We start from the raw sequence: 52006 nt of genomic DNA, 5'->3' as shown, positions 1-52006 counted from the left end.
GTGGTCTCCACTGGAAATGTACACCAAAAGCCTTTGCCGCGGGGAGTGTTTGCTAATACGAGTACTCGTTCCAGAAATTCATACACGCGTATCTTTATCGATAGCAAAATATACAAGTACATTATAAATTACTCATTAGGTGGTTATTTAAAATCCTTTTTAAATTTCTCCGTAATTAAAGCGATGATAAAGCTTATTCAATTTCATACGCTTTTGTTTTTGCCGTGGGTTAAATAATATGTAAAAAAAATTTCGTACCATTAGGAATTTCGCAGACTAGAAATTTCACAAAATAAAGAAAAAGAATAGAAACAAATTTTTATAAATCGTGTCAGCTGATCCGTTCTCCGTTTTTACGTGCGTGGGTAACTGCGCTTTAAACCCTATGCAGGGCAGGCAGTTCTATTAGTCACTGTCGTCCAGCTCAACTAACCAACTTCAAAAAAAAAGGAGGAGGCTACCAATTCGTTGGGCCACATTAACCGATATAATTTTTTTTTTAACGATAGGTGGTCTCATGCTAATTTGTTTTAGCTCCGATCATTGGATCATGAAGAAATTAACTGTAATATTAAATTTGTTTACGAGAATTGAAGTCAGTTTAGTTTTTTGCTTAAAAATTAATTGTTTAATTCACAAAAGAGGATATCAAAATTGATTGATCTTGAATTAAGTTGTTGTGAAGAGGATGAAAGAAATTGTATTGCTCAGTGAGGGATTTTTGCGAAGTTTTGTTGAAGGCAGCAAGTAAAGGCGTGGTCGCTTCCATGTGAGTTGCCTTTACGGGCCTGATATAGATGAGAAATGTCGGGTAGGAGTTTAACCTGCCACAGTATCCAGACCGTAATGTTGGCCAGAGTTACGTTGGTTTCTCAAGGCAGCTGAAGTTCTTCGTCTGCGATGGCAGGTGTTCAATGGTCCGATGACTGCATTCACGGTGCAAGAGTTGGTAAAGCTGGTAATTGTCTGTCGTTAGATACCGTTATTTCCGGTCTGTACAACGTTCATTCCAGTGGTTGTGCGTTGTAAATGCAAACATACAGTTTGTAGATAGTGTTCAGACTACATCAGACATTTTGACAGGTCGATATCTTCTTCGACTGGATGCTAAGTATTAGTCCGCGGCAACCAAATTGAATTTAGAATCACAGGTCAATTGTGTTTGAGACTTCAAAGCGGTTCTGTACTTTACTAACAATTGCGTCGATGTGGAGGGCTAATTGCAGCTTGAACAGGGTAAGGCTCCGTGCAGTAAAGAAGTGAGAATAATTGAAATATAGCCGTTTCAAGCTATTATATTAATGAATATTCATACCAACAAATAAAGCTACCGGGACACAACGGAAGTACATACATATCGATCCCTTCGCGTAAAATTATCGTATGTTACAAACCCCAAATTTTAAAAGAAATTTTTTTGGTTTGTATTTTTCTCTGCTTTGGCTAGCACCATCAATATTACAGTTTGAACTTGCTGAGATAATTCAGAAATATAACCAAACACAAAAATTTTTTCGTAGAAGAGTCTTCACATTCTAATTTCTTAGCACAAAAGAAAAATTTGCCCACAAGAGAAAATTCATTGTCACATACGATAAAATTTGCAGTAAATTTTTGGGGTAGCTATTGGGATTTAAGCCGTGATATTTCAACAGTGGATGCGTTATGGGGTGTAGAACAAAAATACATCAAAAAGTGCATTTCGTAAGAAAATTTAACATACGATACTTTTGCGCAAAGGGGTCGATATGTATGTAAATAAAAATGTTCAAATATGAAAATACCGCAGAAATAATTAAAAGCGCTGTTTGACACACGTACAGTGTCGGACAAATTAATATGGTCGCGACATTTCAAAAAGGTTTGGATTTTTTTTTTAATTTTTATTATTTTTTTATAAAAGTATCTAACAAAATCATGTAAGTCCAAATTTTAAACTTTGTTCAAAAATTCGGAAAATTCTACATAATTTCATCAAAATTTCAAACCTTTTAATCAGAAAAAATTTTTGTAGGCAATTTAATAGTTCATTAAACTTTACAATAAAGTGCTTGTGTGAACACGCACTGTCACTATCAGAAGAGAACTCAAATGCCTGAGTGTATCTGAATCTCAAAATACCAGGCGGGACATATTTAAGCCAATTCCAATACGCAACTTCTATTGTGGTTATGAGAAAACTGCTTCTGTCGGTACGTAAGTGTCCCAACAGGTGCAAAATGGTTAAATCGTGACAAGCGCGAAAGGGTTAAAACTCAACGGAAACTATTGGCGAAGGTACAAAACAGTGGCTATCCTTACGATTGTATGTGATTAACAAACCTAGCATTTATTCCGTGAATTAGCTTTGAAAACTCTAGTATTATTTATCTACATACAAACATACATATGTACATATGTATTTGTTTTAGGTTAAGTCTCATGCACACTTACATATACTACTTATTTTATTTACTTATTATTGTCCTAGACCAAAATCTAATTGAAATATGTAATGTATACGCTTTTCTAATGTGACATCTNAAAGTCTCATGCACACTTACATATAATACTTATTTTATTTACTTATTATTGTCCTAGACCAAAATCTAATTGAAATATGTAATGTATACGCTTTTCTAATGTGACATCTTTCGCTTTTTTCCACACTCATTTTTTTAGTTTTCCATTATAAAAAAAATTGTATAAATTTCGCATGCTTCAACGATAATTGGCAAGTAAAAAAAAAATACAAAAATCAAAAGAATACATATGGTCACCTCACCCACTCATCAACACATTCGGGCGCGCGACACTCAAATCTCTAAACATTTTCGTTTGTGAAGTGCCTTCATTGGAGTTGTCCATAGACTGTCGTGCAGGGGCATCACCACCAACTCCACCATCACCACTACCAATACCAACACCACCACCACCACCACTACTATCACTACAGCCACAGCTACAACCACTAATGCGCTTACAATCACTTATACATAGGTTGCAGGACATCCTCATCGACGTAATTGTAACACATGTGTGGCAACGCATATTCTAAATTGATCGAATTAAATAATAATAAGCCAAATTGAAAGTCTTATGCGGTTTTGGCATCATCGATTTGCCACATACATTGTTTGTTTGTGCATAAAGTCCACTAGTTAATTTTGAAGGCAGGATTTGACAAGGGTATATAAATCATAAATTCACAAGTTGCTCATTGCACTCAGCGCCCACCACAATGAGTTTGTGGAAGCGTATCGCATGCTTTCCAGAGCTCGAAAAACGCATGACTCAGTACTATGATGGGAAGGGCCTCGCCGAAATACGCGTGCAATTCGCAGCATGGATTGAAGATACTTTAATGTAAGTAAAGTTGGTGAAACGTCCTGTAAATGGAAAAAGAAATATACATACAATATGAAATATTTGTGTAAAGTGTGCAAGATTAAGCTGTGTGTGTGTAGTAAAATTAAAGAAATGTCGGTTTTGTTTTTCTTATCGCAATTTCTTGCGGTTCAATAAAGAGATGTCTACTTTCACATAAACGTGAATGTGTATATGTGTGTGTTCGTTTGTGTATGTGTTATTTAGATTCTTTGTGAGATTAATGTAAGGGCTTTTAATTGTTTGGAACTATATATTCGCACTATGAATCGTTAAGCTTGTTCCATTGCTTCGAGCTCATCAAATGGTTTGGAAAATGATTATACATACATATATGTTGCATGTACATATGTATCTCACGTTTAATAATACTATTGAGAAGTAAGTTAAAATTTATGTTTTTGGATATTTATCATACAATTAATAAGCTTATAAGGAGATTATGTTCAGTCGGCAGATAATTAAATCCACAAAAATTGCGAAGATATCGGCGACATTTGGTTCCAAAATTTGTGTTTGATGCTCTGGAGCATTTCTGCAAAAATAAATTAAATTTTGGGAAAAAGGTCGCTTACGTTGTTTTCGAGATTAGGGCTTGGTATGCGTCTTTCTATCTATTGTTTTTTTCTTTTTTATACCAACTATAAAAGCATACAAAAAATGTTGCCTTTTCATTGCCATATCCTTAGTATTTGCGCGTATGAGAGGCACTTAGACTACGTTAGACATATATTGGTTCAACTATTTTTGGGTAGAAGAAGAAGAAACGATCGATACAATAAACCTGCTATATGTTACTTTGCGTTGTTGATATGTAATCAATGTATCAATGTCTTCTTGCAGTGAAAAGCCAAGCCTGTCAGTAAACATTCAAAAAGATCAACTGGTAGAAACCGATTAGTTAATTAACTGGTACTAGCCGATGCGGTGGCCACCTGTTCGGTAATTTCGAAAAACTTTCTGTTATGTGATAACCTTTTTGAATTTCCGAAGCCCAAACGAAAACGCACCACCTACTTGGTGTTCTCGCGATTTTCTACCATGGCGTCGCTTGACTCTTACCTGCGAGACATTTCTTCGGGTTTGCACACGAGAAAAAGTTGGTGACACCTAAATCGGGAGCATATGCTGCATGAGATAACACTTCGTAGCCCTAGGCATGGATGTATTCGCATGAAATTCACATTTTTCTATTTTCGCCGAAATTCACAAGGTTGCCCGCTTTCAATGGCTGTCAAACACAAACTAATGAAGAAGCAGCTTGCTTAAAATTTCACAGCAGTTTTTTATTAACATATAATAGTTGTTATGATCAGTGCCGCATTAAAGAGTCAAAAAAATAAAAACAATTATGCCCGTAGCATTCTAGTTCGCAACAAGCAGCTTTCCCTGCAGGGATACTATTTTCAAATATGTTTGTTGTTTAAATTGTGGAATCGCGTATTATATAAACTAAAATGTTTTGTCTTACAGGAGCCAACAACAACCCCCGGCTAGCGATAAAATTTTCGAACAATTAGTTAACTCATTCTACGAGGGCCTCAAGCAGAAGCTCATTACTTTAGATGGTGATAATTTGTTTAAATTTAAGATACGGGAAATTTGCACACATCTTGGACAAACAACACCCATTGAGCTCTATACGTACGTTCGTAACGGTCTGCTCCGTGAAATTCAGGCATTGAAGGAAATGCCACAAAATCCCTACATGTATAATCCGGCAGTTGTAGGTTGTAATGGGATGGGTATGAATACGGGTAATCCCTATATGGGTAGCGTCGGCGCTCACCTTGCTGATGTACGTATGACCGAGGATACTTATGCTTTGCCGGCGCGCATACAAAAATTGGCAGTCGATGTTGACAATATGCGTTTGGCCATACAAGGTTTGCAAGGCGAACAGGAAGCTGTGGTAAAATATTTCAATCAAACGCGTGCAATGGTGACGCCACAAGAGTTGGAGGAGCTGGATAATCAGTATAAGCAACAATATCTGATTTTGTGCAATCGCAAGAATGGTGTAGTTGATGATTTACGACGCGTAATCAGCGAATATGACACCATACAAGATCAAGTGATAATGGCACTGAAAATGTGGCAACGAAATCAGGCGCTCGCTGGAAATGGTGCGCCATTCCATGATAATTTGGATGATATACAACGCTGCGTAGAGATGTTGGTCGATATGGTCTCCAAAATTCACGCTTTTGTCAACAATCTGATCTTGATGAGCATGGGTGAGACTGAGGACCCGATACTGGCTGAGATGCTCAACCATGTACGTTCTGTACAAAGGTTACTGGTCTTGTCGGCGTTTATTGTAGAGCGGCAGCCACCTCAAGTAATGAAAACACAAACGAGGTTAGTTCTCGGAAACCAAATGCATACTTGTGTAACTATAAAAGAAAACGGTTAATGAAAATTAAATTTATAGATTCGCTGCAGCTGTACGATGGTTGATTGGTCCACAACTTGGCGTATATACGAACACTCCAGTAATTGAATGCGTTATACTTTCAGGTAAGATACTGGCTATCAAAATCAAGTTTTAGTATTTGAATTTGACTAGCTAAAGGGGCTATCTGTAAAAGCAAAAACAATTAATTTACAATTTATTTCACAAAATGGCTTTTTTTCAGAGGCCCAAGCACAACGCCATGCAGCAAATAACAGTAATTCTGATATGCAACCTGGTTCTCCACCCCAATCGTCCGGCGAAATCATAAATAACATAAGCACAATGGAATATCAGCAAGCCACACGCGTATTTTCAGCAAGTTTTAGGTATAACTATTTGCATTTGTTCATTAACTGGAAAAGGTGGTAGTAGCTAATATCTTCTTTATAATTCTAAATCTCTTTGCAGAAATATGCAATTAAAGAAAATTAAGCGCGCCGAAAAGAAAGGAACAGAAAGCGTAATGGATGAAAAATTCTCCCTACTCTTCTACACAACAGTGGTTTTCAATGAATTCAAAATAAGTGTAATTATTTACTTGAATATATAGCGAAATTCGTCTAATATTAAATCGTTTTTATGTAATTTTCATTTTGTTTTCAGTGCTGGACACTTTCCTTGCCCGTTGTTGTGATTGTGCATGGCAATCAAGAGCCCCAGTCCTGGGCCACTATCACTTGGGACAATGCATTTTCAGATATAACACGCGAACCTTTCCAAGTTCCAGAGAAAGTACGCTGGGCGCAGTTATCAGCAGCGCTGAATACCAAATTTGGCTCGGCTACCGGAAGAAATTTAACTGAAGACAATTTGAATTTCCTTTGTGAGTTTGATTTTTCTGTACTTGTTGAACCTTATAAATAATTAACTGCATTTTTTATATTAGACGAGAAACTTTTCCGCAACGAAGCCGGCGAGCATACTGAATTCATTACATGGGCGCAATTTTGTAAAGAGCCATTGCCAGACCGATCTTTTACATTCTGGGATTGGTTCTTTGCAATAATGAAATTGACAAAGGATCATTTATTAAATCTTTGGAAAGAGGGTTTAATTGTTGGTTTCATAAATAAACGCAAGACGTTGGAGGAAATCCTGCCGATGCAACAGTATGGCACATTTTTATTGCGCTTTTCAGATAGCGAACTAGGTAATACGCTGACTGATATAATGATTTCGCAAAATATAAACTGTCAACATATTTCACTTACAGGTGGTATAACTGTGGCTTTTGTCGACGATCAGGGCAACAAGCTGATGCTGGCGCCGTGGACCTCAAGAGACTTGAATATACGCTGTTTGGCGGATCGCATACACGACTTGAATGTGCTGCGTATTGTTTATCCGAAGAATTTGCCACGTGATGAGGCATTCGGTAGCTTTTACTCACATCATGTTGGTAAATATCAAATTTTATTTGTAAAACATTTAAAGCGTTAAATTATCGTTATGCATATACCGAATAAACTATAATAATACTAACATTGTTTCTAGATGAACAAAAAACAACGCGAGATGGATATGTAGCAAGTGATATAAGGGTTAATGTACCGGCCATAGAGGGTGGCTCTGTAGTGGGTACGCCACAGCATCAGCCGCAAGATATACCTATGCCAAAGTGAGTTTTTGTTGCTATTTTAATACCACGAATTCTTTACTTTGTTTTGAATAAAATGTTTGGTTTTATGGTTTTTGTTCTTTGCTAAATTTTATACTCACCATTTTGTTGTAGTAGTTAAAATAGAGTATGGAGTATACACAAAATTGGCTGCTTTATCTAAATTTTTAATTTTACAATAGATTTCAGTTAAACTCTACATTTCAGTTACATAAATGCTGCGATTTTTTGTTTAATTACTTAAGGATCATTATAGTGTGTGAACATTATTGTCAATTCATATGTGCTGACATTTTTTTGTGTAGCAACTAAAGATTAATTAAACATTAGAATGTTGTCGATCTTTAGCTTTTCCAAATTTTATGACTACAAAGTCTGCTGAATTAAAAAATTATTCACAAAAAGTAAGACCGTCCCTCACAGCAATAATATTTTAAATTTGCTTTGCATTTCAAATATTATGCTGACTACAGACGATGCAACAGTTTAGCCAACCTATTCATATTACTTCGTAAGTAGTCTAGTTTCTCATAGAAATTGCTGCCGCAACCGTTACCTCAATATCAAAAGAATTTTTTGTTGTTGTTGTAACAGCATACAGATTCACCAAAAAGTCTTTGGTGGAGTGTTGCTGGAGTGACAGACCTTGGCCATATATAAATCTGGGTCGTTCCGGTTACGTAGACCCGACTGTCGTGGGAACGCAAAGAAAAACTGCATATTGTATTGCTTGTCGCAACGGTTTGCCTCAATTTATAGAGTTTTCAGTTGTTGAACATACCAATATTTTTCGCAGAATAAATTTTATTTAATGGAAATTGACAACAACAGAAAAACGTTGCCTGAATCGTCGTCGGCTTTTCATTGTAATGTCACCTTAAATAAATTTGACGAAGCGATTTCGGCTTTGATTTGAGATAATCAGCGTTATCTGCAAACCAAATCGTTGCGTTCCTGCTGTATAATTTAAATTGTTATATTGCAATAATGCAAATAATGCGCCAAGTGTCATTAATACGATTAAATTTTCAAATAAATATGGAAAATCCAAATATTTATCCTTTTTCACACCCGGATAAACTTATTTTGAAAATGGTGTGAAAAGTGATATCTATGTCGCTATCATAAAAATACTTACCTGTGTCTGAATGGGAAGAAATTTTACCTACATTTAGCTTCCACTTTCTACTTTTTCAAAGTGTGGCTTGGATCATTGGAATCATAAGTAATAAGTAATTTTTAAGTAAAAACATAACCTGACTGACTTCAATGCTCACCGTAATTTCTTCATGATCCAATATTCGAAACAACCAAATTACTATCCGACCACCCTTGAGGTACCACCTTTCCGATAATAATGAATTGCCGATTCACGTTGTCTAAACTTATGCGGTAATACATAAAAAAAATATATATTCCAATGAATTGATAACCTGCTCCTTTTTCGAAGTCGGTTAAAAATAAACTGTAATGTGTGCAATATTATTAGAAAACATTTGACAACAGATGACATTTCTTAATGCTTGAAAAATGACAACATGCAGAATAAAGATTGGATAATTAGTTTGTAAGTTTCCTCACATATGAATTGAACAATAGCTTTGCCTCTAAATGATTTCGTTGCTTTTCGGTTTTATACAACTTTTTGTTTCGCAGCAACTGCTTATTTATTAATATACTATGTATAGATTTGTATTTTGCTTAAACCTTTTAACATTATCTTTATAATCGAACCTTGCTTTGCTCTATTTGAGAACTAGATCGCAATACTTTGGAAATGAACCTGTTCATAATATTTTTTTTTTTTAATTATTGATGGTGTTGCAGCTTTTAGCATAAATCACTAATGGTGCCTTTGCATTGGGTTGCTTGTCTTAATCAAAAGCTAAATGAGGTCAGTCAGCGCAGTTTTGTGACTGTGCCGATTTGGAAATTGTTGATATGTTTAACAGAATTAACAAAAAAGATTATTTGTGTATAAGTATATGATTTATTTCAATATAACTGAACACAATTTTGTCTATTTTATTTTTCTTCCGATTCTTCTGGCTGTCTCCGACAACTTTACTTTCGTCTACAATTCTCGTCAACTGTGCATCCACTACCTTTTATCACTACACACAACTACTCTCACATCCCCTGTACGAAAAAATAACTATCCTTTTTCCATATATCGATAGTTATAGTCTTGACGACATCGATTGGAGTAACGTTATGGTCTGAAATGGGTGGGCTGCATAAAGGCAATGTATAAGTGATTGGTGTAATGGTCAATTGCTTAGTGGAGTGCATCATATCATATGTGCTCAATACTGTTAAGCAGGTATTTTTTCGTTACACAAATTTCGTTTTCATTGTTTTCGAATATATTTTGGTTTTTTTTTTATTTGAAGCGTTGCACTACAATTTTCAAACGTGCTATACTGTTGCTGTTCTGTTATATTTTTTATGTTTTTTTTTTTGTACAATTACTTTTTCACTTTAATCCAAGCGAATTGTGGCTAGTCAAATCACAGCCATTCGACTGATTAATACAAATCACTATTCAAACATTCATCTGCTGCATTTATTATCCACTAACTAATTTTTACACGATTTGGCATATAATTGGTTGCTTTAAATGCTATTACGGAAAATTGCTGAATAAAGGCAAATATATATATATGTATGTACACAGCAGCAACGAATGCAATGCAATGAATTCAATACATATTTATACTACATTGTAGTCACCGCTGTTGTCAACACTAATTCACGTTTCCTAAATTTGCTTAAGAATCCATTACAAACAATTTTCGAATACTACAGGCCAGCAGAAAACTTGTGCTCACTTTCTTCACATTTTTCACTTATGGCAATTTATGATGCCATAATTTTTAACAATAATTTTAAAAATCACTAACTCATGAACGTACATACAGTCTTATTGTCGCTATTTTTGCACATTGTCGTAAATATTACATATACATACACATACTACATACTAGGTGTTGCGTAGGCTAATATCATGCTTCCACTCATTTTCTTTAGGTTTGTATCTTACATTTTCATAATCCATATCAAATTCAAAGTTGTTGTTTTTATGCAAAAACGTCGTTGCCGTTTCAAAAGATTCACTCATTTTCATTAAAAAAAACTTCCTATTCGACATCCATTAGTGCCACAATGATGAAACTAAAAAAGAAATAATAATTAATAAAAAAGTATTGCCATCTATATCAATTTTTTTTTCTTTTAATTCATAAAAGCTGCCTAGCTGTTTCGCTATGGAAGTGAATACTGACTGCAGTGCTTACATATGTACATATATACTCTTTTAATACATCTCTTATCACTGGCACAATAGACCTGCCGGTCACAGTGCTATAACCAACTATCTATCTAACTCTTATCACATATTATAGCCTTTTCCCTGTGCTGATTTATATACAAAATTAATTATAAGAATAACGAATAACGCATTGATTACACAATATTTTGCTTGCATTTATCTAGATCGCAGAGCAACAACTTAACGCATCTATGAGTACGCACACACATTCATACTATCTGCTTGTCAGAACGAAACTAATTGAACCAAACCGAAATGAATCGATTCGAACACCTAATTTGGCAAATAGCTCACAGATATTTCAATGTTTACAAACAACTAATTACTAGAAAATGGAATCAATGGATTCGTCAAGTAATAAGCTATTAAAGCAAGAAGAAAGATTGCTGCATGCAAAAAATGATTTTGAAATACATAATGGGAAAAAATTTAGAATTGAGAGAGGCAGATACGCGTTATCCACATACATTTCCGAGTATTGTTAGGAAAGATAAAAAGTGAAAGAAAACAGAACATTAAAAAAGAAATGTAATTTGTCATTTAAACAACGAAGCACTTAAAAATATATAAATAAAATCCAAAAAAAAAATACTATTTGGTTGAAGCACCGTTAATGTGTGTATTTGTGTGAACACTAAAACCTTCAAACATTTTACAATAAGTACAACTATGTACATTCATACTTAATTCTGTGTAATATACATCCTGTGTATGCTCGTACAAACATATATGTATGTATGTATGCCACTGCTCATTGACAGCTTAAATGCGTCAAAATAATTGTTTATCGACAATCTAATATGTAATGCATGCCAACAGTATTGTTGTAAGAACATACACAAACCACAAACATATTTACATGAATATGCATGTGCTGTGCATTTAATCACGTCACTGTGCCGGTTATTGTTGCATGCTGATGGCAATATTGCCTGCCAAATTAGAGATTCACTTCGTATAGATAGATATGATATTGACATGAATATATGTACTCGGAATTTATAATTTTCTTTATCTACACTTTTACTTCCCAACTGCATGTTGAGCTATACTCATACATATTTGAATGCATTTCTTTATTTAACATCAACTATCAAAATTCTATGTAGTAAATTCGATTTCATGTCGTATTATGCACCAACATTTGTACATACATACTATATGTGGTATATTGTGTGTTTCATATATGTATGTATTCATATTTAAATTTTTCTTTTTTTTCTCAATTTTAGTGACAATTTTATTTCTGAATTTGATTCAATTTTATATTGATGGATGCGGATAGACACACACGCGCGCATGAAAATATACACTTATATACACCATAAGAAACTGAGCCAGAAAAAGTACGCATGGGAAATAAATTATACTAAAATATGAACACACATTTGATTTTTATGCCATCAAAGAGCTATGAAAATTATAATTGGTTGGAAAATGCATTACTTCGTTTCATAGTCATGAGTTCACTAGCAGCAAGCAAGTAATTACATATGTATACATAAGTATAGTCAAATAGCTATTAGTAATAACCCGCGCACACCACGCCCATCACCACAATCCAACCACACCAAATAAGTGAGATATGCGCATTAACAATATCCTTCGACGTCCATTACTAGCCAATACGGCCAAGTGACCATTTCAATCACCGACGATGCTGAGCATTTTCAAATATTGCTGAACTTCTGGTTTTGCATATACGTAGTACGTGCATGCTGGAATTTAAGCGGAATCATGGATTAAAAACCACAAATCCTTCCTGGGGACGGAAGGATATCCAATTATCATTTCTTGTTACTACATTATGGTATGTATTTGTTTTGGAATTAAAGTAACTTTAAGTTTATATGCAATAAATACACTAAAAGGAAATTCTCATACATATGTAGTTACTTAAGTCCACGCCACGATACATATGTATGTATTGCATTTTATCCGCATCCAAGAATATTGAGAAACAATTTTTGTGATACTCTGCTAATTCGATAAAAAGTTTCAGCGCAGGAATGGTAAAATTTTAACTATAATTCTCAGTTTTAGCTGAGATTGCGATACTGTTCACAATTTGGTCAACTGATATTGTGTACATATGAGCCTAAATTTAGGAGAAATAGAGAAAATTGTGTCCCAGTTTTATGGCTGCGACTCTGAAATTTGCTTTTTGTGAAGGACTTTTAAGCAAGAAGATTTCATGACTGACAAAAAACAAAACCAAAAAAAAAAACTAAAAAACAAGTAAATTTTAAGCAAAAAACCCCGATTTTAATACTCATATAAATATTAGAAGCAGGCCCGTAGCCAGGATTTTTCTGGCAAAATTTTATTTTAGTTTCACTTATTTCAACATATTTTGATTAAAAGAAAAATACTGATAAAAATAACATTTTTCATAAAAACAGGGTTGAAATCTTGAAATTCCTGCCCGTAGTTTGTTTGTAAGTCAAATATGAGTGGCATTGTGCTACTATGATAGCACGGCCGAGTAATCATAGCCAACTTATGTACAGTAGACATACAATACATATGTATATCTATCAGTCTTTCTTAGTTTAAAAATTCGCCAATTGTGGCCAAAAAAAAGTATGTGGTAGCTAAATCTAGCCACCAAAGGGCTAAAACGGCAACACTGGCTGTCAGTTTATGCTGGTCAAAATTTTACTTCCAGGAGAGGCCAAAAAAGGAGAGCGTAAGAGCGAGAGAGAGAGAGCTGCTAGTTTCTGCTAGGTTTTTTGATTAAGAAAGCTTTCCAGCAGAAACTAGTGATAAAGTGTAAAGAAACAAAGCTATAGATATACAGCCATGTTCTGAAATTCGTACGATTTGAAATCGATACGATTTCGGAAAGATTTTTATAGTTTACACGTTACAACAGCAAAAAAAAATATACGAAGGTTGGAAAAGTGTATCTGGTGTGTTTTGGCTTCCTGATTACAAGGCTGTCTTCATTTTTCTTGCTTCGGCGAATTAATTTTTATTGGGCTTTTGAAATTTCGAGGTTATATGTTATATGTAACAGAGCTGGGAACTTTATGATTACGATTACATTTTGATTACCTAGGAATACGATTACTGTAATTGTAATCGCGAAAATTTTCAGCATTACGATTACTATAATTTGTAATTATAACATGCTTGATTGCGATCATTTTAATTTTAATCCTTAAAATTTAACGATAACGACTGCTGTAATCGTAATCGTAGCTTTTATGATTACGATTATAGTAATCCTAATCCTAAAAATTTTAAGATTACAATTACAGTAATGGTAATCATGAAAATTATGATTACGATTACAAAAGAGTGATTTACTTGTTTTTGGCTCGTAAGTATATGTACACAATTGATGTACATATGTATAAATAAATAACCATAAATGTTATTATTTGCATAAGTGGATGTGAAAATATCGGCTGTAAACGAATTGTAATTGTAGTACAATTTTTACTATGTAGCTTCAAATGTGATTTTATACAAAAAACTAAATGTAAACAAATTGCAAAAATATTAAATATTCATAAGCAAACGTTTAGCTTAGTTATTAAGGAAACTTTGATTGGAGTTATTGGCATAGTGTATAGGTAATGGCTTCACTACTATTCGACCGTTTAGTAAATCTTACCGTTTAAAAATTAAAGCTTGAAAAGCTAAACTGCTAAAAATTCCTTATAAAAAAGAATTAAGCAAAGTTAAATAATAACCTAAACACAGATACCCGACCGACAGTCTGATCTATGCAACTGAGAAGGGTAGTGTTTATGCTGTTACATTAACACCGATAAACTTATTTTTGCCATGAAATAGATTTTCTCAAATGAAATAATTTCTGATAAGGCATATTATTACATATCGATGGCTGAGTGGAAGATCGACCTTTCTCGGCAGACGGTTCGAAAACGCCTTATTTCCGAAAATTTCTCAAAAATGCCTTATTTCAGAATTTAATTGAAAAACATCCTATCTCAGAATTTGGATGAAGGAAAACGCCCTATCTCAGCACACATTTTCAATATATTTTCATTTGAGATAGGGCGTTATTCAACCAAATTCTGGGATAGGGCGTTTTCAAACTGGCTACCGAGATAGGTCGATCTTCCACTCTGCCATCGATATGTCATTATACATATGCACATACACATCTTCGCCTTTCTGCGTTAACCACATATATCAATTTTTTACGAGAGCTAATTACAACACAGTTTAAGCTTTTAAAATAAAACAAAAACTTTTAAGTGGGTGCTCATTAGGTTTAGCTGAATAAAAATATTAGGTATATAGCTCGTTTATTGTATCCTAGTGGAAGAAAATTACAAATTTTTTCTTACAATCTCTATGTTGAATGACTATTGCAGATACGAAGTTAACGCAGAAATAGGACAATGTGTTAATTAAAATAATATATCAAAAAATATAGATGCAAAATGAGACTGTCCTTATAGTGTGAGCTGCTTATATTGCGTACGAGTCGTTTGGCAAAAAATTTCGTCGGTTAACCATATTTGAAGAATAGATGAAACATCTACATACATAGTATGCATTTTACTGACGTGCTAAAAATACAGCGTATTTATGTATGTGGGTGATAAAAAATGCCCATCCATGAAAGTCTTAAAATAACCCCTATGCATTTGGAAAGGCTATAAATTCGAAAAAAATATCCTGACTAACCAGTGCATAAAAAGTCAAAATGATCACTTTTTCTGCGCGAAAATAAAGTGAGCTTCAAAGTCACATTTGAGCCAAAAATCTTTAGAATAGTGTAAAGCAGACTAACTTCTTTTGTATAAATACACTAACTTGTTTAACTTAATTTTTTTACAGGATGTAAAGAAATATATTCTGTGAACCGTTTTATAAGAAGAAATCAATTTGGAAAAACTTTCGAGTTGTGACGTTTTTGATTTAAGGTGTATATAAGAACTTACAAGGACTGTCGATAACCTAAATATACTACCTACATACTTTTTCACTTACACTGGTGGCAGAAATAATAGACTCGACTTATTTTGATGAGTTTTGGTTACATTTATTTTGTTTATTTAATGTTTATTTTTATAAAAGTCTAGCTAGTTGTACAACAAACACTATATAAATGCACATTTCAAACTTTGTAGGTACAAAAATTATAAAAATTCAACGCATTTTTAACAAAACTTCAACCTTTTTATTCAAAATTTTGAGAAAACTTAGGGATGCAGTTTCATAGCCAATTCAAGTAGCTACAAAATACCATTGATACGCTGTTTTCCCCATACAAAGTATGTTCAAAAAAATATTTATATGGAAGAGAATGCCCAACACCGTCAAAAACAATGCCAAAAATCAGCGTTATTTTCTATCAGCTTAATTATTTCCATCAACACTATTGAATGGGCGTACACAAAGCTTTTATGTTTTTTGGTGGTTTTTAGTCGAATATTGAGTGCATAACAAAGAGATTATGTATGTATGAAGAGGAGTAATGTAGCGAATACCGATGCATTTTTGACCTGATGGCAAGTGGTTGTTGTTGTCTTAAGGTAAAACCCTAAAGTCTAGTAATCTACGAATTTACAATAAGATAACTTATACTATTAGGAGATTCGCAAGGCGTGTTAAGCGTCGTAAAATCTTAAACTTAAAATTTTTTTATGTAAAATAATAAATAATGATTACAATAGTTTTAGATAAAATTAATATATAATTAGAAACCCCCTGAAACCGTTTTAACCGTTATTTTACATAAACAAATGATAAGCTTAAGATTTTACGACGCTTAACACGTCTTCCGGATCCCCTAGATAAGTACATACATATGTATGTATGCATAACTACCAAATTAATCAAGTGCTGATCCAATTGAAAATTGATGTCATTGTATACATATTACATACACACGTGTACTCTTACCTAGCAAAAATATACATATGTAGCTAAAAATAAATGTAATTTAAATTAAATATGTAAATGTTCACGCAACTATTTATGTACTTTAATAAATGTTCGAAACATATTTAAAATATCAAAGACAAGCTCTAAATTTTTAGATCGCTTGTACTATGTACATAAAGTTTTAACATATTATTTTTTGGTTATTTTTTTATACAAATTCAGTTCTTTCTAATAAAAAAAGATGTTCATAAATGTAAAGCATTTGCACAGATTTGTACATTTTGGCAGGTGCAGAGTGGTGTTGTTCGGAAATTCTTTTATTGGGCTGAACTCAAACTTCTAAACAACACCACTCTGTGACTACTTTGTGCAACATTAAAAAAAAAAAATCAACAAATAACTAAAACTTACCATTGATTTTTTTGTTGAAGATGTTACAGTTTTCTTGAATATAAAAATAGGGTGTTTATTCGTTATATGGAAGCAAATGGGACAAATAAATTTAAAAAAATCAACGTTAATTTTTACACATTTGAAACTTTATACTTTAGTCTTCTAAAATTCAATGGGCGGCAAAACTGTATACTAAAAATCTTTCTAGGAAATCTAATTAAAATAGCTTGAAATTTCACAAAGTTTCAAACTTGGATGTACACGGGTTTTGTTAAAGAATGAACTATATTTTAATAAAAAGTAACCAAAATTAAATAACAAAAAAATATGCTAAAACTTACCAAAATGTGGTTCGGCTATAAATTGTTCGAATACTGTATATGTGTGTACAAACATAATTTTTGAAATGTATAATTTGTTATCTTAATTTCGTATTAATCTATTTCAACTTTTATTTAATAGCGTTTTATTTAATTCTATTTTCAGCGTCTACTTTCATGTTGCAAGTCAATGCTGAAAACACATAACCTGCATGCTGTATCGCCTTGAAATTGTAATAAGTTTGTAATCTTTAAAGTGTTTGCCTAGTTTTCTTCTACTACTCTTTCTTATTCCCTCGCAAACTTTTATTCGTGTTTGTGGTTAATATGCGCATAGTTTAAAAGTAAATGTAATATTTTTACACTCGTCGTTGCCTTATATATTTACACTAAATTTTGTTTGTTTATATATTTTTGAACTGTTTTTAATAGTGAAATGAACTATTCGATGTATTGTATTAGTTTATTAATGATACCTGTTGTGTTGTGGTAAACCAAACAAAACAGAAATATACAAATTTAATTTTTGTTTAATGCATGCGAAAAGGGCTTTATTACGTATAAAAAAAATATGTAGACATTACATTTAAATGTTTAAGTAAGTGCAGACTAAAATAGGTTTAACGTAAGAGCATATAAAGTGAAATTGTGAAGCAATGAGATAGAAAATAAATATTAACGGCAAACCAGTCAACGATAAATGTTGAATGTTTCATGATAATTGTGAATACGTAATTTAAGTGTAATTAATTTAAGCAATGAAAGTATGAGTGTACTCTCTTAAACGAAATTTACTAGAGGGCGAAATATTCAAGTATGGTTATACAAACTTATTTTGAAATTAATGTTTTTTGTTCTTACAAAATTCTGCGTGGTTGTGCAAATAATATGTGGTCAAATAAATAGAGCCAAGAAAATAATAAATTGTGTGGTTCTTTTGAAATAATCCTTTTTCAATGCAGCTAAACTTAAACTATTTTTTTTAGTTTTTCACATAACAGAAAGTATCACCTCGAACGAACTGGTAGGTCGCCGCTCTAACACATACCATACCAGTGATGTACTAGCAGGTTGGTACCATTTGATTTGCTAGAATGTTTGGCTTTTCACTGCAGCTCAATTACTGGAAATTTATAACAGCAAGAAAACAATATCGACGTCATATACTCAACACCCTCTAAAAATCTACAAATTTAACAAAAACTAGTTCCTGACATAAGCATCTATTTTAGGCTTATCCTTAGGGTTTAAAATAATACCAAAGTTGAAGTCGCAGATGTATGCAAATATCAGAAACAATTTTTTGTGAGAACTGCAGATGGAGGGTATTGAATATTTATTTATTTATTCTCTTGGCAAGAGAAACACATGAGATAAAGGAAATCAAAAAATTTAGGCTCTATTGATTGTCCACATGTGTATATGTACAATACGTATGTATACATACTATTATTTTCCTTTTACATTGGATTTTTTTTCTAGTATTATTTACCGGGCAAGTTCGCTATATGGTTTTGAGTTTCTGCAGCTAAAATTTGAAAAAGGTAACTCACATTTTTTAAGTGCAGTATTTTATTTTTTCAAAATCTATTTTTTTTTTCATGAAATTTGTATGTGCCTTTGATTTGCTTCAAGCTATATTATACTTGAATTTTTCTGGCATTCTTCGTGCATATCCTTTCCTTTTCATCATATACAATACTTACTTACATATATTATAAGCAAACAAATTTGACATACTTTTCTTATGGTATGTAAGTCTTTGGGTTTTTAATATGAATTCGTATACATACATTAAAAAAAAGTGAATCAAACTTAATTTAAATTAGTATTTAATAATATAAATAAAATTTTGATTACCACTTTCTTTCAAAGAGCAGGAGGTGTATATTTAACAAATGTATAACTATATGTAACTTGAAAAACGTTTATTGAAGTTGAACGCTCGAACGTAACATTGATTTGTGATTTTTCTTACAAAATTTTTAGTAATTGGCTTCCACTTTCGTTTTTCTATAATAGTTATTTAGTAATAATTAAAATAAATTCATATTAAGTTTGTAAAAAGGAATTAAGAAATTGCAGTTTGTTGGTTTGGCTTGTGTTGTAAAGATAAATAGTTTGTAAGAAGGGAAATTAAATACATTAAATGTATTAAAACTCATCCGAATTCACGATTCACATATGTATATGTGTATGTATGCATATGGATGTCAAGTCAAAAGGTATATTTTTAGTGTTAGAAAATAGTTGAAAAATGATATACATGCATAAGTAAATGTACGTTTAATTTTACAGTAAGCAGCATTAATATTCGCTTATCTTTAAATATGCGGTTATTTTCTTAATTTCTAATCAAAGTTTGTAAACAATTTTTTGGACCGAGGGTAGTAGTTACTTGCATAGGGTGCTATATTTCTTAAACAAAAAAAAAACTTGTAAAAATTTACTAAAATAAGGGTAATCACAATATTCTGCAAAAGGTCTGGCATGCGCATATTTCGGTGCATTTGTAAAATTTATCTGCAAAGCAATATACATTTTCATTCTAGTGAATGTGCATGAAATGAGATTGTGATTACCCGCAATACGTACATACATACGTACATATTTCACAGGGTAAGACCAAATAATCACTCGCAATTTTTCGCAGCACCGCTACAACGCAATTCTATTTCTTTTGTATTTAGGATGCGAATATTATTGATGCTAATTGTATACATACTGAAAGAGTATACACTACTCTTCAATTGAAAAATCGCGCATAGAAATATAAATTTACAAATTAAATTTTACCATACACACTATGTATATTATATTCTACATACATATGCATATATATAATAATAAAGCAAAAATAAATATATAAATGAAATTTATATGGAGCATGTTAAAATTGAAAACTTATTTAATTACACTCAAATTAAAGTCTAGTTTTTAAGCCCACATAAAATGTTTACTTGTATGATGTTTATGTGTTTATAATATGTATGCTATAAACTGAATGTTCACATGTCAGCCATATTTACAACCTACTCTGTATACCTACATACATATGTATACACAACTCTGAAGAACTACATAAACTTTTTACTAAAAAGCATAGTTTAAATTGCGACGCACTGGATTTGAAGGAGTCTGATGTTACGACAGCGAAGAGTTCAAAACGTAAAACTACAAGCAGCCTCTTGAACCTAATTCGTATAAACTAAAAAATCGTTGACTGTTCAGCGTAAGCAATAAATTTTACACACACACACACACACTTACAAAATGTGTTAGTTACTCGATCTTTTTTAACAGAATTTCTATATTTCTATGCAAAATACCCAATATGGATGTATTTTTTTAATCGGATTTTATATATCATATGCATGTACTATTCTCTTTAATGTACTCAAGCCTTTAACGATGCATTCACAATGCACATACATCGACGTTAAATGTTAATGATAATGAAATTAAAATAAAAAAGTACATCGAAGTAAATTATACTACAATTTATGGAATAATGATGAAGAAAACATCATTGCACAATTGCACACATGTAGCATCCTTTTGGTGGCGAATTAAATGTATGTTATGTATTGCAAATTTATTTACAGCAACACTGAAAATAATAAATGAGTAAATAAAGCAAATTTGTGAAACTTACGTTTTCAAGTGATTTATTGTCGAATTGATCAACGCCATCTATACTTATGTCATTGTTAGTTAACCGGAAATTGGACCCGATTCGCGGCATACGATATCGAACGTAACTCGATCCGAAATTTTATTTTGAGATTTAAATTTTATTGTGGAGAAAACGGCTGCCACTTTGCTTCATTCGATTCGAAACGAGAAATCTCTCGGTCACAAATACCGCGATTCGGATCCTGGTCAGCATCAGAATCGCGATGTTGCAGAATTTTTATTCGCCTTATAAAAAAGCCCACATAAAAGAATTTTTATTCGCCTTATATGGGTTTCCGGAACAGCGATATTGAATTTAAGCCGCCTTTATTAATTGGTCCACCCTTAAAAACTCGTTCCAACTTTAAGCTATTTATAAAGCTAAGCACTTTGGAGGCTCTCATCTTCCACATTGGGAATGTAGACGATATTCGTTCACCAAATATCCACCAAAGTCTAAGAGCCAAATTCAAAGATAACCACTGACAAAGGTTTAACTATCAATTTTCATATCGACCGCTGAGTGGAAGATCGACCTATCTCGGCAGCCAGTTCGGAAACGCCCTATCTCAAAAAACGTTTCAAGAACGCCCTATTTCAGAATTTTATTGAAAAACACCTTATATCAGGATTTGGTTGGTTGAGCGCCCTATCACAGAATGCGGCAGCTGAGATAGGGAGTTTTTGAAATGAATTCTGAAATAGGGCGTTCTTGAAAAGTTTTTTGAGATAGAATGTTTTCGAGCTGGCTGTCGATATGCACAGTACATACTTAGTTAACAATTGTTTAATTAAGCCGTATGAATTTCCATAGATAACTATGCTAGTGTGCATATGATTCTAATTGGTCGATTATGGATAGCAGCGCAGCCTCAGTCGCGGATTTCAAAGTTTAAGTTCTTTTTAAAAAATATATTGAAACACACATAACGTTGGCTACCACGTACAAAGTTGGAGCAGTTCACTACTAGTGAAGAATTTTGTCTACCTAGGAACCAGCATTAACACAACCAATAATGTCTGCCTGGAGATTAGACTTGCTAATTAGGGCTCGGCAGGCAAACGAAATGAATAAATTAAATTAAAAATTTAAAACCGGATACTTCAAAAAAAAAACGTTCGAAAATGCATCATCGACATTTTTTTCGAATTACTGCAGAAAAATGGCGTTCGGAAATGCATCATTAAAAAAATGTTTTTTTTAATAACGGAATGACAAAAAAATAATCCTCAAGTGCACCCTGCGAATTTGCAACCCTGTGCGTTTCCTTCCAAATCAACGTCGAAGCCTTGTGTTTTTCCCGCCATCTGTGTGTCATTATCGTTAAAATTGGAGAATACATTCACTACCAGTGATCGGACACCAACTCCGATAAGAGTAGATTTATACTAGGTTCACATATAAGTAGATTATCCTCATTTTCGAGCTTAACACCCTAATCTGTAATTATAACAAGAGATTAGCCGTATAAAATTCGTCCCTTGTTAATCTGTAATTATAAAATAATCTCAGATTTAACCGATAACTTTTCGGTGTCCATCCTAGTTTTATCGATTGTTTTTGCGAAAGAGAGGAGAAATGCCAAATGTAAAAGTAAACAAAAATGTACGCTAGCAAGTAAAAGAGGTTTGTAAAGGTATTTTTAATAAAATGTTAAGTTAAAATATATTTATATTGCTTATTATAGCAGAAAAACGTGATCACGGTGGCACAGAGAAGAAACATAAATTTTCCTTGAGATGTGGGAATAACAAGCACAACAAATTTGACGGTTAATAATCTGAAATTTGCCTGTGTAAACGGGGTGATTAAAAAACTAGCTTTGATTGAGATAATATTGATATGTGAACATAGTTTTAGTCCGGTTTTTGAAATGTTTTTAAATCTCTCCTCCCATCTGATTGACTGCAAATCTTTTTCGTTTTTTCACTCGCCATTCATTATTAGAACAATGTTTTTTATACAATTTCAGAGCCAGAAAAATTTCATCAACTCTTCTTTTTGTTACCCATTTCAATTACGAGAGGTATGTGTCATTGCTAATTTGGACACTCTGTACGTTTTTAGCGCCACCTAGGAAAGAAGTTTTAATGTTGTACCGTTATAAATACGCCATACAAAATTTTGAGAGCGAATTACCTCTTTTGTTGGCAATTCAGAACCAATTACCATGCGAATTAACAAACAAATCGGTGCCGTCTCTAATTTTTATCAGAAATTTACGAAACTAGCCCACAAATCAAAACTGGCATTTTTCTGAGTACGAAAAGTAAAGTTTATAAATGAGTATATACCTAATTTAATACGGGAACTTATAAATTTTTAGGAAGAACCTACATTTTGCATAAATTTTCCAGCGAAGAAAACAAAAACCAAACACAGAGACAGAGAACTGTCAAATCGAATTAAGAATGTGCCCGTGGGAATGGGGTAATTCGCGATCGTAATTGGGGGAGCGAACAAAGTAATTCAGAATGCCGTGGGAAAATAGTATTAGTATAGTTGCGTGAATTTTCATAACTCCCTAGGAACATCGAACAGTGAGTAACAGGGGCGCGTCTTCTCTTTTCCTCCAATTAAAAAACGTACTAGAGCAAAAGCGAAGAAGCTACCTGAGCAGACTGCTCAACTCACGCCTATGTCTCAATGTACGGGCCCTATAGAGGCTGCACGCTACTTGGGTCTCCCGTTGGTAGAGCTCGACGACAACGACTTGGGAACTAGCCGATCTGGGCGGGGTTGTTGTGGCAACGGTTTTACGCCGACTCCAATTCTATTTTTATGAGAAGCTTTTTCATGAAATTAATACACTCGAAGGACGGCTACACACGCTCGGAAAACCGTCTCTACAAGACTTTGCCGAGATATCCAAGAGTGTTATCAACATTCATTGCGTTAACGAAATGGTCTGATTCAGAATGAGCGTCGCAACATCGTAGGGGAATGAAGATTGTATATTGCCTGCCCGTGGCCAAAGTATAGGGGGAATCACTCTCTATTCACTGCAACCTTAAATTAGCATACCACCGATATCTGCTGTAGATTCACCACTGATTCCTTGATTTAGATAATTTTCAGTTTTGTTTCTATATAAGTATTGTATGTATGTATATTTTCACAAAACAATTATACAATTAAAGTATTATAGTACAATTTTCTTGCATCTTTTAAGGCTTTGTTATAACTTATAAAAAAGCACAATTCTTAATTTATTTTTCGACTAAACTAAATTTTTTTAACATTATGCTTTGTAGTTCGCGCTATTGCCTCTGCTTTATTTAGTTGGGTTTGAATTTGTGTGCTAGAAGTTATACATTAAAATTTCTAGAATTAAAACTCAAAACAAATAAAACATATTTATTAACATAATCCTTAAAAATCATTAAAGTACAAACGAAGTTTCTGTGCAACTGAATCAATTATGTAGTAACGCAAAAATACACGTTGGGAGTTTAAGATTAATGGATGTTGATGATAGACTCGCGTCCTTTTCCGACACCTACCCATTGTACGGGCACATTCAGCTCCTTTTCTAGAAAGCGTACGTACTTTTGTGCATTTTCTGGCAACTCCTTAAAATTTCTGATATTTTCGGTACTTTCTTGCCAACCCGGCAGTGTGGCGTATTCAACAACTATCTCGGCCAATTCAGCAATAGTGCCGGGGAAGTGATCTAATGTTTCCCCATTAGCGCGTTTATAACTACACAAGTGTTAATAAAAACAGAGAAATTAAATTCCAAAACTTGGGTATCGTAGTATTTATTATACTCACGCCACAGCCACTTTAATCTCTGGCAAAGTATCAAGAATATCAAGCTTTGTCAGGCAAATGCTCGTATATCCGTTCACAAGCGACGTATATTTGAGTAACGGAATATCGAGCCAGCCACAGCGACGTTTTCGCTTTGTGGTAACACCGATTTCAGCGCCGCGAGTTTGGAGCAGGTCGCCGAATTCCTTTAAACGTATAGTTAATAATCAAATACTCACAAGTAATCAAATACTTACATTAAGTTGTTCGGTAGGGAACGGACCGTCGCCTACACGTGTCGTATAGGCCTTAACTACTCCAATAACCTCTCCAATAGTTTGAGGTGGCAAACCAAGACCAGTAAGAACTCCACCTATACTACAATTGCTGCTGGTCACATAGGGATACGTGCCAAAATCAATGTCCAACATAGCGGCATTGGCACCCTCAACTAAAATCTTCTGCCCCTCCCGCAATGCAGTGTGTAAGAAACAAATTGTGTCCTTTACATAAGGACGCACCTTTTCCGCATACTCCTTGTACCTGGCTATCTCAGCGTCAACATCGATTTTGATCGAAGGAAAAAGTCGCAAATGAGTTGCAACAATTGATTTAAATCTAAAATTGAAATTAATAAATGATTAAGCCTAACTCAGCTTTCTAAGAGTACAACAATCAGGGAATTATTAATAATTTACTTGTCTGTGAATAGGTTAAAGTCGCCCAACAATTCACCAACACGAATGCCATTACGTGTAGCCTTGCTGGAATATGCCGGACCAATGCCCTTTTTGGTGGTGCCGAGCGACTTGCCACCCTTCTCTGCTTCCTGCATGCCATCAACCAGTTGATGGAAATCAAATACCAAATGCGCACGATCGGAAATAATCAAGCGATGTTCAAGCTTTTGCAAGCCTTTTGCTTCATTCTTGGAAAGTTCTTCAAAAAGTGATGGCAAGTGGATGACAACGCCGTTGCCTGTAAGAAAGTTGTTTCTTTAATTTTAAATGCAAACATTCTTTTGAATCAGTGATTTTAAACATAAATCTAAAAATGTTAATGTATTTAGTGTACTTCAATATTCTATCTTTTATGTAATAAATTTGCAGTATCCCCCGGCGAATTTATCTCGCTTAATTGGTTACCTCCCTCTCTTGTTCTAATAAATAGTTCCATGAAAAAAGATTTTCTCAATGAAAAGAGTTCGGTTAGTTAGTGTCGCAGGATAAAAAATAAGTTGTGCAATTGCGTATGCCCTACGTATTCAGCCCAGCAGCAGTGTTTAGAAGCTCGGCATGTTTTCGGAGGAGAGATGTGACAACGATTTTTTAGTGACAGGTTCAATTGACTTTGTAGATGACCCCTGACTTAGTTCTACGACGCTGCCTGTAGTTGCCGTTTGTTTTGCCTCTGTATATAAGNCAAGCGATGTTCAAGCTTTTGCAAGCCTTTTGCTTCATTCTTGGAAAGTTCTTCAAAAAGTGATGGCAAGTGGATGACAACGCCGTTGCCTGTAAGAAAGTTGTTTCTTTAATTTTAAATGCAAACATTCTTTTGAATCAGTGATTTTAATCATAAATCTAAAAATGTTAATGTATTTAGTGTACTTCAATATTCTATCTTTTATGTAATAATCATTTGCAGTATCCCTCGGCGAATTTATCTCGCTTAATTGGTTACCTCCCTCTCTTGTTTTAATAAATAGTTCCATGAAAAAAGATTTTCTCAATGAAAAGAGTTCGGTTAGTTAGTGCCGCAGGATAAAAAATAAGTTGTGCAATTCCGTATGCCCTACGTATTCAGCCCAGCAGCAGTGTTTAGAAGCTCAGCATGTTTTCGGAGGAGAGATGTGACAACGCTTTTCTAGTGACAGGTTCAATTGACTTTGTAGATGACCCCTGACTTAGTTCTACGATGCTGCCTGTAGTTGCCGTTTGTTTTGCCTCTATATATAAACTGTGATGCCAAAACCTATGTACATATGTACATTTATTTAAAGAAAAAATATAATTTAACGCCTGATGGAAATTCAGCATTAGAAACCATTAAGTTTGTTTCAACTTGAAATGTTTAGTGGAAATGCGGCGAGACATTTGTTGGTAGGTGGTTAGGGGTTACACTGTCAGACGGTGTCAAACGCCTTTGACAGGTGCCACGCCCCAGGGAGTGCTCTCGTATAGGCGGTTTCGGCTCAGGCCACGAGATATTTTGAGTCTTTAGAATCTTGGTTAGATATGCTACTCCCGGCGGATACGTATTTTTCGGCACCAACATGCGAGTTATGTCGGGTCCAATGGCTTTGGAGGCTGTCGCCTTCCCGATGGCCACCTTATCCGCTGAAGGGTGCAGTGTGAATTGCTGGTGGGTACGACGAGGCGTAACCATCGAATGAGATTTCCACTCTGGCGTCACGTCACGTTGGATTAGACAGCAACTTCACAGTTGATTAGAGCTTACTCATACCAGAGTGGAACTTCGCCTCTGGTCTTAAAATACTCCTCTCACTTTTTCCGATTATGTTGGTTTAACAGTTGCCGAATCCTCAAATTAAGGTCCCTACCTTGCCGAACTGGCATTTGTGGGTGTGCAAAGGACCGCGATGCTGCTCTCGGTAACGTCCGCGAAGCCCTTTCAATCAACTTTGATGAAGTTGACATNCGCCTTCCCGATGGCCACCTTATCCGCTGAAGGGTGCAGTGTGAATTGCTGGTGGGTACGACGAGGCGTAACCATCGAATGAGATTGCCACTCTGGCGTCACGTCACATTGGATTAGACAGCAACTTCACAGTTGATTACAGCTTAATCATACCAGAGTGGAACTTCGCCTCTGGTCTTAAAATACTCCTCCCACTTTTTCCGATTATGTTGGTTTAACAGTTGCCGAATCCTAAAATTAAGGTCCCTACCTTGCCGAACTGGCATTTGTGGGTGTGCAAAGGACCGCGATGCTGCTCTCGGTAACGTCCGCGAAGCCGTTTCCATCAACTTTGATGAAGTTGACTCAGGTTCGGTGGTCCTTATTTGACGATATGACTATAGGCAGGTGGTCTGATGCGAGTATTAAATAAATTAAAATTGACTATTTATATAAAAAATTTTAATTATTAAATAAAGTTTCTATAATGACCATCAGTGCAAATTACAATTCTCGAAAATCCCGGAATTATTTGCCAAGAATGCCGAGACTTGCGGGACCTTAAAAAGGCCGGGATCCCGCTGAAACTTGATACTAGCTTTAATTTTACTTAGGGCTTGAGAATTATGACTTTAACGTCTATAACGTTCAAAAAATATATGCCCTTTCATTACATGTGATGGAATTTTGGTTAATTTTAGTTTTTTTGATTTCCACTCTCAGAAATACAAAAGTTATACTAAAAACAATGTGCCTATTTAAGTGAAGCAGGGTGTATATTTGGGTGGTAAAAAATAAATAAAGTGGGAATTTTAATGCGCTCACCCCCCTAGCATTGTTCTTTACCGAAAAAAATTATACCTCTAGTTTTTTCGCCAATTACGTCTTGTGACATTCGCAGACGGTGCCACATCTTTGGAAGCCGTAGTGGCACTTAGCAAATGCACGAATCATTGATTAAACAGTTGAATGCAAACTACTTAATCTTCTGAATATTAACTTGTATAAAATTATGTATGTAGGTATGTATGCACATCATATGTATGCATGTATGTACATTAGGGTCGTCTAAAAATCGTTTGTATTAACTTTTTGGAATTTTCTTGCTGCCAACCCCCGAAAATTATAGAAAACGGAAATTAAGAGGATCCGTATTTTTTTTTTTAAATCGGTTAATATTTAATCGTGCCGCCGGGTCTTTGAAGTTGTCCACCTATTTTATATGGGGAAAATATCTTTTTCTTTTTGAGAACTGCAATAAAATCTTTCCCTACAGAAATCTTCTAACAATAAAATTATGATGATAAGTTAACGCTAAAATTTTACTATTTTTTAAAACGTGCGTGATGTTGTTACGAACACATAAAATAACTCAATTTTGTAAATAAGAGATGAGATTATCGGTTATGAAAAAGTTGTTGGTAACATTTTAAAGTAAAATTTGTGTCACGATTTTATTGTTTGAAGATTTTTGAAGAGTAATATTTTTATATTTTTTTTGTTTTTTTTTTTAATTATTAATTTGTGCTCTTTTAACAGTACTTCAACTACATGAATTAGATTTTACAGTAATTATTTTGCAATCAAATTTCTTGAATGAAATTTTTTTTGTATTCAACCAAAAATTATTTATTTATAACGACTCTATAACAATTCTACGAAAAATATTTCCCCGATATGAAATATATGGAAAACTTCAAGGTCCCGGTGGCCCGGTTAAAAGTTAACCGATTTCAAAATATTTAGAAAAATACGGGTCTCCTATTTGCGATATTCTTCAATTCTAGAGGGTGGCTGTGGAAAAAATTTTGGACCACCCTAATGTATAGATGTGCTAGGTTGCAATGTACTTAAGTACGCGGGCTTACAAATGTATGTTAATTTGGTGATATGCGTGACAAGTGGTACTCAAATAAAAAAAAATTACTCTGTTACCGTAATAATTACTTCAATTATGGGACAATATCAACGATGTTTATTATATAATAAATATTCACAGATACAAAGTATTTATTGGTATAATGCATTTATATCACGATTCCGTACTGAAAACGGTGCAACTGAAATGATTAAAATTAAAATTTTTGTTTAATGGCAGATAATAAATTGGTTAAAAGGTAATTGGCCGTACACTTCAACTCTGATGCTTGGCAATTGCATCTTCAGAAAATGTATGTACAAACACACACTCATACATACATGCTCACGAAATGCATTTTGGCACACAAAATTCCTACTGAATTTTCTAAAATCAAAAGTCCAACCCACATAATGCCCATGACCGTAAACTGAGGGAATAGCCGACGTAAACTAGAATCACTTCGAGACAATGAATGAGGTATTTCTCTGTTCCGAGTGTGTGTTGGCATGTTCATTTCTCATTTCTTTTCTTTCAATGAAATAATACCGTCATAGTGTGCGTGACATTGAAAAACAGAAGTGCCAAGTTTTCTTTTTTCAAGATCAAATTTTAAAACACGCAGGAACTTAAATGAAAAAAAAAATTATCTACATACGTACATAATATGTATGCTCTTACTTTCTCTTAAATATGTATGCACTTATATACATATGTACATACATATATCACAATTTGATACTCCACTTACCGATCACAGAAATACATTTCTCGTTGACAATGCCACTAGGAAGCAGGTGAAAATCAAATTCTGTGCCATTAGCTACAACAGTGTGACCAGCATTATTTCCTCCCTGAAAAAAAAGATATGCAAATATACACATACATATATGAAAAAAACTTTCGTGATAATTGGAATTAATTATAAAGCAATTGGTTAAAAGGTCAGAGAAATAAAAATGACGCCGAAGATGACACAACACCGAAACGGAAAATAGTATAAATATACAGTGACGAATAAAAGTATGGACACCGAGAATTTTTCACAATATACGCAGAGCTTTTTATCGTAATTTCTTTTCGCAATTTTTTTACAAAAATATAAAAAATCAAGAGAGGTTAGCAATTTCATTTGCGGTATAATTAAAAATAATTTTAAATATTTATGGTGTGGTGAAATGTATATTACATAAAAATTAAATAAAGAGCTAATGTAACGTTACTTCAGTGCACTTAGAACATTTTCTTTTAAAGCTATGGATTTTCCGACTTTTACCCATTTGAATTATACGAAATTGGAAAAAATGGACTTGTTCGAGATGCAATCACAACCGCAATATTCCACGATTTATTAAAGTATCACGTTCGGTGTGATTTTTTAGCAACAGGTTATCAGTTCGGAAGTTGCAAAAGTATTGCAAATTTTACATCAGTGCTGCAGTATTGCCACTTTTATTACGTGCCTCGAACATGCCCAATATCTCTCATTCTGCATCAAAAACTAAAAAAAAAAGAGTTTTAGAACCTTTGTGCTCTCAGGTAACTTAACGCATAACGCATGTTTAATATTTCCTTTTTATGGGGTTTGCCACATGCTCTCGATACTGCTGTACGACAGTTCCCCCGGGAAAGCGCCCATTTTTCAAAACCTTCATGATAATATTCTTTTGTACCAAAATTCTACTTCACATATTGATTTTCAAAAATTTGGATCCAATATTTAGTGAAATATCAAAAGTTTTTGAATTTTTCGAGCAAGGGGAAACCTATATACCAAATTTTGTTTAGATATCTCAATTTTTGCTCGAGTTATCGGTTGTAGGTGTTCTGACAGTACCGATTTTTTTTTTTGTATGGGAATGATGCAGTCTACTGTACATAAGTTGACTATGATTACTGGGCCGAGCTATCATAGTAGCAATGTCACTAAGTGCATTTTAAAATTTTCAGACAATAGCCTCATGCGATTATCGATTATATTTTTTGTTGTTTGTGTGAAAAAATTTTATTTTATCAGTATTTTTCTTTTAATCAAAATATGTTGAAATAAAAGTGAAAAAAAAAACCGAATTCGAATTTTTGACCCAAACCGAACACTCGGCTTTTTTCTTGAAGTTCGGCCGAAACCGAACCGACCCCGAAATTTTTAGAGTAAAAATTACATAGCTTGAAAAAATCAGTACTTTTACTCAGTAAAAGTACACACGATGTACCCAGCGAGATTACCTTCGAATATCTGATCCAAGCTCCTCCATTCTACATATTCCCGCTTATAAAATTCCCAAATCAAATTGCTTTGAACCACTGCATCTGTAAAGATACGGTTTTAATTAACACTATAGAGCAATGGCGGCCGCTGTGGTGTAGTGGTTAGAAATGCGCGCTGCCACTCCGCAGGACCTGGGTTCAAGCCCGGTTAAACACGACATCAAAAAATAAAGAAACAAAAAAAGTGTTTTTCTATTAGCGGTCGCTCTCGGCAGGCAATGGCAAAACTGCGAGTGTATTTCTGCCATGACAGCTTCACTTAAAAATACAATCGCCGTTCGGAGTCGGAGTTCATTTCCAAAAGTCGAATAGCGGGATTTACACGATCAAGCATGTATATCAAGAAATAAAAAATTTGCCATAAAAAAGCAATAAAATGAAAGGCCAGAAACGCTACAGAGGCACTCAAATTTAAAGAAATGTAAATTTTTATAATTTGTAAAAATTTTCTCTACAGTTTTTCGACCAAATAACTCGCCAATTTTTGCCGAAACCGAATCGAATCCGAACTTCATGGCCGAACTGTTCGGTAACCGAATCCGGACTCGAAGGCTCGGTCGAACACTAGTTGTTATACTCCTGAATGCGCCTTGATACAATGCAAGTATAGATATGTATGTATATACTGCTAGAGCTTGAAGAAATCCGAACAGATTTGGCGTTCATAAAGCAAATTTTAGTTATTTGCTAATATGTAGGTATACTAAAGCTTCAAACAAAAAGTTTGACAATGCAAGGTTTGAAAATTACAATTACAACAACTGTGAAAGAGTTCTACACACATATATACTTACATTAAAAAAAAAAAAAACATTTCAAAGTATTTTGGCCAGAAAGCCTGCCAATACTACAATTGCTAATATAAAAGATATATGTATTACTTCTTGGCTTCACAACTAGGCGAGAAGATGTATCGAAGTACTCCCAAGCAGAATTAAGTTTATTAAAACTTTAGGAGTTTTTCGTAATTTTGCAACAATTTTAAAGGACCATAGGTCATTTTCGATTGATAATTAAAAAAAATATATATATTTTATACCGTAGTTCCGACATTATTAAAAAAAAAATACATAATGAAAATATTAAATAATTGAAATTAAAATGAAAATTTTAAACGCATCTGCTGAAGAATCTCCTCTTTTGAGTTGTGACAGTTTTTTTTAGTAAATTAGCGATATTTATGTAGAGGCCTGCATGATTGCATAAAAATGTAACATGTGAATAATCGCCGATCGCGCACTTTGCAACGAAATATACATATGTATGTATTTTAGTGCTAAACCCACCTTATAATTCATAAAATCTCTTCTTGCGGTCCCGACAGGTTTCAATGCAACGAAAGTGTGTACCCAAATTCGACATTCTCATTGCAGTTTATACATATCTATATACATATATACATCATCAATACATCCATACCTTGCAGGGATATTTTATCGATGTATGACTATTGAAATAGAAGTTGGGAGCTGGCACCATTTAAGCTGATAACAAGTGATGGTTATGGGCATGTGTATATGTATATGTATATAAATAATGGCAGTTCGTTTATAGCATAGTAATATTTGTATATAATCTACGTTTACAATGTTAAGTACATATATAAAATGTATACTTATGTATCTGTGAAATTTGCATTGCCTGCCTGTATGCAGCTAGACATATGTGCACACATCACACCTCCGGATAAGATAAGATTAATAAGTATCTACGCGTGAGTTAACAATCTTATTTGTTTATACTTTATTCACATGGGTTGCAAATCGAAAGATGTATTATATTCCGAGAGCAATTAAGGACTATTAAATAGCAAATTACATAACGTTCTTAGATGATATATCAGTAACATCCAGTTTTAATCGCACAGTAATAATTTGTTGCGTTCTCCAAATTACCAGAATTAACTGGAAATCGAATCACGTACTTGATTCTCTTGCAAATGAATGGACAAATAATAGAGTAATTAAGGTTCTCTCTTTGTCGGAGGTTACCAGTTTTAGTCCGAAGATTTTTTGCTGGCAAATGTATCCAACGAATAGCTGTAGTATGTTTGAAAACCAAATTGTAAAGAAATGAAAAGGGCAACTTGCTAATGCACGTTGAAAAATATTTTGTTACTTGTATAAGTGGGCTCTAATGAATTTGTAAGTACCCAACAAGCAAAATAAACTTAAAGTACGTTTTTTTTTTTAAGTTTACTAAAATAAACATAAAACTTACAAAACGCATATTTTTGTGGTTCAAAATACGCTTGAAAAAAGCGTACAGGCATCCATACACCTGTGCGATTCCGTCGGAGCGGAGCCGCATTGTTTTTGAAGCTACAAATTTCATTTTATAAACAAATGAAAATATTTTTCATCAACAAATTTAATTTTTAGCATTTCTACAATAAACATGATTCGTTTTCTTACGTTAATTTTGCTTAAACTTTACAAAATTCGTCTATTGATTGGTTCTCAAAACCCGGCAGTCTGCAATTTCGGCACAACGAAAAGGGAATGTGTGAATGTTCGCAAAATCGCACAAGTGATTGATGATAGCATTGTTGTAATTTTTGTCGGAACAGATTCGCACCGACAGCATCGCACAAGTGTGTGGATACCTTAATACATATAATCGAAACGGCACACAGTGGTATTTCGGCGGAAAAAAATCAAATTTTTTGAATATTCAATTTTTATATTTGAATAGTTTGGCCTAACAAAGTGATATTTGCCTAACGTTTTTCTGATAAATCTTATAACTGTTATGTCCCTGCTTTTAACGTAACCTTATAAAGTAATAATGGCATTTAGGGTATTTTTATGTGTTAAAATAAACCGATTACTCCCATTTTTTATGTTTAGTAATAATATTAGGTTAGAGGTTTGTATGGGAGGTATACTTTAAAATAAATAGATCACGCCAATTTTTTTCTTGATTTATGTCCGTAAGTGTTGTATGCAAAAAAATTTAGGTTCTATGTCAATTCCTTCTAATTTTTTCCAAAAAATGTATGGGGCTGTACCCCTGTGCGCCACCTTGTTTATAAGCGTATGAATATAAGTTTATAATAAATTTTAAAAATAAAGTATTTTTTCTTGGTTTTGTCATAAAAATCTGCATTTTATTTTTAAAATTAGGTGATTTATAAATAGTCGCTCTCCACACTTATGAAATGTTCATTTGAAAAAACTTAAAATAAACTTTATCTGGGCTATCGCAGAATCCATGGTAGTCCGATTCCGAATTGCTACCAACGTATGCACTCAAAGTACACTGGCGACAGAAAGTATAGACTCGTCGTACTTTTAAGAATTTCAGCTATATTTCTTTAGTTTATTTTATGTTTAGTATTATTTTTTATAAAAGCCTTGGTAAATAGTTAGTTATACAACAAACACCACCACTTTTCAGACTTTGAACAAAAATTATAAAAAATCGACAAATTTTCACAAAATTTTTAAACTTTTTATTCGGAATTTTTAGAAAAATTTTTGGTCTCAGTCCAACAGATACGCTCCAAAAATTTTGCCTGAAAAATTTTTTTTTTTTGTATGTAAACACATTCAGCTCACACATTTAAATAGTCAAAAATACCCAACAAGCCTTTCTGTAAGTGTTTTTAAAAGTAACTTTAAGTAAGGTTGCTACATTAAGTATTAAATAAGCGTTTTTAGTACTCAGGGCTATCACTGAATTTATCGTAGTCCGAATTTTCGTAAAATCTACGAAAGTGCCTTCCCTGAATCCGAATAGCATATACACTGGCGGCAGAATTAATAGATTCGCATTACTTTGAAGGGTTTTTGTTATTTGTATTTCCATGGTTTATTTTATATTTAATATTTTTTTAAAAAAGCCTGGCTAGTTATAAATCAAACACTCCTTTGCAAACTTTATACAAAAATTCGACAAATTTGCACCAATTTTTTATTCAGACCAACATTGAAAAAAATGTAGAAAAAAGGTTTTTTTCTTAACAGCGGTCGCTGCTCGGCAGGCAATGGCGAACCTCCGAGTGTATTTCTGTTATGAAAACGCTTCTCATAAAAATAGAATTGCCGTTCGGAGTCGACATAGCAACTTGATTAAGTCTAGAAAAAAGAAGTCTGATGAAGAGATGTGGTGATCTCCGAAATAGCTGCTATAACTTCTACCGCTTAGACTTTGTTGCCTTTTCAATTTTTCCTAATAAAAAATCGTGGTACAAAACTCAATAAAAATATTAAAAATAAAATTATTAGTATTATTAAACGTGCTATATACACATGCTAAATAAAAAACGTTAATTTAAATTGTAACAACTGCATACACAGGACCCTCAATTGTTTTATTTCGAACATGGATAGAGCAAGTCAGGCTACTTTGCGGTTCTTTAAAATTTCTTTAAGCCCATTTTAAAAGTTTTGACCAAAAAGGAGTTTATCTTTAGTTGTCGTGGTGTATCAGTGTCAACCTTATATATATATAATTACATATCTACGGCTGGGTGGAAGATCGCCCTATCTCGTCCGGCGTTTCGAAAATGCACCATCTCAGCAAAAGGTTGAAACGCCCTATTTCAGAATTTGGAGATAACCATTTAACCATTTGCTGAGATAGGGCGTTTCCCAGATAGAACGAACTTCCACTCAGCCGCCGATATGTATGTACACACTATGTCGCTTGTAAAAATGTAAAATTTACTATTGCATGGTACTGATTATAATGAGAATAAAATAGAAAGAATCAAGCATAGTACTAATTTGGCGCTGCAAAAAAAATTTACAATTTCTTTAACATTAAGCTGAAGATAATTTTTTCCTTCCAGCCTAATTGATAGTGGTCCAACCCAGTCAGAGTTGCACATTTCTTGGGCCTGCCTTTTGTTGAGCTCGACGACAACGAATAACAGCAATCCGATCTAGGTACGGTTAAGTAAGCCGCTACAACAACCACAAAGGCAACCACAGAAATAATTCATATAAATTTGTAACAAAGCTAAAGGTAATTATCATAAGACAAAAACTAGAATGAGGTTACATTTTAACACTGAACGTTGTTTTAATAAAAATTTTGCAAAATATATAAACAGTTTGTGGGAGTAACTTTCAATAGCTAGGAATGTTTATGTTTAACTGGTCCAATCTCTCCTTTAAAATTTGAACATGAATTTGCCAAGTGATAGCAGCAACATTTTGAAGTGTTAACTAATTTAATAATAACGATGTAGGATTCGGTTAGTACTAAGTGAATTTTATATAATTTTTCTTAAAGAGCAATTTTAATTCTACATAGTTTTGGCTTGCAAATATTTGGGATTTTTCCTTTAACTTTGGAACCAATTTTTGTAAATGGTTACTGTGCAATATTGTTACTATTATTATCAATTAGGCTGGACCTAAGGAAACATTTTGTAGCGCCAAACTAGTTCTACGCTTGATTCTTTTTGATTGAAAGAAAAATTGTATGTATACATATATACTACATAGCTTGGCGAGATATCTGAAAAATATTGTCTATAACCAAAAACCTGAGTGATGCGATACTTTGTATAAATAATATACATACATAAATATGTACATACCTAATATATGTGACTTGCACACGATTCTTACATATATATGCACATAAATAAATAAAAGAGAAAAATACAAGCACAAGTACATAGCTATGTATATGGACGACGTACAGGCGAAGTGCGCGGCAAAAATGAATCACAATTGACGGTTATTCACCACTCATATGAAATGAGAAAAACGCAAAAAATGTGATGTTATGTAAACATAGAAAAGCCGAAAATGCAAGAACAGAAAAATTTGATCAAGCAATCACATGCATTGACTATGTACAGGTATCGTGTGTACATTTTTCTTATGAATGAATGTATCAGCAGGTAGCAGACGGTCCAGGCACTTAAGAGTAAGCGGAAAGTTGTAAGTATTCACGTTGACTTATTCTTCTTTTCAGAGGCTTTAAGATTTCGCGAGCTTAGTGGCACAGACGGACAGGAAATTTAATATGTATTTATTTCACATATGTAATTCCTTTTATTATTCTCGCCCGCGTGATTACTGGTGAGTGTACGATATGGTAAAATAGGTAGACATATGTATTGGGTGATTCCGCTCTTCTAGATATTGTTAATGTGCGGTTTGCTTACCTGACACCTGCAAACGATGTCCACTTCCAGTGCCAGCATGTCAACCACTTTACCTTTGCCCTCATCGCCCCATTGAGCTCCGAGGACGACAGCAACCTTGGATTTGTACATATTGAGGCGCCCTTGATGCAATGTCTCATAGTTGCTGCCGTTGACAACACTGCTACTTGCCTTCGACATCTTCACACGTTTAGTTGGCGTTGGTGGCGCTATTTTGGCAATATTCTATAAACGACCGAGAAGTTGAACAATTTGTCTACGGTCCCAAACGCACCCTAAGTACTTTTCCCGACTCAAGCAAAACTTGTAAAGAAATCACATCGAATAGAAAAGCACATTTATCGGCCTATTCGGAATGTGTGATTTGCCAAATGTCATCTGTCAAACCATGCGCATTGGAATTTTTCGTCATGGTTGCCATTCTCACGAGCAACAGGACGTTCACATGAGGTCCGTTCCCGTACGCAGGCGTACTTATTACCTAACGTAACAAAGAACGTAAATGTATATGAAGCAACGAAGAACGTAAAAGTATAGGAAGCAACAACTCGTTAGTTTTAACAAAGATCGTAAATGAATACTTGTTTGGAGTATCTGGAGTCAACTGTAAATACATGGTAAGCGCTCGGTTGACAAAAATTTTAAAATTTTTGACCGAAACTCGTGAAGGCAACCTTGTTGTCAAATGGCATTAGTGATAAAACACTTATGTAAGTGATTTTAGAAGTTTTGACTTAACATCATAATACCATGGGCCATTTATGCAAATAATGCATGTTTATTTCATTTTTTGTTAAACTAAAATCTTAATTTAAGAGTTTGAAGAAGTACTGTCATTTGAAGTTTAGAAGAACAATGTCTTAACTCGAGATAAGTTATTTTTATAAATGTCCACTTTTAATTTGGCTGCCTGTGATTTCTTCAATTTTACATTTTAGAATTTTTGTGGCCCTCACAAAGAACGTAGATAACAAGCGGGGACAACTCGTTATAATTGTAGCGAAAGTGCGCAACAGGGGCTTCTCTTTTGCCCTAGTGCGTTTTTTGCTTGAATGAAAAGATAAGGCACGCCCCTGATGCGCAATTTCGCCACAATTATAACGAGTTGTCCCTTCTTGTTATCTACGTTCTTTGACCTACCGACAAAGAACCTAAATCTATAAGAAGAGACAACATGTTATAATTGTAGCGAGTGGGAACATCAGGAGCGAGCCTTCTCTTTTCATCCAGTCTAAAAACATATTTGATTTACGTTCTGAGTTGTCACTTCTTAAACATTTATGTTCTTTGAGAAAAGCGATTAAATCGTGAATACGGCATCACTGCTCATACGTAGACTTGGCAGCTCTTTCGTGGAAAGCACACTTTTATTTTATCCATCAGAGGTCGTCTTAAAAACTGTCAAAATATATAAGTTTTTTTTAGAAATTTCAGTGGCAAAAATACATCGATGTTTTCTTTGATTCGATGCATCGAAATGTACTTCGATATTTTGCGATGAATCGAATTTATCATATAATGTTTGACAACAAAATATGTTATTAGCGAAATTGTACAAAATTGTAAATAAATTACTGCAACTGAGCTTATTAATTTTCTGACGGAACTTTTTCAAGCCTTTTAAATATTTTGGTAAATGTCACTTCTCTTTTTTGAACAATTGAAAAACTACAATAGGGGTCTTCCTTTAAACTCGTCTAAGCTTTGTAAACCTCGTAAAGCTCGTAAATTCACGAGCCTCGTAAAAGAACTGTTAGTAAAAATCTACGAAGCAAAAACTGTTTCACAAAATCCTGCTTGAACTCTCAAGCAGTCACTTTACGCACCTATTTACATATTTTCTTACATCGACTATTTATATAGCGCGTGGAAAATTTTCGAAGCATCGAAGCAAAGCATCGATTATTCGATGCATCGATATTTTTCCGAAATCCATAATTTGTTTACTTTGATCGTTGTACACGGTTTTGCTTTTACTTGCAAAAATTCAAAACAAAAATGGCTTCAACGTATTGCCAATTGTAAGCTTGCTTATCTTTTATGTAAAACACCGATTAATGTATTTTATTTCAATTATTTCTTTCAGCTGTGAAAAGGATAAATTTAAGTATACTTGTCCTAAGTGTAACGCTTTGTATTGTTCAGTGGCGTGCTACAAAGCACCGGAGCACTTGAAATGTTCTGAAGAATTTTATAAGTCTTGTATACAAGAAGACTTAACCACATCTCAACCCAATTCACGGGATGATATGAAAAAAATGTATGAAATTTTAACCCGAATGCATGAGAGCGAAGCTGGTCTCGAACCTGATTTCAATGATCCAATAGACTCTGACGACGAGGGAGTGGATGCTGAAAATTGCGCCGAAGTAGATTTGGATGAGGATGATGAGGAAGATGTTGAAGATATCGCGACACGCTTACAAGATGTTGATATTAATGATGCTGACGAAATATGGCATAGATTGACATCAGAGGAGCGCTCGGAATTTAAAAAGATGGTTGATTGTGGTGAAATAATGAAATTATTGCCTAGTTATAAACCCTGGTGGATGAAATCAAAGGCCCCAAAAATTGTAGAAGTAAGCTGTGACAAAAGCGATCAAGCCGACAATTCGAATGTACCTGAAATAGAAAAACAAATTCCAAAGTTTTCCAGTATTTGCAAAAAGCCTCCTTCAAGTTGCTTGCATTATAATCTTTGGAATATCTTGACTTCATACGGTTGCATGGTACGCTATTTCAATGGTGAGCACTCTACCAGCCCAACCGAAGCCGTTTCACATTTAGTAAATCTATGCTTAAATCTAAAATTTGGCACCAATTTCGAAGATGTCGATGATGCTATTGTGTCTGTTGAAATGGAAGCGTTGACTACTAAAAATATTGGCGTATCAGCCAATAATGAATTTACTTCGTTAACGACAAGTCGCGATCAGCTAGAATCTGATGCGCGCTCGTTGATGTCATCCTGCTATTACAAACTGGCAGCGCTCAGTGACATATGCCGCTTGATGGTGTGCGCTAAAAACTATCTAAAGCGTAATAAGTCAACGCCTAACAGTGACTTTCACAAACTTTTCGCTATTTGTAATGGAAGCGTTGAGTTAGATCGAAAGAAATTAATACACTTAATAAAGAAAATTGAGTTTCTATTGTCATATGTAAATCGCGAAAATGATGAACGGCTTGAGTAATGCAAATTAAAGGTTGTATTTGGTGTATATAAAAAACTTAGAATAAATAAAGTTAAAATTTATAAATTTACGCTGTGTGTAATAATTTAATTTTCTTTTTTCACTGTATAAGTTTCAAGAAATATGAGGCCTTAGGAGTTTTTTAAAAATTACTTTCCAACTCTGCTGAAACTGCTCTTAACTATACACTACATACTACATTGGCGTACGCTGGTACGGGCGGGGGAGGGCGCAAGCACCACCAAAATTCCAAGTTTCATTGTAAGTTTCTTCTATGCATTTTATAATGAATTTTCAAATAAAAATTAATCCAGTATATGAAAGCTTAAAAAAAAATATTTCCTTTAACAAAAAACGTGTAAATTCAAGTCTCAAGCTATTTAAATAGATTGTATGAACTGTTTCTTTAACTTAAAATATTTAAGTATGTATGTATGTGTGTATGTATATATTTTTATTTTTGAATGCAAGTTTCTTGAATACAGCTATGCCGAAAAAGTAGGAAACCAAAATGAATGACCCTATGTGCTTTATATGCTGAGGTATGTAATTTGGTCCGACACCGTCGAAACAGCTCGTTTCCTGGGCCTACCGTTAGTTGAGCTTAACGACAACGATTGATGAACATGATGGACAAACTGACCTAGGCGGGTCTTAGTTGTGCCGCTAAAACAACAACCGTATGTGCGTCATTAAACAAACTTTCTATTTTTGCAAAATTATAATTTGTTGTTGTTGTTGTAGCAGCGTACGAAATCCCCAAGAGTTTTTGGGGACTGTTGCTGGAGTGACAATCCCTGGCCGGATATAAATCTGAGTCTTTCCGGTTACGTAGACCCGACTGTCGTTTATAATTTTGTCGCTTACGACGGTAACGATTCAAATGTAAACATACATTTCTTTTTCATGTCGGACACCAAATTTGATGTCACACTTTCGATTGGCTTAAAATTTTTTGTATGGGCTCTATATATGAAATAATCTAACACGTGTTCGAGGAATTTCTTTTTTTTCTTCGGAGATATGATCTGTAAAATTTTGATTTTTTCGTGATTCTGACTAATCATGTACTTCTTCAAATCGTTATAACTCGGGTTCAGCTCATCGTAGACTTCATCTTAACGTCGTATTAAAGCTAAAGAAACGGGCCTAACATTTCTATATATAAGATGGTCAAGATTGTCCTAAAGCTAACATAGCTATTAAAATTGAACTTTTTGTAGTTAATTTTCGTAGTGAAGACTAGTAAATTAGGGATTTAAAATTATGCCATCGTAATCCTTGTTTAATTCTCTATTGGAAAAGGGTTAAACAAGGGGCGTTTTTCAAGGACTATTTTTAAAACATTTTTCTTTATGACGAAATGGTTTATTTTGTGAGAATCAAACAATTTTTTGTAATATGTTTTCGAAAACTTATTTTGAGGTATATTTAGTAAGGTGTTAAAAATCGACTTTTTGCAATAATTTAAATTTTATTGCAGATTCCGATAGAATACCTATCCAGGTATAATATTTGTACGGCAAGATTTTTCTTTAAGGCGACAAACCCCTAACAATGGGCTTGGCAACTGTAGGACTAAAGTTAGCAAAACGCAGATGTTATTGCGGATTTCGGCAGAATATCTCTTCGTTAACAATATTTGTTCCACAACTATATCATATGGGCGATTCCAGCCGAAAGTTTACCGCAAAGAAAAAATATAAGTCCTGTACATACATATCTAACTTCTTTATAGATCGATTTGGCTGATTTGGTTATGTAAGCAGAAATATTTTTGCCAAAAATGGTCTCGTTAGGTGGTGCAAGGGTCGAGATATTTTGAAAAATAGAATTTATGCTCTAATTTGTTTCACATTTGGCATGTTTAGTTGAAACGTAGTGAGACGGAGATTCGCAAAAAATGGAACCGCTGGTGGAACTGTTAAAAATTCTTTCAAGAACAATGTTAAAATTTTTCAATGGAAGTTTTAGTAACGTAACGCCAGATAACGTCACGTCGGATAATTCACCTGATTAAACATAAAGCAGAAAATATTTCCACATTTAAAAAATTGGAAAATTAACCTTAAACATTTCCAATATTACTACAAAAACTTTTATACAAATATTCGTAGTTTTTCGATTTTGTAATCGAAGTCAAAATGCACTTCGGTTTTTTGTAACGCCATGCCAGAGCGTATGTTTACTGATTCCCACGACAGCTGCCGGAATGACTCGGGTTTTACCGACCTAGGGCTGTTGTTTCGGCGATCTAACCCCGTTTAGGTTGGCAAGTTGTTCGTCTTTAGGGCTACATTTGTTACGTATTCTTCTGCTCAGGGCTGGCATCGAGTCAAATCCAGGGCCAGGAATTTACACCTGCTGTGTATGCCAGAGACGATTAACCCACAACTCCACCTTAGTCAAGTGCAATGCTTGCAACGGGTGGAGCCACCTCAGAGTCTGCTCAGACCTACGGACTCATCGGCAGTGGACCACATCATTTGTGGCTCCTGCTGCTCAAACAGAGCAGCCTTCACGGCTAACCCCATTGCACCAGAGCAGCACCACCACCACACGCCGCCGCCAACAACTTCTGGTTCCTCCTACAATCTGCACGGTGTGTCAGACCAGGATATTCCGTAACGTGACATCAGTCAAGTGCACCACGCGAGATTGGAAAAGGAACTTCGAGGGCCCGTGTTGTGCTGCACGGTCGCAAATCCCAATTGCGATGCCGCCCACAACCACCACAAGACGGCACACTCTACAGTAGCGCACACAGCGAATGGCGGCAAGGCAACACACATCCCTCACATCCCGCATAACAACACGTCTCCTTCAATTCAACTGTAACGGACTTCAGAGCAAGATAGAGGAGATAACCGTCTTTATGGGAGGCATGAAATATTGATAGCTGCGGTCCAAGAAACGAAGTTGCACAACAATTCAATATTATTGAATTGCGCCGTACACCCGTCGAGTTCGCGAGCAAGATAATCGTGGTGGCGTAGCGTTCATCACGCACCACACCGTGCAGTATCGTCTTATTGAAGCAGACATCGACAGCAGGGATACCACCCTTGAATCTCAGGTCATTGCTATCTGCCCGGCAGGATATCACCCTGAAATAGGTGCGCTCCTCAGAGGTGAAAACCGTATGATAGTTGCTGAGTTTAATGCGCACCACGATCTTTGGCATTCAAGCCTGTCAAACGATCGTAGGCAAACAGATTTGGCTGAACAGATAGACGATTCGACATTCTGCACAATGAACGACGAACGCACCCACCAGGACGCAGATCGCCAGACATAACAATAGTCAGCGCTGGTCTCATAAACAGCGTATCATAGCGACCTATGCTAACCTTGGCATCAGACCATTTGCCCATTGTTATCTCGATAGATAAACCTGTCGACTTTGCTTCCGCGGAACACCGGATCTATATCAACTTTACTAACACCTTAGAGCACCTTCACTGCGCTCCCCACACCAATCGACATCTAATTTGTTGAACGTAAGTTCCGCAGGGTTGTCTCTGCTGCTGCAGCTCGCTTCGTACCAGCAGGATGCATAACGGACCCCCGTCCAAACTTCCCTGCTGAAGCGGCTGTTCTACCTGATGAGCGTAATAACCTTCGTCAGGCCGATCCCGGAAATCCCCGTATCAAGGATCTCAACGCAGAGATTCGGCAGCTTGTGAACGTACATAAGCGGAAAAAGTGGGAAGAGCATTAGAAGATCTGTAAATTTGCGTCTGGTGTGAGTAAGCTTTGGCCAACCGCGAGGTCACTGTCCAATCCAACGAAGAGCGACGACAGGGTTGAAATATCTGAATTTTCCATGAATAATTTCCTTGAATAAATATATAAAAACAGATTAGTTTTAATGGAGTGATCTACAAGTTAGAAAGCTAAATTAATTTTAAGTGCAATAAATTTGTGGTTTTGACCACGTTCAAAATTTATTGGGCTACAAAACTATACTCAAAAAAATAAAAAATAAAAATCGGATTAAAAAACTCAAAGTTTGCATGAAGATTTATTGAATTGTCGTGAGTTTTGAACACAGTTTAGAGATAACATTTTTATGTTTTTTGCTATAGTATGAAATATATTAAAAAAAAAATAGCAAAAAAAAAATAAAATAAAAAATTTTGTATATCGATGGATTTTTGAGAAATATGTGAGTTGCAACACTTCTTCCAGGTGACTTGCTCAATTTTGAATTGCATTTCTAATCCTTTTTTTTTGACGTATTTTTCTTTTGTATTTAAATATTATTTTACAAGTATTTTTAACATCTCTACTTATTTATACAATCTTAAAAACTATCTCTCTACTTAAATTTATTTCTATATCTTAATTATAGTTATTACCAGGGAACGGATTTTTAGGAACTAAAAACTTATAAAAAAAGGCAAATTAAAATAACGAAAAAGGCAGGAAAAGGCACAAGAAATAGCAAAAAATGCAAAAGAAGGCACTAAAAATAGACAAAAACTTGAAAATAACACTGGTTTACAGGAAAAATGTTCAACGGGCGGCGCTACATATCCAATACCTATATAGAATTGCTCGCTGATTACGAAAATCGATTAAATTTTTTTTTATTCTATGAATAAGTTTACGAGATATTTCAGGTGTACATGGCGTATGAGTAACATTCTTTCCTGCTCATTTTCATACAAAAAATCTTTGCACATTTTCATATGACCACTTATTACTTTTTTATTTATCCGCCGATTTTCTTCATTATCAACTTGATTTTTTTTTTGTAACAGAACAAGCTTTAACACAGCCTTCAATGTACTAAACGTGCGCTCGACGTGAGTTGATACAATCTAAATATTTATATTATCAGGAATAATCACTTTAAAGGTATAGTATGCAAAAAAGGCAAATATCTTATAAAAGGCAACATCAAATGTGTATATATGGAATCAGGGAAAGCTAAATCGTGGACATTCTTAATCGAATATACTGTATCTCTTTAACAGAAAAGAAAGACAATTTCCCTGAATTCCGTTCTCTGGTTATTACCTAGGGTTTGAAATGTATATATGTATGTTGCTTTGGCCACTAAATTAACAAATTTTGGCTATGTGGACGGCTGTATATGAATGCATGTTTGCATGTTTCCATGAACGCGTGAGCTCTATGTAGACGGGTCTTAAGTCAGCATTTTATGCCTTGCACTGTGAAAGTATTGAACGGAAATTGAAACATAGTACATACATAAATATGTACATATACATATACATATATATAAAATTGGACAGTCGCATTTGCTTTTAAGTACACGCCATAATATTCAGCTTTCAGTCGATTGAATATTCAATACGAATAAATAATACTAAGATTTGTCTGTGCAAACACAAAACTTCTTCGCCTTCTTTACATCGATGCAATCAGACATTCCTTCATATATATATTTTCACGAGATATTTCTTCCACATTTATGGTAATTGTTTTTGAAATATTATCATAATCAGCTGTAGCTTGAAATTGTGGATCTTTCGGTTTTGCTGTGAAATCTAATCTATATGTAGACCGATTTGGTAAATCAAATAATTTCTTGTCAACCTTCTTCAAGCTCTTCAAAGTTAGTGGACTGCATTTGCTACTAATGTTTTTATCCTCACGGTATTGGTTAATTTCCTGTATAACCAATTTTGTTACAATTTTTGCCGTAGCATCGCTGGTACGTACAGTTTCATATGCCACACAAGTGCACCAGTGCTCAGTGATACCGGCCTCTTAACAAGTACGATTCTCGGGTATTTCTCGAAAAATACTTAGCCCCCTCACTGTGCCATTGAGGTATGGAAACTCTTTTTCCCGATTTGTCTCTTCAAGTATATGTTTCATTGTCGCATAGATATCATAGGGCGTAGTTAAACGATTTTGATTTATTTGCAAAGCTTCTACGAACTCGGGATGTTCGTTTCGGTACCACGTTGGCAGTGATAGAAACATCATCGGCAAACGTTCTTCTAAGAATCCGGATTTTAATCCAAGCAATGGACCCCAACGACTTCCATGGTCACCAAAAAAGAACACAATTGAACGCTCCAGTATGCCATCGCTCTTCATTTCCTTAAGATATTCTAAAATCTTCACATCCATTGTTGCTGTCGTATCGAAAGAGTTGTGACTGAATGAATTTGTCCAGAATAGTCCGAAGAGCGGATCTGCAGGTAGAGCATTCGCAAATTGCAATGCGTAATCAAAAACGTATTCGCCAGAATGCTTGCGACCGATACAATATGATAGGCCTGATCGTTTTTTTACGACCATATTTTTTGAAATGGCCATGAACATGGGCCGTAAATAATAATCCGTTGGCGGTTGCACAAATCCTTTCTTTAGATAATTAAACGTACTCATCGAGCGTTCGTCTTCTGCATAAGCTGTTTTGTAGCCGTACTCTTTAAAATTATTCCAAATTAGATTACAAATTGGTTTATTCAGACCGCCTTCAGATTTTGGTTTACATTTATCATAAGCAGTGGATGGATTGTACGACGTAAGTAGAGCCATTAGATTTGGAAATGTATTGTCACCGATCTGTAGAGAAGAAAAAAATAAATTGTTTAGTTAAGGCTCTTTGACATAAATTAGTCGATAATGGAAATTATATGGTATGCTTTTTTGCCTATACTATGTACAAGGAGTAAAATTAGTATTAATATTTACATATGTATGTATGGAGAAGAGCGGGAAGGCGACTTGGGTCCACATTTCAAATAAGTTTAAATTGACTACACAAAGATAAAAGTAACATGATTTTTTAAAACAGCGTAAATTTCGGCGTTTTAATTTGAGCGATTTGAAAATTTTGAACTGAAAAAGTATTTTATAAAACATTTTCACATTATCGCTGTTTACGGCTCATTCGTAATTCATAAACAAATCAATTAATTTTGCCATGTAAAATTTGTCAATTAATGCGAAATTCGCGAAAATTCATTCTTACCAACTACCATTAAATTTAAAATTTCTGCGGCAATACTTAGAAATTTTGTATTTTTTTTTTACATAGGGTGAAAATTTCTCAACTGGACCTCAGATTTCAGTTAAGTTCGAATTATTGCGTGAAAATTTGTGGGTAGAGGGGTTTATAGATGTGAAAGGGATTTTGAGAATTTTTTTGAAAAATTTTAATTTTTAAAAATTTTATTAGCAAATATATTTTTAAGGAATATTTTTTGAGAGTTGATGAACTTATTTTTGAAAGTTGATGGACTTTTTTTGTAAGCGTAGTGACATTAGAGCTTTAAAAAAAAAATATTTTTATAATTTAGAAATTGTTTTTTTTTAATTTAAACATTATAAATATTCAAGTTGCATTAAAAATATGTTCTCAATGAGTGCTTTCCATTTCGTTTATATTTTCGAAAACTGCATTTATTGAAGAAAATATTTCTAAAAAAAAATTTGTTCATCATATGATAATGATGGCATTTGTGGTATTTTTAAGGCATTTTTAGGTTAAGTTTTGCATCGGAGGTATGTGTTAAAATAATCCCATTAATTCCATTTTTTTGGAGTTCACACACAACGTTATTACCAGGAAATGGATTTTTAGGACCTAAAAACCTACAAAAAAGGGAAAATAGGCAGGAAAAGGCACAAGAAGGCAAAATAAGGTACTAAATAAAGACGAATACCGAAAAATAATCAAAAAATACTTTTATTTTCGAGATGTTAATTTTACAAGTAAAAAGAGAAAAAACATGAACTAGATACGCGTACAAAATTTTTATTTTGAATTTTTGACTATTTTCTCCATTTGAGTTTTTAACTCGCAAAACTTTAATCTCTATAGTTTTAGTAACATTGAACCGCACGATGAATTTTGAAATTTTCAGGCAGCATTTTTATTAGATGTTTGCGAACAAAAGCCTTAAAAGCGCTCGACGTGAGTTGATACAAGTGGCGCCCAATTTCAATATGGAATGTTCCATACTTTCAGATTATAAAGAAAAAGGGCTTTTTCCTTGCCCTTTACAATTAGAGTTAGTAAATAAAAATAAATGTTGCACGCGGAACATTGAGGTTATACGCCGACTCCTTCTATTTTTCCAAAAAAATATATGGGGCTGTACCACTGTGCGACGTTGAATACTTGAACAATAACAATAAAAAAATTATCAGACATAAAATTTACATATACGGTTAAAAATTTCGGTTTTAATTTTAAACTTTTTGGACTACATTATGACCAAAATAAATTCAGTTTCAAAAACAAATCTTCCAAGTTTAAAAAAAGAGAAACATTTTAAACCCAAACATTTTTTATTTCATTTGCTTCACGTTACACTTCAGGAAAGCTTTTTCATAATTAAGAATTAAAAAAAAAATCTTAAATTTCATGCTCCGTCTGAATGGGATTGAACCCGGACAGCCTTGATAGCAACCAATTTGCACACTCAGCTACAGCCATGCATGTAAATGTGCTTCCATATGTTGAGTTTGAGTCAACACCATATTTCGCTCTGTTGATGCCGTCAGTTCATAAGATTTGCTCTCTCTCTCTCTCTGAGAGACATATAAAATAAAGCATATTGAGGCAAACATTTTCTATTTCGGTTTAGATTTTAAACAAAATTTTCTATATATTCTAGAATGAAAACATTTTGGTTTGATTTTTAAACCACTCATAGCAAAACGTCATTTTGTATTATCGATAATGTTTGGAAAAAACACCCCTGCTTTTACCTTTAAGGTTTTATTGTTTATTTAAAAAATGATTTTTTGTATAGAAAAAAAGGCGCGACAAAATTTTGTTTGAAATTTTTGAAAATTTTTTTGAATCTTTTAATTCTTAGCTTTAGTTATATTATAAGCTATATTTTAATAAAAAATTAAAATAGTCAAAACCAGTCAAAATGTTGGGCTACTGTTATTTTGATCATAAGTGTACATACGTTTATAATACTGCTTACAAAATTAATAGGAATTAACTGGCACATTAATTTAAATCAGGAACCGAAAATAACCGTTAAATATCAGAATATTTGTTTTTAGATCATTGCAAAACCTTTAGTTTTAAATTTTCATTTTTCCCATTAAGATAATCGTCAAATATGTTTTTAAATTTTTTTCGATGGAGGTAGCGTTTTTGGGACCGACTTAAATCAGTTATTGTCTAAAAAATTTAATCCAAAAATAACAGTTATAAAATTATCGAAAAAATAAAAACAAACAAATTATGATAAAGTAAAAATACAAAAAGTTACGATTATTCTTGATCTAAAAAATAAAAATTATAAAATAACGCTTAAATTATAATTTTTATATATAACCGTTATAGCCACCGACTTAAAAATATACCTTAATTTATCGCTTAGCTCTACTAACTTAATTTAACTTAATATTACAATACAGTAAAAAAAAACATTGAATTACATTACATTACATTACATTACACTACATTACATGACATTACGTTACATTGCATTGCATTGTATTAAATGACGTTGCATTACATTACATTAAATTATATTAAAATACATTAAATTATATTGCATTATTTTACATTGCATTACATTAAATTACAATACATTATATTAAATTAAGTTACATTACGGCATGGGTAAATTTGATATTCGGAGCTTCGAGATTCAAAGTTTCCATTAAATTATATCACATTTCATTACGTTGAATTGCATTACATTATCTTACAATACATTACATTAGGGCTGATCGGGATCTTGTGCATATGCTCTTGGATTTGCATATTCGTTGCATTTATAAATTCACAACAATAAAATGCACACTGGTGCCATGGCCGCCAGCAAAAAATTTGCAAATGCAGTTCCAACTGCAAGTCCAAGACCATTTCCACAACATCCTGAACAGCCCTACATTGCATTGCATTACATTGGACTGCACTAAATCTCATTACATTACATTGGTTTACATTACATAACATTGAATTACTTGAATTACATTACATTGCATTACATTACATGATTACGTCTGTGTTAATACTGTTGGAAAACATTTTGGTTGTGTAATTTACACGGAAAACCTCCGGAAGTTCAGTTTAAAACAAGTTAAGTTCGGTGGGCAGATATTTCGCAACAGTCCAAACCGGTTAGCTGCAAACGCTCTGCTTAATTGACACGGAAACTCTGGCCCCAATTTTACTTTAGATTTTTCATATAAATTCCATCGATTATTTCAGACTTCGGCTAAATTAAAAAATTAGATGGATGTAGCAACATTTATGTTGCGAAATTCGAAAATACATACACTAGTTCCGATGCGTTTAAATGCAACGGTTTTTTTCAACTCAACTTCACAACATAAAATGACCTTGGAACTGTTTTCGAAATATCAACTCGGTTCACGCAAATAAGTGATCACTGATCAGCTGATTTCATAAAATTTGTCGAGCCAGCTGACTTAGTTCGAATTATGAAATTGAAAAGTTCACTTAATTGGCTACTGTTGCATTTAACCAAAGTTCTGCTAATTGAAAACCGCTGTTTATTCAACGGAATGGCCGTAAAAATTGCAATTACCCGGTTTCGACTGTATAAGTTTGTTTATGGTATGCTGGTATTTGACCGTATAAAAATATGTATGACTAAAGTCAATTATGGATAGAGGAATATGTATGTTTCAATATTTGTAAAGAAGGTAATAAATATTTCTAATTGAAGATTGCTAAACAACTAAACATTTACCTCATATCCGTCAATTTAGTGCATTGTTTTTTTGTTTTTGTTAAGAAATCGGAACTTCAAAGTGAATAAATTCTGAAAAAGCTGAAGATAAATATACTAAAATGTGAAGAGTTAGATTCTTTCTCTAGTTACAACAAACCTAACCTAACATACAAATGTAATATTACACTACAAAAGTCTTTTCATAATAATTACATTTCTTATAAAAATATCAATGGACATTTTCATTTACCTATGCCGCACTCTTTTATTTATCCACCGATTTCCTTCAATAGTAGCTTGATTTGTTCTATCTCTGTTGAACTTCCCTAAGTATCTCAAATTTTAGACGTGATACAGATTTTCTGAGAACGGTACTTATGTATCATAATTTAGAGGTCAAAATTAAGTTTACGTGTTGGGCCGTTTAGTTGTAATATTTTTGCCTTCCTACTGTGTTATCAGCGAGATA

At 33.9% G+C, this 52006-nt stretch overlaps 3 protein-coding genes and 1 pseudogene across 6 annotated transcripts; 2 read left to right on the top strand and 2 right to left on the bottom strand.

Moving 5' to 3' along the window:
- The first annotated feature begins 2665 nt into the window (after nucleotides 1-2665).
- Nucleotides 2666-21011, top strand: LOC108365486 (signal transducer and transcription activator-like). 3 transcript variants are annotated; one of them, XM_017619520.1, is made up of 12 exons: nucleotides 2666-3345; nucleotides 4840-5727; nucleotides 5801-5886; nucleotides 6006-6150; nucleotides 6233-6350; nucleotides 6428-6647; nucleotides 6711-6974; nucleotides 7038-7223; nucleotides 7319-7442; nucleotides 9623-9765; nucleotides 12006-12583; nucleotides 17524-21011. In XM_017619520.1, exons 1-10 carry the CDS (start codon nucleotides 3221-3223, stop codon nucleotides 9663-9665), a joined length of 2199 nt encoding a protein of 732 aa, XP_017475009.1. In that variant the 5' UTR covers nucleotides 2666-3220; the 3' UTR covers nucleotides 9666-9765; nucleotides 12006-12583; nucleotides 17524-21011. The 3 variants fall into 3 exon arrangements, with proteins under 3 accessions (XP_017475009.1, XP_017475011.1, XP_017475010.1); XM_017619522.1 differs by lacking the exon at nucleotides 9623-9765 and adding an exon at nucleotides 10938-11127 and having other exon boundaries at nucleotides 3221-3345; XM_017619521.1 differs by lacking the exon at nucleotides 9623-9765 and having other exon boundaries at nucleotides 3221-3345.
- A 3304-nt stretch (nucleotides 21012-24315) lies between these two features.
- Adss (adenylosuccinate synthetase) lies at nucleotides 24316-38047 on the bottom strand. 2 transcript variants are annotated; one of them, XM_017619523.1, is made up of 7 exons: nucleotides 37677-38047; nucleotides 30033-30135; nucleotides 26217-26297; nucleotides 25485-25683; nucleotides 25044-25404; nucleotides 24808-24992; nucleotides 24316-24735 (listed from the first exon to the last, which is right to left on the bottom strand). In XM_017619523.1, the coding sequence occupies exons 1-7, from the start codon at nucleotides 37854-37856 to the stop codon at nucleotides 24492-24494; spliced, it is 1353 nt and encodes a 450-aa protein (XP_017475012.1). In that variant the 5' UTR covers nucleotides 37857-38047; the 3' UTR covers nucleotides 24316-24491. The 2 variants fall into 2 exon arrangements, with proteins under 2 accessions (XP_017475012.1, XP_017475013.1); XM_017619524.1 differs by lacking the exon at nucleotides 26217-26297 and having other exon boundaries at nucleotides 25485-25764.
- A 1571-nt stretch (nucleotides 38048-39618) lies between these two features.
- Nucleotides 39619-40943, top strand: LOC108365492 (zinc finger HIT domain-containing protein 2). The gene is made up of 2 exons (XM_017619528.1): nucleotides 39619-39697; nucleotides 39763-40943. The coding sequence occupies exons 1-2, from the start codon at nucleotides 39675-39677 to the stop codon at nucleotides 40871-40873; spliced, it is 1134 nt and encodes a 377-aa protein (XP_017475017.1). The 5' UTR covers nucleotides 39619-39674; the 3' UTR covers nucleotides 40874-40943.
- Nucleotides 40944-46211: 5268 nt separating this feature from the next.
- LOC108365489 (uncharacterized) lies at nucleotides 46212-47425 on the bottom strand (annotated as a pseudogene).
- Nucleotides 47426-52006: the final 4581 nt, after the last annotated feature.

The sequence above is a fragment of the Rhagoletis zephyria genome, unplaced genomic scaffold (assembly GCF_001687245.7).
Source record: "Rhagoletis zephyria isolate East Lansing unplaced genomic scaffold, Rhagoletis_zephyria_1.1 Rzeph_scaffold_01890, whole genome shotgun sequence".
NCBI classification, from domain to species: Eukaryota; Metazoa; Arthropoda; class Insecta; order Diptera; family Tephritidae; genus Rhagoletis; species Rhagoletis zephyria.
This window is presented reverse-complemented; position numbering and strand designations above follow the sequence as displayed.

Bases quoted from the DNA above. Each gene is read 5' to 3' on its own strand.
- LOC108365492 (XM_017619528.1), top strand. From the start codon at position 39,675: ATGGCTTCAACGTATTGCCAATT. The intron at 39,698-39,762 runs GTAAGCTTGCTT...TATTTCTTTCAG, and splicing joins GCTTCAACGTATTGCCAATT to CTGTGAAAAGGATAAATTTA.
- LOC108365486 (XM_017619520.1), top strand. From the start codon at position 3,221: ATGAGTTTGTGGAAGCGTATCGCATGCTTTCCAGAGCTCGAAAAACGC. The intron at 5,887-6,005 runs GTAAGATACTGG...GCTTTTTTTCAG, and splicing joins TGAATGCGTTATACTTTCAG to AGGCCCAAGCACAACGCCAT. The intron at 7,443-9,622 runs GTGAGTTTTTGT...ATATATCGATAG, and splicing joins CAAGATATACCTATGCCAAA to TTATAGTCTTGACGACATCG.
- Adss (XM_017619523.1), bottom strand. From the start codon at position 37,856: ATGTCGAAGGCAAGTAGCAGTGTTGTCAACGGCAGCAACTATGAGACA. The intron at 25,405-25,484 runs GTAAATTATTAA...TTTCAATTTTAG, and splicing joins TTTAACCTATTCACAGACAA to ATTTAAATCAATTGTTGCAA. The intron at 24,993-25,043 runs GTAAGTATTTGA...ATACGTTTAAAG, and splicing joins TCCCTACCGAACAACTTAAT to GAATTCGGCGACCTGCTCCA.